Raw genomic sequence first — 62,456 nt, 5'->3', positions numbered from 1 at the left:
TTTATCTTAGCTACGATGGTTTTACTTGCGTATATTTTCATCTAGTATAAAAAAACATGGAAAACAGTGGATACCGTAGAGAAATTTCTTCACGGTCAACAATCCTGGATGCCTAAAAGTTATTCCTGCTGTGAGATAATTGCAATGACAAACGGTTTCAACTGTGAATTAGGCCAAGGTGGCTTCGGATCCGTTTACAAAGGGCAGCTTCATAATGGTTGTTTCATTGCTGTTAAGGTGTTAAAAAAACTCCAAATTTAGTGTAGAAGAATTCATCAATGAAGTCTCTACAATCGGTAGAATTCATTATGTCAATATTATGCAATTATTGGGATTTTATTTAGAAGGACAAAATTGTGCTCGTGTATGAGTATATGCCTAATAGATCTCTTGATAAACACATCTTCTCAAAGGGACGTAAAGGAAAGTTATTTACTTGAACGAAACTCCATGAAATAGCTATTAGAACAACTCGGGGGATTGAATATCTACATGGAGGATGTGATGTTTGCATTCTTTATTTCGATATTAAGCCTCATAACATCTTGCTTGACCACAATTTCATGCCAAAAGTCTCTGATTTTGGCCTTGCAAAATTTTATCCAAAGGAAAATGATTTTGTGTCCATTAGTAACACAAGAGGAATAATAGAATATATAGCTCCTAAGTTGATTTCAAGGAATTTTGGGATAATTTCTTGTAAGTCAGATATTTATAGTTTTTGAATGTTTTTGTTAGAATTGGTTGGAGGGAGAAGGATTTTTTTTCCCATGGAAACTCGATCAAGCAAAGCATACTTTCCATCATGGGCATATGATCAAATGTTGAGAGGAGAAGATTTAGAAATCCAAGATGAGGCTAAAAATGAAATTGGGATTGCTAGAAAACTGTGCATACTTGGGTTGTGGTGCATACAAGTGAATGCACTAGATCGTCCATCAACTACCAAAGTAAGAGAAATGATAGAAGAAATTATTTAAAAATTTTGTTTAAAGTTACATTTTAGGAATGCCCTAAAGTTTTGAAATTTTATTTATGCCTTCTAACTTTATATTTTCCAAGTTTAAAAACTGATTTCGCCACCCCCCCCCCCCCCCCCCCCCCCTTCAACGTTATGGTTCCAATCTCCCATCTTTTTCCTATATGCAATCACCCCCTACCTGTTGAAAAATAGTAGTTTCACCCCTTCTTCAACATAAGTTTCTCGTCGATTCTAACATTGTTTTCCTTCTGTCTCCAACATCCTCCTCTATTGAGACTTAGCCTCCGTCGCATCCTCCCTTCATTGGTTCCCACTTCTCTCTTATTTGGCGTAAAATGTGACCGAAATTAAGAGATAAATCTCACTCGATTTTGACCCAATTCGTATCAACGCTAATGTAGCTAGGAGGAAGGTGGTCTGTTCTCATCATATCAGTGTCGATACTTTGAGGCTCGCTTTCATTTGGAAAAACAACTTCATCATTGATCACCTGAAAAAATGAATCGTTGGTATATAAACATTTTCCAAACAAATCATTAGTCTCCAGACAAAGATTGGAACAACTTCTTGTCAGTCGAGAATGGAATGAGATTGACAAAAAAGCCAAGAGGAAGAGAGGAGAAGGTCATCGTCGTCTTCAATCGCTAACGATGTGATTGGAAAAACTCTAGAGGGAAACGTTTATTTTTCAAACTTTAGGTGAGGAAATTTATTAGATTTTTAAAAATAAGACAAAAATATGATAAATTTTTACTTTTTTTAAATAGTTTTATTAAATGACAATTTTCTTCTGATAATAAAACAAAATTTAACAGATAGATGTGTATTTAGATTTTTAAAAGTAAATAGATATAAATTGGATTTGCACTAAACCTTGGGTGGGAATATGTCTTTTGGCCATTATATTATTCCAAAGAACTAAATATATTGACTAGAAGAAAGAATGCTTAGGGGCCAAATCGGGGAAATAAATATAAATACGCCCACATGATATTCCAAAGTACTACTAACATTAAAAAAAAAAACCCACGTACTCACCTTCAAATGCAGAAGTTTTTATTAGTTGACAGCGTAATCTTCATTGAAATATGAAAACTGTTTCAATGTGTATTGTGTAATTTTTTTGTTTTATCAAATTTATGATTTTCGGTTTTTATGATTTCAAGTTTGTTTGTGACTGAACTAGACTTTTTTGATGTGTAATTTTCAAATTTGATATTTTTAATTACGATGTGCTTTTTTAGATATGTTTTACGATATAATTACGAAATTTTTGATTGATTTTTTGATTTTATCGTTCATAAGCTATTTGAACGTGTAGTTTTCGAAATTCAGATATGCTTTTTAGATTTTCAAGTAATTTTTTGATTATTGACATTATAGGGTATTTCAATATATCTATTTATTCATAACATGTTATTTTCAATATAGTTTTCACGAATTAATTTTTTTACATTCGAATTCAGAAATATGAATTTTTTTTTTTCAAACGAACCCGTAGTAATTGATATTAAATAAAAATGAGAGTGAAAGTGAATATTTAAGTGATATAAGAAATGTATGTAATGAGAGTGAGAGTGAGGGAGTTTATATACATGTGATGAAGGGTAATTTTGGTATTTAAAAAAAATTAGGGTGTTTTTGCTTAGGAATATGAAATTTGGGTATTTTTACTTAGAAAGAGTGAAATTGGGCATTTTTACTTAATGGAGGGGTAATTTGGTCATTTATTACAATTTTCCTTATTATTATATCTTTATTTAACATCACTAGAAACCCCGTCTGAGGATAATATAAGAGAAAATTAATTAATTTAGATAAATTAAAATGATTTTCATGATTTTAATCAATACCGCAAAGATTATGTAGTCATAATCAAGAAAATAAAATAATGATAAATACAAGTATGCCTTCAATATAGCTTTAATTAATAACTAATTTCAACATAAAAAATTCACATTCATAAACAAAATTTTGTAAACTTAAACTGAAATTTAAAGAAAGGACAAGGATAATATAGGGTAAGGGACGAATAATAAATCCCTTAAAAAAATACAAAAGCCTTGAGTAGATATTTTTAGAAAGTTGGATCTCAAGAACAGAATGATGACATTCAGGGTGTGATTTGAATCTGATAGAAGATCTTATGGAACCGATTATGAATATCACTTAAAAAACAAAAAAAAAAAAGCTTTAGTGGGAAAAAATTAATGGGGAGGTAAGTATCTCATCGTTAAAATTAATATTTTAATAATTTTAACTATCAGTTATATATATTCTTCTAAAAACTGAACAAATTTATATTTTTGATGAGAGGTTTTTAATTTTCTTACAAAAAATATTTACAAACCTGTTGTTATAGGTCTTATAAGTATAAAGAAAACCAGAGATGTTTATGAACTAAACTAAACCCAAACATTCCTTATTTCATTTTTAAACATTCATAGTTATTATTATTTATTAAGTTTCTTTAGTTCACCATGTTAATAGGAAAATAAAATAAAATAAAAATAATAAAAAATAAATAATCCTGCGAATCCAAACCATCCATCTTTAGGTTCTTCGTCAATCTTCTCATTCAAATTTCTGATTTCACTCTCTCGAATCATGTCCAAGTCATCACCTTCCACCGTCCCCTCCTGTACCACCACCAACATCATGCTCGCCATTGTCAACAAGAAGACGTCTTCAATTGACTTCTAGCATCCCTTGCGCAACTTCATTTCCCTCACTTACTTTGAGCATGAAGTGATCAGTCTCGAGGATGATCTCCCCATGCTAAAGCAACTCGCTCCTACATCAAGCGCGTATTGGACCCCACGCTCTCCATGCGCCACAATCTCCATAAATTACTTCAAGGCCTTCTGCCTCGTGGAGACGCTCTTTCCTATCTCCCCTGACAAGGACCACATCAATACGATTACGTTTTTGTGGTATGATGCGTTTAAGACCAAGCAGAAGGCCAGTCAACAGAACATTCATCTAGAGAAGGCGGCAGTGCTGTTTAAATTGGGGCAGATTGGGTTGTTGTTTGATCGCGCCACCGTGGAGGGGCCGCAGGAGGCATCGCACACGTTCATTGCGGTGGCCGGAGCGTTTGCTTATTTGAGAGATAATGCGTCCACGAAGGTGAGTAAGGGGAGCTCCACGACGGTGGATGTCAGCCTCAAGTGTGCCGGAATGTTGGAGAAGTTGATGCTGGCCCAAACTCAAGAGTCTGTGTTTGAGAATACGATTGCTAAAAGGAGTACGCGTGGTGTTTGCGCTAAAATTTCTAGACATGTTAGTGCTTTTTTTTTAAGCTTCAGTAAATGTTTTCATATATTGAATTGTGATGAATTGAAAAACTGTTTAACATAAGTTTAGATTATGTAAGTATATAGATTTTACAGTGCTTAACTTTTAGGATTTTAAACATGAAAAGATTGCATATATATTTGGATATTGTAGTGCATGATTTGTGAGGTTTAAGGTTATGTTATGTTATCGATTTGTTTCTTTTAATATTAAAATTCGAGCAATATTAGTAATGTAAGTTTCGGTTGAACTGTGATTAGTATGGTTGTGAAGGTGGCTTGAGTTTTGATGTTGAGTTTGTTGATTTAAGAATGAAATTTTTTTAGGAAGGGTGAGGGACAGTGTTGTTGGGTTTTTCTGGTGTGATTTTGATGTAAAAGCCTTTTTTTTTTGTTTGTTGTAGTGTTCGTCGCCGACATCTCTGGCATTTTTCTTGTTGGTAAGTAGTTCCTCTTCCCGATTTGTTTTTTATATGCAATTCTTACAAAGATCGTAGTCATCTGTCTTAATCTTGAAAAAATGATTAAGTTGCTTCATTCTGATGTTTTATCAGCCTGCTAACTCTTATAATTGCAGAGTGCGCTTTAATATACTTGGATCCCGATTCAAGTCGTGCTGTTGTTGGATGGGCTGCAAAAACTTTTTCAACAGCAGTGTTTTTCTTATATGAGCAGGTTATATGCCTTTTCAAAAGTGGAAGCTGATTTTTGTAGTTTCATCTTCTTTATTAACGTCCTTCACAGTTTTTTTCCTTTATAAATTTATGATGTTTTTAGGTTTAATTTATCTTAGAGTATAACTATACGTGTGATATGTTTTGTTGTGGTTCTTCAACAGATCCTCCCAGATGATGCTTTTGTGCAGCAAATGATCAAATTTTTGTAGTTGTTTGATGCTGATGCTTAATAAAAATCAAATTTGTTATTGTTGATTTCTTGTGTGTACTCTTATTTTTATAATTCTATTTGATGCTCCAGAGTGCTGTTGCCTGGGACATGCTGAAAGTTTATAGCAATTTTGTTGATGTTCAAGAGAGACAAAGGCATGCTCTTTATGTATTTTAAAAACTGTTTGCACCAATATGATTCCAGAGGCCTTGATATGTGTAATGAGCTTTAGACAGTAATAACTGATTGTTTTGCAATACTATTTGACGCCATAGCTAAATTCTTTTTCTTGTTTTACTTATTGTGCATAATTTTTATAAAAGCTTTGTCCCTACATGTTATATGCTTAAAATATGTGCTGTTTTCTTGTTTGGTTTATGTATATATTTTAATAAGTTCAGTAATTCATTTTCAGGTTTAGCTTTAATTGTTCGTCAATTTTGTTGGACCAGAAACAAATCCATGATTGTTATTGTCTTAGTAATTTTGTAAATTTATTTTGAAGTTTTTGTGTTTTCTTATCTATATGATTGAATAAAAAAGTTTTGGCAAGCATTTTCTTGAGTCAGGGTTTTGGTTTCGTAATTGAATCTCAAATCATATCATCCTTTGGTCCGCATAACATTGTAATCTGTCTATTAAACTACTGCAGTTTCAAAGCTGATAAAATCAGTTTTTGAAATTGTTGTTTTAATGATTATGTTTAAATCGCAAGGGTGATCTGATTAAGGAAGGCATCCTCATGCAGGCATATGCTTAACAGTTTGTGCTTGCAAGTCAGTTACTAATTGTGGTATGGTTTTAACACATTGTTCTGGGTTTAGCAATATGTGTGCCAGAGTTAGATCACGTCAATTTTTTGAATCAGTGTATAATTTTATGCTTAGATGTTTTTGGCTGTTGAGTAAATTTTAAATGAGAACTTCATAATTTCTTGGCTGGCCTGCAGGAGGCCTGGGGCCTTGTATGTGCGTGTACCACTGCTACTTTTAAAGATTCTGTCTTTACTGGATAGGAGAATCCATGGGCTGTGTTGTTAGGAAGTCTTCTTTTTATGGTTCTACTGAATTATTTATAGGATATAAAGTGCAGTAATTTCCCTCACTTTTTTTCTATATGCTTTTTGTTGGGAAGCTTGCCAATTTTTCTGAAATATTCTAGGAAGAATTTCATCTGTGATTTCTGGTTTTTAGGATTGAACGGCTAGAATTGTTTGATGAATTTGAGGAGTGGCATATGATGCAGGCAAGTAAAAATCTTTCATTCATGTTTTGAAACTCAACCAATATTGCTCTTAGTTAATAACACGATCTGATTTCGTCATTTGTGGGCCTGCACCAAATAGAGTTGCCTAAATGTCCTGCTTGGAACTTGGGAGGCTGGCTCACTGTTCATATGGACTATGGAATAGTGGTTGCATTTCCATACAAGCTCTTTTAATTTATAGATCTATCAATGATGCCATGGTAAGTCCATTGCCATAAAATAAAATTTTAGGTATTGGCTAAAGGAATATAAACAATCTTCCCTGCAGCATACGTCATTTCATTTGTCTGATCCACTTGTAAAAGCTCTTTAGCTTTAATTTTAGCTATTTTATTTAGTGGGATTAATACAAATGTTAGCTTTCACCTGAAATAAAGTACCCTGAACATCTAATAGCTGAAATTATTGAAGCATACACCATTTCGTTTGTCATAAAATTGTATGTTTACAAAGAGTTTACATGTCAAAATTGTCACAGTTCATAATATGAACTGCAATTTTGTATACTGCAAGATCAGAAAGATTATTCAAGATCTCGGGTTCTCAAATTCCCATAACCTTTTGTAAATTAGAAATGATCTTTCCCCCTTCATTTTTATGATGAACTTTCCTAGAAAAAAATTGTTCAAGAACTGTGTTTAAAAGCTAGACAACATGAAAGCTTTTTGACAACCTTTTTGTTCGATAGGTATTATATTTTTAACATGACACCATTGGATAGGATGAGATGCTTCAAATTCATATATTTCCAAATATTATTGATAAGATGAGATGAAGGTATGACTAGATGCTCTCCCAAATATAAAATTAAATTAAAAAAATAGGTGGTGACTTAATGACAGAAAATATAGTGTAAATTTGTTGTTTGCCCATTGGACCTCATAATTTTACACTTTGCATTGGTCTCTTATTAAAGTTTTGCTGTACAAGATGACTTGAGGATGGGGCACATTTGTCTGTATTCTCTCCTTTATGTGGCCCAGGTTTCATGTGAATGCCCTTCCTGGTCATGTTTAAGTATATATTAACCCAGGATTTTCTGTGCAGGTTAACTCTTAGCAGCTTTATTATATTCTGATATTTTGCTCAAATTTCATTATTCATTGACTCTCTCTGTTTTCATATGTGTGTTGGGGTAATGTTAAAGAAATGTCCTAATTTTCTCAATGATTTTCGGTGGGTTGCTTCATGTTTCAAATATGAGCACCACCTGAGTTACTTCTGCTCGTGACTTACTTAAGGAGGATGAGAAGTCAAAGTTCTTGTTGTGAAGTCAATGTTCCCTGACAAAATAGCTCTCAGATAATTGATGTTTGGGTTGCTTGGTTTTGAATATTTTTCATGCATGTTTGATATTCAAATAGGTTAGTTTTGAAAACAATACTCATGACTTCCTACCTGAATTCTCATCTTGATTCCGATGTTCTACTTCTTATTGATGCTTGCATCTTCGTTCAGACTACGTATTATGATGACCTATGTTTGAAAATTGCTTTTCGTGCTAGTTTCCAATACTGAGGGCAACAAAACCTTCAAATTGAACTGATTATAAGTGCTCATTTTATCTTTCCAATGATGTATATATATGTTTGGTTTCCAGTCATAAGTTGTTATGTTCGAATGATTCGATCTATTTTGGTTTCCTTTGTTTGATAATTAGTTTGTGGAAAAAATATATGATTGAATGTGTCTATGTGTGTATATATATGTTTTGCACATTTTAATCATATAATCTGTATTCACAATTTGTAGATGCGTAAAACGATAAGTAAATCATGAAACATTTGATTGTACGTGATACATAGATTCTTATATTACTTGTAACAATTTTTTAGTTTTGATTATAAGATAATATTATTATAATAGAAAATTTATAGTTTTTTATTCTTATTTTTTTTATAATTGTGAATCATATGAAAATTTTGAGATAATTGTGATTAGAACATATTCAATATCAATGAATATTTTAAGAATCAAAATTTTATTATCAATATTGTTATAATGATGAGGTTATTCATTATTGATAATTATGTTTAGTGATAAAGGGTATTTATCACTAAACATATTTTGAGAATCAAAATTTTATTATCTATATTATTATAATGATAAGAATATTCATCATTAATATTTAATGTCAATGAATATTTTGATAATCAAAATTTTATTATCAATATTGTTATAATGACGAAGATATTCATTATTGATATTATGTTTAGTGACGGATAAATATTGTTATACCGATAAAAATATTTATCATTGATATTATACTTAGTGACCAATAAATATTGTTATGACGACAGAGATATTTATTGTTGATATTATATATAAGGATCGATAAGTATTATTATAACGATGAGATATTCATTATTGATATTATAAATAGTTATGGATAAACATTGTTATAATAACGAGATATTTATCGTTGATATTACTATTTTTAATGATGTGATTTACACCTCTTGATATTTATATTAATGATGAGACTTTTCTTTTTGTTATTAATAATGATAGAGGTTATAACAATAGACGACGACGATATTTGTCTTATCATTGCCTAAAACTTAATCTTGAATTTGTTGAAAGTGAAGATGAGGAAATTGCTAGAAGCTTGCAATGGTGAGACTCTGGTGCACGATGGAATCCAAAGCTTCGAGATGCCTCCAAAGCTCTTTGTTTCTTCAAATGTTGAAATTGGTGCAAACTGAGTGAATCACTGAAGAATGTATCTAGAGTGAACTATTCCATTTCTTTTTTTTGTGATGTATCAAATACAAAATGGAAAGCAAGTTCTTGTTTCAAATATGCCAATGTATAAATAAGACTCATTTTTTCTGGCATTGAATTTTGAACACCCGAGTGTTTATCGATTCACTGAAATATGCAGCTTTAAATCATAATTTATATATAGTAATGCACCACTGGATTCATTGTTTCTCTTCTCAATTATCCTTTTTTATCCTAAATCAGGCATGACAGAAAAAACTAAATCCACTCTGTTTTTGTCTGGTAACTTTTAAAATACTAGGAAATACTCTCCCTCAAACTTACAAGCCATTATCGAATCCTAATTCCATTAAAACAATTTTCACGCAAAGATGAGTAATTATTTGTAAATAATATTACATGGACAAACATTTTTTTACTAGTACTGTTCTTCATCTGGTGGCTTGTTCTTTTTTCTGTGAATGCTATTACATCTTAGTAAATGATCCAACCTCCACGATCGCACTTATTTTTCAAAAGGCCGTTTGTTATTTTGCCATGTTGAGTGGGCACCTTGAATTTTCTCCAAATTTAATCACAAACAAAGCCGTGTCCTCCACGTCTAATTGACTTGGAAGAGTCAAGCAGGTATATGTTGACAAAGAGAGTGGAATTATATTAAGCCTTCACATTTTAATGTGATTTAACCCTATCAAAAGCAAGTTTGTTTCCACACAGCAACTGGTCTGACTAGTTTGGCTAACAAGTTTCACTTAGCCTCTCATCTTGTGCGTGCAGTGGACGCATATATAGTGATGGGTCCGAGGTGCTATGTTCTTCTGATGTAGTTTCAGGACCATCATTTTCATTTTTACAGACTTTTAGTATTATAGACGACAAATTGACCAATTCCTTTAGAATCACAAGAAAGTTCAAACCAATGACTACCATGCATTACAAACCCAATACTGTAGCAAAGATAACTTCTGAATGGAAGTCGCTTTTTAATTTTGTCTAGTAAATGTTAACTATTTCCAATTTCCAACATATTTTTATATCCAAATTGGTGGTATTTGGGAGAAACCATGGGAAGAAGGGAATCATCAAATTCATCAAACATTATGTTTTCTGTGTTGTTCTTTCTATTCATTGGTGTACAACAAGTTGCATGTTCTTCTTCATGTGGAGACATCAAAGACATACGATTCCCGTTCCGGTTAAAGGCCAATCCATCGGACATCCGTGATTCTGATTGGGAACTTACTTGCGAGAGCAACAAACTCATCCTACAATATGGTTCTGGAAAATACTATGTGAAAGAAATTTCTTATGATTATGGGATAATTAATGTTGTTGATGTTGAGTTAGCCAATCGAAGCTGTGGCGCCCTTCCATCCCAACCTCTTTCATTCTCTGCAACTTCTGACGGTTATGACAACAGAAAGGGAATTTTATTAGAATTAGAATCTTCCCCGTATGTAGGAGGACAATTGAAGTACTACACAGAAGCCCTGTTTTTGAAGTGCCCCTCGAATTTCAGTCATCCCTCGTACATAAGAGTTCCTTGTCTGGGCGGAAACCAGTCTCATGTTTATGTCTACAATGCTAGTAGCTCAGAAACAGCCTCTTATCACGATTCATGCTCGTTCATTTCAAGTATTCCTATGCTTCTTCCTCTTCAGGCAAATCTTTCCTATGAAACCATCCAGAATTTTCTGCAGTTAGGGTTTGATCTTCGCTGGAACAGATCGGTTTGTTTTTCATATAATGAAATACTCGACAGGTTTTGGCTCATCCAAGATACAAAACAACTCTATTGCTCCAGAAGTAAGCTTATTTTTCTGTATACATACGTGTTGAGGTTGTGTTGAATATTTTTAATTGATTTATATTTTCTCAATTTTTGTGAATGATCGGTCCGCGCTTAAATTCTATTTCTTGCACGTTTATGCAGGCATTTTTGGTGACTATCTGTCATACTTGTGGGATTACATGCTTGAACCCTTACGAGAAGTATTTCATTATTTTTCTGGTATATTTTACATGACCAAATTATTGTTCTTATTGCGTTGCGTCCTATATTTATTAAACAAAATTGTTGCCCTCTGTGCACGGTTTCTGTCAGAATTTTCCTTCACAATTATTTTTCTCAGCTTTTCTTTCGGTGTGATTCTGTAGATACCAGTGATCCACATTTGGACATGTGGGGGTATGGCACAAGGGACGCACTCTTTGTATGCTTTCTGTGGGGTAATTAAAATCTTGCTCTATGGCATGAACTCTTAGCTAGAAATATTGAGACATTGAGTTAACTTTCTTTTTTCACGGTTGCAGTTGTTCTTATCGTCAGATTTATCCTTGCTCCGACGGTTTTACTTGTGTATATTTTCATCAAGTATACGAAAACAAGGAAAACGGTGGATACCGTAGAGAAATTTCTTCACAGTCAGCAATCCTGGATGCCCAAAAGGTATTCCTACTGTGAGATAATTGCAATGACAAACGGTTTCAGCTATGAATTAGGCCAAGGTGGCTTCGGATCTGTTTACAAAGGGCAGCTTCATAATGGTTGTTTCATTGCTGTTAAGGTGTTAAAAAACTCTAAATTTAGTGCAGAAGAATTCATCAATGAGGTCTCCACAATCGGTAGAATTCATCATGTCAATATTGTGCAATTATTGGGATTTTGTTCGGAAGGACACAATCGTGCTCTTGTGTATGAGTATATGCCTAATGGATCTCTTGATAAGCACATCTTCTCAAAGGGACGTAAAAGAAAGTCATTTACTTGGAAGAAACTCCATGAAATAGCTATTGGAACAGCTCGGGGGATTGAATATCTACATGGAGGATGTGATGTTTGCATTCTTCATTTCGATATTAAGCCTCATAACATCTTGCTTGACCACAATTTTATGCCAAAAGTCTCTGATTTTGGCCTTGCAAAATTTCATCCAAAGGAAAATGATTTTGTGTCCATTAGTATTACAAGAGGAACAATAGGATACATAGCTCCTGAGTTGATTTCAAGAAATTTTGGGATGATTTCTTCCAAGTCAGATGTTTATAGTTTTGGAATGTTATTATTAGATTTGGTTGGAGGGAGAAAGAATTCTTTTTCAATGGAAACTCCTTCAAGCAAAGAATACTTCCCGTTATGGGCATATGACCAAATATTGAGGGGAGGAGATTTAGAAATTCAAGATGAGGCTGAAAATGAAATTGGGATTGGTAGAAAACTATGCATAATTGGGTTGTGGTGCATACAAGTGAATGCATCAGATCGTCCATCAATTACCAAAGTAAGGGAAATGTTAGAAGGAAGCATTGACAACTTGGATATGCCTCCTAAACCTTTTTTTTCTTCTTCTGAACATTGCTCTATAAGGGATGAGATTTTAATGGAATTCAGTTCTACAGGTTCATCAGAGCAATTGTTATCTGAGTTAATGGAGGGAAGCTTGTATATTGATGGCAATGTTTAGTTTAATTTCCAAATAAAATGTGTAAATTTTAGATAAACCTGCATTCACTAGCGGTTTTATATTAATGTGGTCAATATTTGGAATTTTTTTATATGATATAGGTAAAATATTAATATAATTTTTGATGTTTTGTTGACCTTTTACACGTCATTGTTATTCCTTGAATTCCTAGATTTTATTATTACATTAAAAGATAAAAATGTCATTTTTACACAAAATAAAAAACAACAATTAGAAAAATATTTTAAATGTATAATTTTCTCATATAGATAATATTTATACATTTAACCTTTTCTATTTTTTCCTTTCTCATTATTGTATCTTTCTTTTCTTCTTGCGTTTATTATTTTGAATAAATGTCAATCTCTATTTTTCCTTTTCTTCTCCTACTCCTTTTCCATTATTGTATATTTCTTCTTTTTCTACTAATTTCATTTAATAAATGTCAATCTACTTGTTCCCCCTTTTTTTTTCCTACCAAGAAAAATTGATATTGAATAAAACTTTCAACTCACTTGTATTCTAATATTATCTAAGAATATATACAACTAAGATACATGCCAATAAGGAAAGAAAATATATAATAAAATAATTACGTAGCTAGACAAAGGTCCTATAGTGTGTACAAGGTAATTAAATATTTAGTCATATAAACTATATTAATTAGAATATGTCAATCTATGTCAATCATATCAATCTGTATTAATTAGAATATTTAACCATGTCAATCTATATCATGAGAGTATCAAATATGCTAAATTTAGTTTAGGCTTTAGTCATCTGAGTGACATGCCTATGTATTTAGGGCATGTGGATTAATTTGTTTAGTAACGCGACAAATTCTAACCATATAAGTTGGGAGTGCATTTCATTTGTTTTAGTGTAATTTATTGTTTTATCCTTTGTTAATATAATAATAAAATCACCCTCACCAATTAATAAAAATTTGAATTATCAATGTGATTATTTTTATTAAAATTACAAAAATGGCCCTATTAAAATGCAAATTTAATTGATCAATTTATCCTCTAATAATATTTAAATTACCAATTTATCCTCCAATAATTTTAGTTTACTATTTTCCTTTTTTAAAAAAAAAATGTTTGCTTATTATTTATTGGTTCTTCTGTTATCTTCATCACCAACTGTCAATGAAATACCCTAAATATAACACCCTTCTCTAAATGTATACCCTATATGAAATATGAGCTGAAAAGACATGCACTAAAGTGCTTGCATGATATTAAATAGCTAACCTTCAAGTGCTTGCAAAAAGGTGTAATATAAAATCATCAGAAATGCCTTAATCTCATAAATCATAAATAATATCCTATGGTACAAGTGTCTGAAAAGTCAATATAAAAAGAACCAATGCATAAGTACACACCATAAAATCTTAAACTGAAATAAATACATAAAATCTGAAAAAGATAATATTGCCCCTTAACCTCATGCAATGACTTGAGTTGGATTGTTGGCTCCCTTGTATGCTCTGTTATTTACCTTTACTTGAAAAACCAGTAAAAGGAACGCGTAAGTGAAAAACACTTAATATGTAAGTGACCTCTCAACATTTACCTACGCTTATCCGTCTATTCTCAACACGTTCATGCCTTAAATACATAGGCATGTCAAACAAACTACTAAGACCTAAGTTGAATTAGACCTATTTGACGCCCTTATGAAACCAATAGACATTCTAGATGTCTACTAATTACTTGGCCTCGCACACATGTTGGTTGGACTATTGAGTTAACTAGTTATGATCACACAAAAAAACTAGTCACAGTCCCTACTTTTTCACATATAGATAGTTGCAAGACTGCTTAACTGAATTACCATTCTTGGATGACCCTTACCACAGACGTACATGATGCATCCCGCTAACTATGTGAGGAATAAATTGACTAAAAATGAGCCAATAATGTGTCTTGTCATTAAGTGCATGATGCTCTTGATGGGTATCTATCTCTCATATAACCTTACTGTTTTTATATATAACACCATTTACACACACAATTGGTGGCAATTTAGCTATACACCATTTTCTTCAACTTTTCTTATTTTCAATTTGGATTTGACTCAGTCAAGGTTTTGTGTCATCTTCAACAAAATCAAATAGCTTTGATTTGCTAGCTAACGCTTGAATGAAAAATACTCAGTAAATAGGTGATCTCTTACCATCATGCACACAATAAAACTCATAAACCTAACGTTCCTTCAGTAAGTCTCCATATGGTTACTAACGGATGTTTTTCGGCATCTTCCTATGCCCATCCATCTTCTCTTAGCACCCTTGTATCCTAAATATATAGGCAATATTACAATTAAGGCCTAAACTAAACTTGCATATTTTATGCCCTCTTGATATGGACTAATATGGTCAAATATTCTAGTTAATATGGATTGATATAGCTGAAATGGACTGACATATTCTAATGATATGGATTGAAATATTCTAATTAATATGAATTGATATGATCAAAAATATTTGTTACCTTGTATACAAAATAAAACCCTTGTCTAGCTGCTTAATTATTTTATTGTATATTTTCTTTCTTTATTGACATGTATCTTCGTTGTACATATTGTTAGAAAATATTAGAATACAAGTGAATTGGAAGTTTTACCTAGTATCAATTTTTCCTGGTAGGAAAAAAAAAGGAGCAAATAAATTTACATTTATTAAATGAAATTAGTGGAAAAAGAAAAAGGAATATACGATAATGGAAAATGAGTAGGAGAAGAAAAGAAAAAATAGAGATTAACATTTATTGAAAATAAATAAATGCAAGACGAAGAGGAAGAGACAATAATGAGAAATGTAAAAAATAGAAAATAAATGTATAAATATTATCAATATGAGAAAATTATACATTTTAAATATTTTTCCAATTATTGTTTTTATTTTGTGTAAAACTGATATTTTTATCCTTTTACATAACAATAAAATATAGAAATTTAAGGAATAACAATGATGTGTAAAAGGTCAATAAAATATTAAGGATTTTATTGGTAATTTACTTATACATTATAATAAAAATTTTAAATATTGACCACATTAATATAAAAATTAGAGGTGTGCATAATTCGGTTCAAACTGTAAAACTGAACCAAATTGCTTAAAAATTATGGTTTGGTTTGGGCTAAAATTTTTTAAACCGTTTTTTTAGTTTGGGTTGTAATTTAAATGATTTTCAAATCAAACCAAATCATAAATCGTATTTTTTAAAAAATACATATATATAACTATGTTTGACAAAATTTTACAATAAGTAATTAAGTGTACAACTTATTTTTTTATATTTATTTTATCATTTTCTTTATATATATATTATATTTATTTTACAAGTATATATTATGTTTTAGAAAACTACAATTCACTTAATTTTATTAAATGATATATATATTTAAAAATGAATGATTTTAAAAGATTTAAATTAAGGTAGTTGAATTGTGTGTCGTATTGTATATTAAAACCTAATTTACTATGTCTTGTATCATATTATATTATATGTCTTTTAAAAATTAAAATAATAAAATATTATAATTGACACGTCATTATTTTAAAAAATATCACAAACATCCTTAATATTTTAAAATATTTTGTATACACCCTTAATGTACTATCTTTTTCTCTAAAAAAAGATGTATTAGTTCGTATCAATAATATATATCGTATTATAAGATATGTATTGTATCATGTGATATGCTTATTGTATCATATTAATTTAATACACCTTATAATACGTATCGTTTTCTATCTATATTATATCGTATCATATAATATAATACGTAACGTGTATTTTAGGATATTGATAACTATAATTCAAACTGTATTTTTTCAGTTTGGTTTGAAAAATCTATCAAAATGCACCAAATCGGACCATGCACACTCCTAATAAAAATCACTAGTGAGTGCATGTTTATTTCAAATTTACACTTTCCATTTGAAAATCTTAGTAAAAGATCCAACCTCCAGGACGGCAATAATTTTTCAAAAGGCCCTTTGAATTTTTTCCATTGTGAGTTGGCACCTTGAATTTTCTCCAAATCTAATCACAGACAAAGTCATGTCCTACACATCGAATTGTAAATCGACAAAGAGAGTAGAATTATATTAAGCCTTCAAACTTTAATGTGCTTTAACCCTGTCAAAAGCAAGTTTGTTCCCATATGGCTACTGGTCTGACTGGTTTGGCTAGTAAGTTTCTCTTGGCCACTCATCTTGACTATAAGTTCCTCACGTTTATCGTGATTGTATATTCCCCTTCTGATGCGCGTACAGTGGACGCATAGTGGTGGGTCTGAGGTGTTATGTTCTTCTGATGTAGTCTCAGGACCATCATTTTCATCTTTATAGACATTTGGATCGAATCCGGCCCTTGTGTTTACTGCTTTAATGGAATCCAAAAAATAGGCCTTCCATGCCAGTAGTATTACAGACGCTTGAAGGTGATTTACAAAGCTTGGAGATGCCTCCAAAGCCCGTTGTTTCTTCAGATATTGAAATTATTGCAAACTGATTGAGTGCTGAAAAATGTAATCTAGAGTGAACGATAGATACCATTTGTTTCTTCTGAATTGGAAATGGAGCTAGCCTATTTGCTGTATCAAACACAAAATGGAAAGCAAGTTCTTGTTTCAAATATGTCCATGTATGTATAAATAAGATTCATTCTAAAATTCCAACGCTTGGTTATTGATTTACCAAAATATGCAGCTTTTGAATTTCTTTTTTGGAACACATACATATCCTTGCTTTTACCATACATGTTCCTTACCATACATTTCATTGTTCTTCTGCTAAACCATCAGAGAAATACTTAATCGAGGTTCATGTCAATTGGTGCAAATGGATTGAAGCACTGAAGAATGTAATCTAGAGTAAATTGTTTCATATTGTAAAAACAAAAACTGATGATGTTTTATTCTTCTCAAGGAATGAAAACAGGTGTTACTAAACGGTGCCGTCAGTTGGTGTTCAAAATGCACCGCTTTAGCTTTCGGTTTCTTGTTAATCTTTCTTCCTTTCTTTACAATTATACATAATAAAAAAGTTTAGAAGAATTTATAAATATGTTCATTATTCTGTCTTTACATGTACAGAAGAATTGTCTATGTTTTTGCCTTTACGAGTGTCAACGTGTAAAACTAAGGGTATAAATATCCTAGTAGTTTAAACTGCAAGATTTGGAAATATTGAACCACAACCTTGTGGGGTAACCATATATATAAAACAAAAATTGTGTAAAGGAAGTGGCTTCCAGACTCCCTTTTTTTAATCTTTAGCCCTATCTTCTCCATTAGTAGGAGGTAGAATAGTATAACAATGGTTCGAAAAGTTGAGAAGAATTTATAAAATTGTTCATTATTTGCTTTATTTATCAAATTGTTTAATCCTTCTGTTTTATAAAGTTGTTAACTCCAAAAACACTCCATAAAATAACATAAACAACTTGTTTGATTCAAGTTATAGTAATTTTGTGGTTATATAGTAGTCAGTTCTCTAGTAATATGCATTTTTATTCTTTAGTGAAGAGCACTAAATCTCTACAGTAAATACTGATCTTCATCTCGCGGCTTTTCTTTTCTTTTCTCTTTTTCTGTGAATGCTATTACATCTTATTAAACGATCCAACCTCTAGGACTACAATTATTTTTCCACCAAAAGACTTATTCCCACCCAAGGCATAGTGAAATCTCAAATACATATCCACCAACCTTAAAAAACTCAAACACCTATCTATTACCTAAATTTTGTTAGGATTAAGAGTAAAATCATTATTTTACTAGTAATATTAAAAAAAATTATAATTTTTCCTTTTTCCCCCTAGGTTTTGAAAACCAATAATTTCACCCCACTTTAAACACTTTTCTAGTTTTGAAAAGTGGCTATTTCACCTCCAAATCTCTATGATTCTTCCCTCCCTCTTCGGTGACCATCCAACACGGTAGCAACTAAGAGGAGACTGCGACAAAGGTCTCTTAATCGACAGAGATGAAGCATCAACGAAGAGACAAAGAGACGAAGAGACATCTTTGTCTCTATCAACAAAGAAACGTCTTTGCCTCTTCGTCATCGTCCAGGAAGAGACAAAGATCATCTCCGCCTCCTCTTGGACGGCTACAAAGAGATGGAGATATCTCTTCCTCGATGGAGATGAAGAACTGTTTTTGTTGACTTCCTTTCATTGACAGAGAAGAAGAGATGTCTGCCACCGTCTCCTCTTAGTTGGCGTTGCGTCGGATGGTCGTCAGAGAGGGAGGGAAGAATCCCAAGTTTTGAAAATGGGGTGAAATTATTGGTTTTCAAAATCTATGAAAAAAAATAAAATTATAATTTTTTAATATTACTAGTAAAATAACAGTTTTGTCTTTGATTTTAACAGAAAATTCTAATATAAATTGGGTAATGGATGGGTGTTTGGATTCTTAAAAGTTGATGGGTATATGTTTGAGATTTCACAGTACCTTGGGTGGGAATAAGTCTTTTGGCCTTATTTTTCAAATGGCCATTTGAATTTTTGTCATGTTGAGTTGGCACCCTGAATTTTCTCCAAATTTAATCTCAAATAAAGCCGTGTCCTACACATCGAATTGACTTGGAAGCGTCAAACAATTATATGCCGTGTCCTACACATCTAATTCACCCGGAAGAGTCAAACAATTATATATCCACAAGGAGAGTTGAATTATATTAAGCCTTCACACGTTAATGTGATTTAACCTTATCAAAAGCAAGTTTGTTTTCATATTGCAACTGGTCTGACTAGTTAGGCTAAAAAGTTTCACTTAGCCTCTCATCTTGACTATAAGGATTCTTTTTGCCATTTATCAAGAGGGTTCCCATCTGGTGGGTGCAGTGGACGCATAGTGGTGGGTCTGAGGCGTTATGTTCTTCTGATGTAGTTTCAGGGCCATCATGTCCATCTTTATAGACTTAGTATTATAGACGACAAATTAACTTGAAATATCATTACTCACAATTAGTATATCCAAGTTCAGCTTTATTTCTGTGGACTGTGTTTCTCCAAATCACGCCATAACCGAGTCTATTTCGTTTCTTAGTAGACTTGATAATTGAGTAGAAATTTTTTCTCTCAGGTAAGTCATGTTCGAAGAAATTTCATACTAGAACCAACATGGATGAAATTGAGTAGCAAGAGGTAATTAAAATTTTTGATAACCATACTGCATGCAAGTTTCCAATTTACATTACATTATATTGTCTATACAAATTGCAGGAGGGGAGGAACTATGTCAAGGGAAAAGTCGTCAACTTTTTAAAGATCTTTCTCAAAAATATGTTTAAATGATCACTGTGATTATTAATCACCGAATATAAGTTCAAAACAATCACATTACAAGAGAAAATTAATTTTAAAACATGGAAATAAGGTGATTAAAGATAAAGTAGTATCCATTTCGTACTTAAAAATTATGTGCATATGGTTTTATTCTGGTTAATAAACTTATTGCCACTTAAAGTTTAATTCATTGATAAAGTCTCATCTACTAATTTAAAAAAATATAAATACTCACTCATCTTTGAGTAGAGTTAATGAATTTCATTGGAGATACTAGTAAATAAGACAATTTTTAATTTTTAATATAAATTAATATTATTAATTAGATTTTTATTATTAGTTAATATGAAAAATTGTTTCATCATCCTTTCGATTCCTTCTTCAACGAAAGATTGGAAATTTAAATGATGGTGAAGAAAATGATAAGATATGGCAAACCCCGTCTCCAGGATCTCTGGCTCTTTTTTTTATGTACAACTCTTCATCATTAATCCCATTTCTTCTTTTGAGTTAAACCTGCTTCTTCTTCTCCTTGATCTTCTTTCCTAAAACTAACTATGTATATACCGTTTTATCATTATCATCATCATTGGCGCTTGCATTAGAGAGCTTCATGCCCAAGAAAACAACTTTAGTTATTGTAAAAAAACTACTGAAGTGTTGGATTATTGGAATAAGTAAGAACAGATGCAAATGATATAATGGAAGCAAGTGAAATTAAGACTGAATGTTCTGATCTTTATTCATCCACAACAAACTATTTATACATTCTTGAAATAACAAATTAGCCTAAACTTGATGCAAAAATCAAGGATTGTAACAACAAAAATATAAACAAATTATAGCTAAAAATAACCAAAAACATCTCAACAACTTGATGACAAAGTCTCCTTAAAATCTGCAAATTCTGAATTTTTTAATCATTTGACCTAGTTTTTTGGCACCTAAAATGACATGACTGCAACACTCCTCCTTGGCTTCTAGGTGACACACACCTATCTTTTGCTTAAGATTTTCAAATCTTTCCTTAGGCAAAAACTTAGTAAAGATATCTGCAAGTTGATCTTCAGAATTGCAGTGAACAAATAACACTTTATTTGATTGTTGAACTTCTCTGATAAAGTGAAACTTAATTTTAATGTGTTTTGTTTGACCATGAAACACTGGATTTCTTGAAATTGATACTGTTGAAATGCTGTCCACCATGATCTTAGTTGCTTCTATTTGTTTCTTTCCTAGGTCATCAAGAAGTTTCCTTAACCAGATAGTCTGATTTACTGCAGATGCCCTAACTATGTATTCTGCTTTAGCTATTGATTGGGTTGTGGTTTCTTGTTTCTTAGAACTCCATGTGAAACTTCTAGAACCTAATGAGAATATGTATCTTGAAGTGTTTTAAGAGTCATCAACACTGCCTCCCCAATCACTATTTGAATAGCCTATCAACTCTACCTTATTTTCAGTAGACTTAGAGTACATGACACTAAGGGCAACAATCCCTTTGATATATCTTAATACTCTTTTGGCAACAGTGTAGTGTTTCTCACTTGGAGAGTGTATGAACCTAGAAAGCACACTCACAACATATAATATATCAGCGTTAGTGGTTGTGAGGTACAGAAGGCTACTTATCAAACTTTTATACATACTTGTGTCCACCTTACTTGAGTTGTCTTCTTTACTCAGCTTATCACCTGTTGTCATAGGAGTGGAGATTGGTTTGCAGTCTTCCATTCTAAATTTCTTAAGAATATCCATGACATACTTATGTTGACAAATGAAAATTCTAGAATTAGATTGCATAATTTCCATTCCTAGAAAATACCTCATGATGCCAAGGTCTGTCATCTCAAAGACTTTCTTCATTTAATCCTTGAACTCTTGTATAAACTCATAATGATTTCCTATTACAAGCATATCATTCACGTAAATAGAGACTATCAGTTGATGTGTTTTATCATTTTTCACATATAAGGTGGTTTCACTGTGGCTTTTGTTGAAAGCAAGTTGAATCAAGTGTCCATCTATTCTTTCATACCAAGCCCTTGGGGCTTGTTTAAAGCCATACAAAGCCTTTTTTCAGAAGATACACACAATTCTCTTTTCCTGGTATTGCATATCCATCTGACTGTTCTACATATATTTCCTCATTAAGAAATCCATTTAAAAAGGTTGATTTAACATCTAGGTGTTGAATTTGCCAGGAGTTTTGAGCAGTGAAGGCAATAAGTAGCTTTAAAGTGTCGTGTCTTGCAACAGGGGCAAAAGTCTCATAATAGTCCACACCATGTTGTTAAGCATAACCTTTCACCACTAACCTGGCTTTATGTTTGCATATTGAGCCATCAAGGTTGAGTTTTGTCTTGAATATCCATTTGACTCCTATGACTTTATGGTCTTTTGATCTTTCCCTTAGTTGCCATGTCTCATTCTTATTGATCATCTCCAATTCTTCTTGCATTGCTCTTTTCCAAGCTTGAGAGTTATTTGCTTCATCAAAAGTTATAGGTTCAGAGATTGCCAAATTGCACCTCTAAAGAATGTCTTGTAATGATCTCATGCTTCTCACTGGTGTTTCATTAATGTTGTCTTTAAAATCTTGATCGTTAAAGGAGAAATTTGGTTGCACATTTATGTGTTCTTCCTAATCCCAAGCTGATGCCTCATCAATCTTTACATCTCTGCTCAAAATAATTTTATAATCTTGAGGAGAGAAAATTTTGTATCCTTTAGTTGAAGTGCCATAGCCAACTAGTATGCCTTTATTAACTCTGTTGTCTAGTTTTTTTCTTTTAAACTCTGGAACAAGGAAGTAGCATATGCTTCCAAAGACTTTTAAATGTTTCACAGAAGGTTTGATACCATTCCAGACTTCATATGGTGTCTTATTTTTCAAGGCTTTTATTGGTAGTCTATTCAGCAAGTACATTACAGTATTAATAGCTTCTGCCCAGAACATGCTAATCATCTTTTTTTCAAACATGAGTCATCTAGCCATTTCTATAATGGATCTATTTTTCCTTTTAGAAACACCATTTTGTTATGGTGTGTATGGTGTGGTCAATTGTTGTTCAATACCAATAATCCTACAAAATTCAGTAAATTGGTTAAAAGTAAATTCACTACCATTGTCTGACCTCAAAGATTTAATGGTTTGACCATTCTTGTTTTCAACCAAAGCCTTGAAATCCTTGAAAACAGAAAGAACTTCACTCTTGAGCCTGATAAAATACACCCAACACATCCTAGCATAATTATTAACAAATAGTAGAAAATATTTGTTGCCATTCAACGATTCTGTTCTCATTGGTCCACATACATCAGTGTGAATCAGTTGTAGTCTTTTTGAGGCTCTCCAGGCTTGGTTTTTTTGGGAATGGAAGCTTAGTTTGCTTTCCTTGTTGACATGTTTCACTGACTTGAGTTATTTCAGTCAATTTAGACATGTTCTTGACAAGTTCTTGCTTGTTAAAAGAGACAAGGGTAGTATGATTGAAGTGACCAAACCTTTTGTGCTATAGTGTTATGTCTCTAACTTCTATTCCAGGGTTAATAGACTCTTCTTCTTTCCAATCAAGGGTAAATGTTTTCCTTTTCATCTTGATATTCAATAATGTGGCATAATTAGGTTCAAATATAGTGTAAACATTATTTTTGAACTCCAAAGAATAATTTTTTTCAAGCATTTTTCTAACACTTAACAGATTTTGGCTAAGGTTAGGTACATATAACACATCAGAGATCAATTTGATGCCCTTGTGAGTTATGACAACAATTATGCCTTTTCCTTTTACTTGCACGTGATCTTCATTGCCAATTTTTACAATAGAGCAATAAGTTTCATCCATCCCTCTAAACAGACTTGCATTAAATGTCATGTGATGTGTACAACCATTGTCAATAAGCCAAGTATTGTTGTTGGTTGTGTTCTATGAGCATGAGGCAACAAAGTGTTGCTCCTTCTGTTTTCCAATAGCAAAGAGTTGCTCCTCTTGTTTTCTAGCTTCTGTAACTTATGCTTGTTGATTATTTGAAGGGTCTTTATTTTTGTACCTGCACACTTTAGAGATATGTCCCAGTTGCTTGCAGTTGTTACACAGCATATCTGGTCTCCACCAACAATTTTTTTCCACATGTGTAGTCTTCTTACAATGTGTGCAAGGTGGGAATTTCTTCTGTTTTAGCCCTTCTTTACCACTTTTCTCTTCAATTTTATCTTTGTTGCTTGGTTGTCTTTTATTCTTAACAAAATGCTGCATTTGAAAAGCTCCTTCTGTAACTCTGCCATATTTTAAAGTCCTCATTCTTTCTTGCATTTCAAGTGAGCTCATGAACTCTTTAAATGATATGGTTGAAAGATCCTTGGATTCTTCTAAAGAAGAAATCTTTCATTCAAATCTTTCTGGTACTGTTACAAGTACCTTCTCTACAATCTTGTTGTCAGGCAAATCCTCTCCTAATAGCCTAACTTCATTTGCTATTAAGGAGATTCTATCTGATTGGCAATAGTTTCATTTTCTTGCATGCGGAGAGCTTCAAAGTCTCTTTTTAAGCAAAAAACCTTCATTTGCCCGATTTTTTCACTCCCTTGATACTCTATCTTAAGCTTATCCCAAGCTTCTTTTGCAGTTTTGCATGTCATTATCTTAGCAAAAATAGAATCAGAGACTAAATTTTGAATTATTGTTTTTGCCTTAGATCTTTTGGTCTTTTCCTTTGTGTTGGCCTTGATTTGAGCTAGAGTTGGATCTCTAGGAAGTGGGGGAACAGGTCTATCTTCAACTATAACCTCCCAAAGATCAAAGGACTCTAAATATGATTGCATTTTTACTAACCAAATGGTGTATTTCTCACCTGTGAAGACTGGAGGTGTAACTAAGGAAATATTGTTGCAAGCCATTTGCTTGAGTGAAGTTGTGTTTTTTGAGGTCTTGTAAGACCAATGAGGCTCTGATACCAAATTGTTGGATTATTGGAATAAGTAAGAACAGATGCAAATGATATAACGGATGCAAATGATACCAGACTGAAAATTTTTACGTGGTCAAAATTTTCAAATATTGACCACATAAAAATAAAAATCAGTAATGAGTGTATGTTTATTTCAAATTTACACTTTCCATTTGGAAATCTTAGTAAATGATCCAACCTCTAGGACCGCAATAATTTTTCGAAAGGCCGTTTGAATTTTTGCCATGATGGTGGGCACCTTGAATTTTATTCAAATCTAATCACACACAAAGCCGTGTCCTACACATCGAATTGACTTGGAAGAGTCAAGCAATTATAAATCGACAAAGAGAATATAATTGTATTAGGCCTTCAAACTTTAATGTGATTTAACCCTATCAAAAGCAAGTTTGTTCCCATATGGTTACTGGTCTGAATAGTTTGGCTAATAAGTTTCTCTTAGCCACTCATCTTGACTATAAGTTCCTCACGCTTATCTTGATTGTATATTCCCTTTCTGATGTGCGTACAGTGGACGCACAGTGGTGGGTATAAGGTGTTATATTCTTCTGATGTAGTCTCAGGACCATCATTTTCATCTTTATAGACATTTGGATCGAATCCGGCCCTTGTGTTTACTGCTTTAATGGAATCCAAAAAATAGGCGTTCCATGCCAATGGTATTACAGACGCTTGAAGGTGATTTACAAAGCTTGGAGATGCCTCCAAAGCCCTTTGTTTCCTCGGATGTTGAAATTTTTGCAAACTAATTGAGTACTGAAAAATGTAATCTAGAGTGAACGATACCATTTGTTTCTTCTGAATTGGAAATGGAGCTAGCCTATTTGCTGTATCAAATACAAAATGGAAAGCAAGTTCTTGTTTCAAATATGTCCATGTATGTATAAATAAGATTCATTCTAAAATTCCAACGCTTGGTTATTAATTTACCGAAATATGCAACTTTTGAATTTCTTTTTTGGAACACATACATATCCTTGCTTTTACCATACATGTTCCTTAACGTACATTTTATTGTTCTTCTTCTAAACCATGAGAGAGAAGACTTAATCGAGGTTCATGTCAATTGGTGCAAATGGATTGAAGCACTGAAGAATGTAATCTAGAGTAAAATGGTTCACATTGTAAAAATAAAAACTGATGATGTTTTATTCTTCTCAAGGAATGAAAACAGGTGTTACTAAACGGTGCCGTTAGTTGGCGTTCAAAATGCACCGTTTTTGCTTTCGGTTTCTTGTTAATCTTTCTTCCTTTCTTTGCAATTATACATAATAAAAAACTTTAGAGGAATTTATAAATATGTTCATTATTCTGTCTTTACCTGTACAGATGAATTACCTATGTTTTTGCCTTTACAAGTGTCAACAACTGTAAAATTAGGGGGATATATCCTAGTAGTTTAAATTGCAAGATTTGGAAATAGTAAACCACAACCTTGAGGGTTAACCATAAATATGTAACAAAAATTGTGTAAAGGAATGGCTTCCAGACTCCATGTTTTTTTATCTTTAGCCCTATCCTCTCCATTAGTAGGAGGTATAATAGTATAAAAATGGTTCAAAAAGTTAAGAAGAATTTATAACATTGTTTCATTATTTGCTTTATTTATGAAATTGTTTAATCCTTCTGTTTTATAAAGTTGTTAACTCCAAAAACACCCCATAAAATAACATAAACAACTTGTTTGATTCAAGTTATAGTAATTTTTTGGTTATATAGCAGTCAATTCTCTCTAGTAATATTTTTATTTATTAGTGAAGAGCAATAAATCTTTACAGTTACTACTGATCTTTATCTGGTGGCTTTTTCATTTTTCTTTTTCTTTTTCTTTTCTCTTTTTCTGTGAATGCTATTACATCTTAGTAAATGATAAAACCTCTAGGACCGCAATTATTTTTCAAAAGGCCATTTGAATTTTTGCCATGTTGAGTGGGCACCTTGAATTTTCTCCTAATCTAATCACAAATAAAGCCGTGTCCTACACATCGAATCGACTTGGAAGAGTCAAATAATTATATACCGTGTCCTACACATCTAATTGACTCGGATGAGTCAAACAATTATATATCCACAAGGACAGTTGAATTATGTTAAGCCTTCACACTTTAATGTGATTTAACCTTATCAGAAGCAAGTTTGTTTTCATATTGCAACTGGTCTGGCTAGTTTGGTTAATAAGTTTCATTTAGCCTCTCGTCTTGACTATAAGGATTCTTGTTGCTATTTATCAAGAGGGTCCTCATCTGGTGCGTGCAGTGAACGCATAGTGGTGGGTCTGAGGTGTTATGTTCTTCTGATCTAGTTTCAGGGCCATCATGTCTATCTTTATAGACTTTTAGTATCATTAGGGATGTTATTGATATTAAATTTTTATATATTATAATATAAATTAAAAAAAATAAACTTTGACTAAAACTAAAACATTTGATTTTAATACATGGATGAAAAAATAAACATTTCGAACTTGGAAGGTGAAATCAAGTTTGGGTGATTCATCTTCTTCTTCTTGATTCATCTTCGTCTACACAGCTACATGATAACAAATTTTGGACGAACAAGAGGAATTTGAAATGTGTCAAATTATTTGAAAAGTAAGAACAATGATCCTTGAGTTCTTGGTCAGAATTCAACTGGAATAAGGGGTAATAGTCAATAGCTAACGTTGACACTCAATATGCATTAAAAATAAATTAATATAAGGATGCAGCAACAATCTACTCTGTGGTTGGAATCAAGGAAATCTGTTGGCAAGATTAAGCATTTAAACTTTATTCTTTCAGCTAATTGATGAAAGCTATTTACTGGTGTTTTGTTCCCATTTCACTCTCAGCCTAATTTGCAGTTTATCTTTCTCTTACTTGGTAGCGAGATCGTGCCTTTGAGAGTTAGACTAAATCAAGGGGGTCTAGGTCGAGCTGAGGGCCGACCTGACCATATATCTTCAACACCTACTCATTTTCTTTTTTTTTTTTTTTTGTAAGTAACATTTGCTCATTTTTTTTTTGATAAATGTTAATATTTCTTTTACTCTTCTCCCACTCATCTTTTTCCTGATAAATGTCAAATTATATTTTTCTCTTCTTTTTGCATTTATTTTTTAAAGAAAAATGACCAAAAAAAAATATTTATCAACCCAATCTTGACTAGAAGCAGTGGTTCCAGTAGTTCCAAGTTCTAAGCCACATAAAAAAGGTGATTAGCTTAACAATTATTGGACCTTTGCTTCTTGTTCCTATCTTTCTTTCTCTCTTTCTCTATGTTCCTTGTACTGAGTATGATCCTCTTCCTTCTCCCACCTTACTCAGGAGCTGAGAATGGTGATGAATTCTGTCCACCAAAAACATGCAGCCCAGACGGACCAGAAATTAGATATCCCTTCCGACTCAAAACTCAACCACTCTTCTGTGGCGATGAAGGGTTTGAATTGTCTTGCTTAAATGACAAGACATTATTGCACCTTCCTTTCTCAGGCGATTACTATGTGCAAAAAATTGTATATTATATTGGCTTAATTACCATTGTGGATGTGGAGGAGACCGCATGCACAATACAAAGTCTTCTAGCCCCTAACCTCAGAAACTCCAGATTCCATGTTTCCAACCTAAATCTTGAACACACAATATTCAACTGCACCAACAGGATTAACACCAGTAGTCATTACGATGCAGTTGGACCTATTAGTTGCCTCAGTTACGATAGAAATTTTGTTTATGTAATGCCTTCATACAAATATTCTGATAAAATTCTGCCCTTAAATTGTAGAAAATATAAAACGGTTGAAAGTTCTAGATATTTCACTTCGGCGGATGCTAGTAGAGGGACTTCCACAAATCCAGCAATCGCAATAGGATGGAAACCTCATAAAGAATGCGATAAATGCGAAGATTCAGGAGACTACTGCGGGTTCGATACTACAAGCAATTCTGTAATGTGTTGCAAACATGACAATCCAAAATTCTGTTTCAACTACGACCGCCATCGTAAGTTTTCTTTAAGAAATTTTGTTGCAAATGATTTTTCGGATCGTTTAAATTTATCCCCTCTTTTTATGAAGCTTTATACTTTAATGTTTAGTTGAATGGTCGCTTTCTCATGGGAGGAAGGAAGCCTGAAAAGATTTTGAGCTTACAAAATTGATGATAATTGAGCTAACATTTTTCCATTTGAGATGCAGATTCTCCAGTAAAAAAAATTGTATTGTATATAGCCGTAAGTATTGGAGGGAGTACATTACTTGCGTTGGTGATACTGATTGTTTACAAATCATGGAAATCTGAGAATGAAAAAGAGGCTCAACTTAAAGTGGACAAGTTCCTGGAAGACTACAAGACTCTTAATCCAGCCAGATATTCTTACAGTGACCTTAAGAAAATTACGGGTAAATTTAAACAGAGACTCGGCCAAGGGGGTTATGGAAGTGTCTTCAGAGGAAAATTTTCCAATGGAATTCCGGTTGCGGTTAAGATGTTGGAACATTCAAAAGAAAATGGAGAAGAGTTCATCAATGAAGTGGCCACTATAGGAAGGATACACCATTTTAACATTGTTCGTCTTCTAGGATTTTGCTCAGAAGGAACACGACGTGCTCTTATCTATGAATTTATGCCAAATGGATCGCTTGAGAAGTTTCTATTCTCAAGGGAAAACGAGTCAGCTCAGCGTCCATTAAGTTGGGAAAAGCTGCAAAACATTGCAATTGGCATTGCCCGTGGAGTAGAGTACTTGCACCAAGGATGCAACCAAAGGATCCTTCACTTTGACATCAAGCCTCATGGTACGTGCTGTCGTTGACACCCAAATTAAATCTTAAATTCCTGCAACAAAAATGTAGTAAAGGAAAGTAGGGATCATTCCCTCGAAGAGCTTTGATTAGTATGTCGTCACAATTAAATCAAAACACGAAAATAAAAAGGAGGGTTTTGAAGTGAATGCAAATTATAAAGAAAAACACTAATTAAAAATTCAGTAAAATAATCTAAAAGGAATAAATCGATTTAACAAACCTTGGTCTTCGTTCACATCCACCATTGGAACTACGATTGATCATCGAAACCAAAAATATCAAATTAATTATTCAAATATTCGTTGTGGTATTAAATTTACCTGTCATTCCTTACGATTAGTTAACCAAAAACAGGTATTCCAATTAACCCTTATTGATTAATAATTTGGATACGATCTCGAATTTAATTAAACGATAGCATTACGAATTAGAAAGACCAACGAAGCAAGACAACACAAACGTACGACGTTGCATTTAATCCAGTTGATTATTTTCCTAGGATTTAAAGTTCCTGACGCAGCAAACGATAAACCTAGTTGCCACTTCGATTAGGTGGATTGAACAATTACGGATTCAGCACCTAAACTAGCAATAGATTATATTAATTGATAAACTAATTGCGCACCTTAGAAATCAACCAACACAATCATGAAAAATAATTCAGAAAGATAACCAATACTCAAATAATTAAAAGATGCATTAAAGAACAAAAATAAATCTCACAATCATTGTAGTTCCATGGTTTCAGATCCCTTCAACCAAGATAAATTATTCAGCCACTGTAGACCATGTTTTTCTCTCTAATTCTCTAAGTACAATGGTTGATAATTCTCAAATAAAAATAAGAGTATATATATTGTCTTCCTACTAAAAATCTAGAAATTGAAACTAATCTCCTAATCCAATCAAGCAAAGTGATACATATCTTCCCAAAAAGAAAGGAAAAGATATGTATCTTTAATATATATCCTTCTTCCTAAAATCTCCTTCCTTATCTAGCTCAATTAATCCTCTTTTCCAGCTGGTGATTATCCCTTTCCTTGGAAGCAAATCTTAATATTTTATGGACTCTTGCAACAGATCTGGACATTCAGATCTGCTTTCCGAATTCTGCTCTTATCTTTCACGTGCCCACGCCTAGTCTGCATTACGGAAATTCCAGATTAATAGATTTGCTCCAGTTTTTCATCTTTTTGGCCCAACTTATTCCAAAATTGCTCAAAGCTTCCTAAAAGCAAAAAGATAAGTAATTCTATTAGATTGAATCAAATTTTCACACAACACAAGGGAATTATAAATCAAAATAGTAACAATTAATGGCCTTATCACCTCACAACATATTACTTGACCATAATTTTAGGCCAAAGATTTCAGATTTCGGTCTTGCCAAGCTATGCTCAAAGGAACAAAGTGTTATAACAATGACCGCGGCTAGAGGAACTGCTGGCTACATTGCTCCGGAGCTTTTCTCAAGAAATTTTGGAGATGTTTCTTACAAATCAGATGTGTTTAGTTATGGAATGATGTTGTTAGAGATGGTTGGCTGTCGGAAGATTATTGATCTTACAATTGAAAATCAGAGCCAAATTTACTTTCCAGAGTGGATATACAACAAATTGAGCCAAGGAAAAGAACTTCATCTTGAATTTGTTGAAGATGAAGATGAGGAAATTGCCAAGAAGCTTGCAATAGTGGGACTCCGGTGCATTCAATGGAATCCAATAGAGAGACCTTCCATGCCAATGGTATTACAGATGCTTGAAGGTGATTTACAAAGCTTGGAGATGCCTCCAAAGCCCTTTGTTTCTTCAAATGTTGAAATTGGTGGAAACTGATTGAATTATTGAAGATTGTATCTAGAGTGAACTATACTATTTGTTTGTTATTATTTGGAAATGGAGCCAATGTGATGTATCAAATACAAAATGGAAAGCAAGTCCCTGCTTCAAATATGCCCATGTATAATAAATAAGACTCATACTTTTGTGGAATTGAAGTTCGAACACTTGAGTGTTTATCGATTCAGAGAAATATGCAGCTTTAAAATTTCATTTTTTCATTGAGAACATGTACATATCCTTACTCTTAAAATACATGTTCCCTAAATTTTATATATATACACCACTGGTTTAATTTTTTCTCTTCTGAATTATCCTTTCTTATCCTAAATCGTGACAGAAAAAACTTAATACACCCTGAGGTTTTTGTCGAATATTCAAGATCCTAACTTTTAAAATACTACGAAGTACTCTCTCTGAAACTAACAATCCATCATCAAATCCTAATTCCATTAAAACAATTTTTACATAAAGATAAGAAAATTACTTGTCAGTGATATTACATGCGCAAACATTTCTTAGTAGTTATTCAAGCAAACCTATGTGATAATATTTGACTATATGATTCTGAAGTAAGAAAATAATGAATAATTACTGTCACCGAATCATATATTGCAATGTCAGTTTGAATGGATGAGTTGTTAACTCTAAAAACACTCAAAAAAAATATGTCATAAAAAATTTGTTTGATTCAAGTTATATTAATTTTTTCGTTGTATAGTCAGTTTTCCGTTTAAACAATGTTATTCACAGTAACTTCTCTGTTTTCTCTAGACTAATATTTTATTCGGCAGTGAAGAGCAGTAAATCTCTGTTGTATAACATGGTCCATGGGTAAGTATTTGAGTTTTTGAACTGTCTTGGATGTCTTTTTGAAATTGAGTTAAAATTTGAGTGGAAAATAATCCTTTGCCCTTTCGAAAAAGTAAGATTTTGATTATCATAATGGTAAGTTTAATGCAATTCAATATGAATTATACCCAAAATGGTGTAATTTTGATTATATCACACATTTTTAACGCAATTTAATTTGATGACACCTCTCAAGATGTGATTCTAGTTGCTGGCTAGATAACACTTTTGCACGTGCGACCAATGATTGCTTCTAACATTTTTTTTTCTCAAAATTTTAAGAATTTGTGATTTCAGAATTAGTGAATGAAAAGTATAATTTTTCCTGAAGAAGAAGAAGGAATAATTCACTTTAGAAATTGTTGTTAGGAGGATAGGAAGATGGCATTGGGCTATTTGGTTGGGATAAATATTTGATTACTTTGTTAATTTACTTTTTATTATTAATACTATTTTGTTTGATTTAATAAATAATAAAAGATTTTGATAATATTATATGATTAAAGGTTATATATAATATTTTCTTATTCATTCTAGTTATTAATAGATTAATAAAATAATTTTAATTTTATTATATATATTTTTAATTAATTTTGTTATCACCTCCACGGTAGCCTTATGTAGCAGCTGGCCTGAATAATTTGGTTTAAGTTTTCAAGGGGTATTGAACATGAAATCTCACCCATCCCAATTACATAGCAGTTTCTGTTACCCTATCATCTTCACTATAAATCCCTCGCAGAGGGTCCCCATCTGGTGCGTGCAGTGGACGCACAGTTGTGGGCCTAAGGTGTTATGTTATTCTAATGTTGACCATAAATGCCATAACTGGGTCTACATCCTTTCTTGTAGACTCGATAATTGAGTGGAAATTTCATATCAGGTAAATCAGTTTCGAAGAAATTTCATACAAGGGACAAATATGGATGAAATTGAGTAGCAAAAAGAAATTTTGCAAAGTGCATGTCTCCATCCAGTTTTTCATAACCATATTGTACGCAAGTTTCCAATTTACATTACATTGTATATTGTCCATCCAAATCAGGACAGGAAGAACTATGAGCAGAGAAAAGTCGTCAACTTTTTCAACTTCCCTATTTCCCTTGTTCATCTTTCTCTTGATTTGTGAAACACATGGGGAAATGCGTCATAAAAAATGTTTAATTAATCATTTTGATTAGAAAATCACAAATATAAGTATTTTGATTATTATAAGTATTTTGATTAGAGATCCAATAGTGTAACAAATTAAGATAACTTCTGAATGTAAGTCCCTTTTAATTTTGTCTAGTAAAAATAGGAATTCAAAGAATAACAATGATGTGTAAAAGGTCAATAAAACATCAAATATTTTATTGATATTTTACTTTTACCGTATAAACAATTTTTCAAAAATGGACCACATTAATATAAAAATCACTAGTGAGTGCAGGTTTATTTCAAATTTACACTTTCCTTTTGGAAATCTTAATAAATGATCCAACCCCCAGGACCGCAATAACCTTTCAAAAGGCCGTTTGAATTTTTGCCATGTTGAGTGGGCACCTTGAATTTTCTCCAAACCTAATCACTAACAAAGCCGTGTCCTACACATCGAATTGACTTGGAAGAGTCAAGCAATTATAAATCTACGCTCCCTCTCTCTTTCCTCCCAATGTCGATGAACTTTTTCAGAATTGTGGGTGATGGGTGTTGGTGGCAGTGGTAGTTATAATGGGTTCTGGTGGTGTTATCAACAACTCCTCTGTCCAATTAGTCCATCTATTTCTATATCTATGCAACTTTCAACAAATACTAAAACAATCACCACAAATTGTTAGTGGAGTGAAGAGAATTCGTCTTGGCTTGCATTAGGTGCACAATGATGATGTTTAGAGACATGAGGTTGGCATCCAAGGACGTTGAAATGGGTAGAGTGGGAAAATCAGATCGGTCGTTGTCAGAAATATATATTGCGTTTATAAGTGTGAAGATTGAAACTCATTCATACATAACCAATTGACTTGTGTTAAGGTTCAATCTATAGTACTTATATATCATTCTCTTATGTTCTATTTTTTAGGTGTGGAACTTTTAGCCTCTAATAGTTGTTGCGGTGAGAGTGAAGTTTGATGCAGAGAGTTGGGAGTCAACAGTTTAGTGTGGGGATATTGCGTGTTTGTAGCGATGTTGGTGGTGTGTAGTGGTATTGGTGGCAATGTGTAGGCGTTGTTGGTTTTGGCAGTGGCAGTAGCAGTGGCAGTGGTAGGGTGGTTACAACAGGGGTAGTGCGTAATAATGGTGGTGACACTATGTGGATGATGTTGGCCTTGACAATGGCAGGGTGTCGTTTACAGAGTGTGGATATTGTGGGTTTTAACACTGGCAAGGTGTTACTGGTAACAGTAATGGTGCTTCAGAGAAGATAAAGGTAAAAGAAAGAGAAAAGGGATTTTACTTATGGTAACTTGTAATTTGCATTTACTCTACTAAGTACATGGTTTTTGGTCATTTTATTATTAGCATAAGAGAATAAAAAATAATTAAATTTATCGTAGTAATATTTAAATTTTTAAAAAAAATTACCAAAGGTGTATTTTTTTTCTTTTTCATATTTTATTTAAAAAATTAATAGAATTTATTAACAAAATTTAAAGAAAAGTAGAAAAATATTGTTTTTTTAAGTTGGAGGTTAAACAGCTATCATTCAGGCAAAAAAAACAAATGTGAAATAGTCATTCTACCTATAAAAATATGTTGGAAATGGGAAAGAGGCTCTATGGTCATGAAGAACTTTAATGTAGCATTTACAGTAACCTGTTATCTTTGCTGCACTGATGGGTCTTCTGTGTATGTTAGTCATTGCTTTGAACTTTGGCAAGAAACATGGAAACTCTTTCAATTGCAGCAGGGGCATCTGAGTCAAAACACTTAAATTCTCAAAATGGCATACCTTGTTTTATCTTGCATATGTCATTTTACCCATATGCCAATGTTTCTTCCATTAAAATGCCAAGGAACCATAAACCTACATTGAAAAAGTAAGGAAAAAAAAAGACCAATCTTTCCTCATTTTACAGACTCTTTCCATTAAAATGCCCTTCATTTCATTATTGTATATTTTAAATGAGTTAACACTTTCTTCACTTATGTTTTATATCTCTTGTTATCTCTACTTTTAAAATAAAATTTAAGGTACTTAAATTGAAAGCTAGAAAAATATATGATTAAGATAAGAGCAATGCTATATACTCTGAGTTCGAAGTACCCAATTGGATGCTTAAGCAATATGTCAATATATAATTGGATATTATTTTATTTTTTATTCAAAATTATTTAATCAAATAATGAAACATTATTTACGTACATAATTGAGTATTTAAAACTTGGTTCACATAATTTTACATTCACTAGACAATGTAAGATGTGATCATAGACGTTGTATTTCCTAAATTTTTAAATGAACATTAAAAAATAATCATAGTCATGTTGCTCAAATTACTAATTGAGGATAAAATTATATACTGCCATAGAAAGTACTAATTTGGATATCATGCGGTTGATGCAGCTCGATTCAAACTGAATTAAAGTTGGAATTTCAATTTGATAGCTCGGCTTGAATTTAACTCAAATCTCATCTTATTTATGACATAATTTATAGTATAGATGACACCAATAATTCATCGATGATACTATTCATCTCACTAACGACCTCTAATGATATCTCATATTAGTTCCAACAAACTCAAGCTCATCATTTGGGATTCAAATTGAATACTTGAGTCAACCGATATTCGAATTTAGTTCAACTCTAATCTAACTCTAGATGTGAGTGAAATGACCTTGACTTTTCTACCTAAGAAAGGCCAAACAACAAAAAGGATTTTTCTTTTGATTATTTAAATTGCAAAAACGTGTTAGGACATAAATTCTTGATAAGCTAGAAAAAGGAACTTAATTATGGTCAAGATAGATAGTGGCATATTCTTTATTGATAGGATTCATATGCAAAAAACGCGGAAAGATATAACTCTGATTCATAATTGGACCCTAATTGTTGACGTCAACCAAAAAAATTAAAATTTTTGAGAGAGTAACATGGGTAATCTAAAATTTTGCATTTATTGAGAATTAAACCTAAACTCCATCCATCATTATAATGTGTATAAGCAATTCAAATTATATATTTAATTATTAATTATACAAAATCATTTAAAATATCATTTTTAATATTTATTTAAACAATTTTTGGTTCGATCACCAATTGAATTGAATTCTCCCCCACACTAGATCGAGATTTAGTTCGGTTTTGAAATCATTAGTCGTGAAAATATAGTGAAGACACATAAATGTAGCACTACCAAAAAGTTTCAAGGAAGTATAATTTCTATTAATCTATTAATGGGCATAAAGGCTACCTGGAGGAATTAATTTAAAGTATGGGTGGTTCGAATGTCATGTTCTAATGCAACTTTCTTGGTAAATTCTTGAACAGAATTATTGAGTACTGTTCCTTTTATGCCCATTAATTAGAAACTCTTAACCCAATAGGAAGAGGAGCTTATAGTCAATATAGACCTAAAAATACAATATAGAAATGTCCAAAATGAACAGAAGTAAAAATATTGGAGGTCAATTGAAAATATTAAAATCTAAGAGGAAACAAAGTGAAAGTTTGAAGATTATTTTAAAATTTTAAATTTATAGATATTGTTACTATAATATATATATACACACACATACATTTTTTCAAATAGTACATAATATTCTGTTATAATACATTAATATATTCGACAGCTAATAAATTGTTCATACGTCAGGGGGGTAATATATTTTTTTTAAACTAAGGGGGTCAAATAATTCTCCTTGATCCCACGTGGGTCCACCCCTACTCATGTTCAAACATTAAATTAAAATACAGGGACCTAAACGCGTATAGACTTCAAACATGAAATTAAAATAAGTGGGTAAATCAGTTGTCCCACTAGTTTACTTTTCTCAATTAGTTAGTACAACTTATTTTCAAATCACTGTATATTTCTTTAATAATATTAAATATTTATTACATTTTTTAAGGATGAAACATATAAAATTAATTAGAAGTAACTTTGTCAATTATCAATAACAACTAAGTATATTTCTTTCTTTAAAACGTAAATTTCAATTCAGTATAATAAAAAAACTTAGAAAAAATAAAAAATAATTTCAAATATGTTAATTAAACAATGAGCAATACTATGTGTTCTTATTTTTATTAAATAATTTGAGTACATAGATGATGTATCCTCATATAATTAGATATTAATTTAAAATCATCTATACATATGATAACACATTATCTATATACCCAAATTACATACAAAGAATATGTAAACATAGTTTTATTATTAAACAATTAGCACTCTATTATATAGATAAAAAAACTAATTACAAATTTTATCATTATTTTAGTTAAAATTTTACGCATTTTAACTCATTTAAGTTTTAATAAGATAAAAATTGTGTAATAACATAAACCCAATTTTGTTGGTTTTTTTTATTTAATAGGTTTATCAAGTTTGACTGAATTTTAAACTAATCAATATTTATATATAAATTAGATCAGATTGTGTATTGATTCATAGTTTAACTAATCAAATCAGTTGGTTTGGTTCAATTTTAAAAACACTGGTTTTATAAGATATTGTTGTCAATGCCAATGCTACAATATCCATATTGTTACATGTAACAGTTGTCCTCTAAAGCCCACAAGAAAGGAAGTTTGTTTTCTTAAAAAGACTCTGAGACTGTTTTCAGAGTTTCTACAGCAGCAATATGTGTCCTTCCAGGCCCATAAAATACCACAGAAGATGTCCCAGATATTCTTTAACCTTTAATAGAATACTCTTTCTTTGATCTGCATCTCTTGTGTAGGATTATAACTTGTAGATGAATTCTATGGGACTTTGAATGACTGATTTGTTTAGGAGAGATGCAGAGTACATATGGTCATCTCACATCGATCAAAGACTATAAGATAAGATTAGTTTAATAATATATAAACTTTTAAATTATTGATTAAGACGTATTTTAGATTGTAAAGATAAAAAACAAAACCTGAGCAAGCAATACCTTGACAGGTTGGGCTATCGGTCTGTGATGTCACGCCAAATTTCCTGTTCTAACATTAAAATAATTATGCATAGTTACCAATCCCAGAGCTCAATATACTCTGCTTCATAAATAAACTCTGCACCATTTCCTTTGACCAGAATTCCATCGGCGGGGAAGTTTTTCAAGACCTTTCATAACCTCCTTGTCCAGCAGCAATATGACCCACCAACTGTTAAGATAATGTTTGATTTTGATATACAATTTGTTACAATTTTGTTTTTGGGTTTTACAACCTAAATGTATCATTAGTTATAAAAACTCACAAATTATTTAAGTAGTATTATCGCTGTCGACGTAGAATTTGCTTAAGAGTGTTACAAATTTCTTTTCAGTCTCAGATTCTCCGGATTTATAAACGAAAACTGTCACACGTGCAAAAACGACAATGCCCCCAATACTGGTTGCAGTGGACACTGAAATTGTAAATGCCGGATTATATCCATGAGGATCTGCATGTCAAAAGTAAAATGCTTAACTTGGTTCACTGTTTGTGTTGTGTGTTATAACTTCAAAACAGAATGCATCGAGTGTGAAAGTTCGCCAATTCGACGCTTTTAAACCATCCACTAATAATTTATTCCAGATTTGGTACTTGGCTTCTCAATTATGGTAACTGTAATTAAGACTCCTTCAACACAAAGTGGCATATTTTATTATGCAAATCTTATTGTAAAAGAAATTTACTCATTTCAGCTCCTTCCAATCGGGTGGGCAACATCTCTGAGAAAAGAGTAAGAGTAATTTTATATGTACCAACGGATGCGTATTAATAGCTAAGGGATCAATATCTGATTAAGTGATTTAGTTGTTTATTTTATCTCTGATTCAAAATTACTTAATCACATTATACTACATCAACTCATTAATACTTGTTAATACTAAAGAAATGATCAAGCTGAGTTGAACTAAGTAATATTTGGCTCGAGTTTGAGACAAGAACAATTCGACTCAAATTATTACATTTAAATCTTGTAATCTGTATACTTATAATTACCCCCTTATTCAAAGACGGTAAGTAAAATATTAGGAGTGTAAGTGCAAGATTTGAAACTTTAAAGGTATACTGATATTTTACTCAAATCAAATCATGAGCTCACTGAGTAGACCAAAAGCAAGCTTGCGAGTGACTCAACTCACTAACACCTTTAGTATGCATCCGGTAGTACATAAAGTATTGTTAGTAAGAAAATAAGTATCACTAGTAAACTATTAATGAGTTACATCTGTTTTAAGGATGAATAATAGCATTGAGCCAATTGAACATTAATTTAAATAGAAAAATAAAAATAATCCTTTAGTTTCGAAAAAAAATTTCAGGCTTACTTTTTTGAAGCAAAATCAAGTAGTAATCCATTGTTTCTAAGGATCTTAAAGCAAGTTTCTGTCAAGAACTGCATAATTGGGAAAAAAATGAAAAGAAGTAAAAAGCTCAGGCCTCAGTGTATTTAGATAGAATCCTAAGCCCAAATGAACCCACCTTGCTGATACACTACGAAGAAGAAAATTTCTGTTACAGTGCCATTTAAAAAGAAGAAAGAGCAGCAGTAAAAAAGGAAAAAGAAAGAACTTCATCAGGTGATTCACATGGAGAACTTTTGAAGCTGAAAAGAACTAGTCACTTCTCTGCAATTTCTTTCTGATAAATAAAAACTCTCTCTGTGGTCCAACACCATGTTTCTTTTGCCGTAAAAAGGGATCATTCTGCCCCCAAGAGGCAGCTGAAGCGACAAAGGTTGAGGCCTCCCAAGCAAGAGGCATGGGTTTGAAACTTGTTGGGGGTCATATCAAAATCAAACCTTTAACGTGTTTTCTCCTACTTGACCTGATCGACTCAAGCCCGAAAAGATACGTAAGCATTTGTACTCTTGTTTATACCTATTATTATTACTTGAAGTAATTTTTTGATCAATGTGTGTGAACAAGTATAAAATTAAAGCATATGAATTCTCAGCCTGCTGAAAACTTATACCAAGGCACCTAGACAAGTACTAATATTCTTAATTCGATTCATAAAGAATATTATTCGGACAAAGAAGTGATTTTTTTCAATTAAAGAACCTTTATTTGAGCCACACCAACCCTGAGTTGAGTCTGAATCAAACAGAGAAGTGATTCTGATACTACTAAAAGATAAAAAAAGTGAAACAGAAACTAATTAAAGTCATTTCATTATCTTCAATTCATGACAAAAGCAAAGGAAATACATGATTGGTGTAAGAGATGCATGCCCAGTAGCATTACAATTATAAAATCAAATAGCTAGCTACATTGTATGCATCTCTTACATCCCATGTTCAGAGGCAAATAAACTAAAGGACAAATATGTAAAAGAACATGACAAACCAAGGTTAAAAAAAGAACAAGAACGAAATTAAACACCAAAGTTACAGTAATTCGGACCGCTACCCTCAATTCCCCGCAATGCAATAATGTCGCTCTCCCAACTCTGCCCTTTACTAGAGGCTAGAAACTCAGGAGAGCGCAATTGCAAAGCATTGTTTATGTTTGTTCTTTTGTCATTTGTCTTCAACCATATTTACAGAAGAACTCTTTTCGGCTGCAAAGCTGCTGCCCGCCGCCACCGCTTCCTCTGCAGCCACCGCTAGAGTTGACAAACTGGTGCAAGTATCCGGCAGTCATAATTGAAGTTTACACTTGATATGTATTAGAGGGGGAAAAAAGGGGATGATGCCCAAGAGGAAAGAAAGAGTTGGAAAAAATTGTGGATAGAGAGCTATGGGAACATGAAGGTGGTATATAAAGGCGAGATTAGTAGCTTTTTGGTTTTAATATGAGTGGGAATTTTAACTTGTGATAAAATAATGTAAACGCAAGTTAATAAAAATAGAACAACAATATGCATACCACTTATGTGTGTTATTATATGATTAGGTATTATTTTATCCTTAATTCAAAATCATTTAATCACATGGTGACATACATCAAGTATGTACTTATTTGTATACTCAAAATAGATATACATTATTTTATTGTAAAAGATAATGGGTGTTCAAACCAGTATTGGTTTGACCACTTTTTGAACTAAACTAGTTTTTTCAGTTGAGAAAACCTTGCACCGAAACTATACTTATTGAAAGACTAATTAGTTTTGAACTAAACTGAAAATATCGGATAATCAAACCAAATTTTGGTTTATCGCTTTTGACCCAAATTTTTAGAGAATTGTCATTCCAAACTTGGAATGGTCGTTTTGGCTTCAAACTTCATATTTTCTTCAATTCTTCATCAATTTATCCAAAATGGTGATCAACCGATGGAATGGGTTTGTTCTTTGTTAAACAAGCAATCTAGGAAATGAAATGGGTGTTTCAACCTCTAAACTTCCTTTTTCTTCAAACCAATTTACTAATATTGTCAGATCTATAACCAAATCAAAAAATCTGTTGACCAAAATTCTAACCAATAACTAAACTAGCTTTTTTGCTATCTTATTTTTTGATATGGTTACTGGTTTAGTTCAGTTTACTAATTTGTTTAACACCGTTAATTAAAATGAAATCTCTCAAAGTGAATGTTGAAAGTTTTGGTCCAAGAGCATGTTTGTGGGAAATAGAATAGCTCCACTAACTCGATTTCCAAGGCTCTTGGAGTTTTCATATTTATTCTGATGGATGGAGGAGAACGAAAAGTGGGCATTGATGGGGTTTGTTTGTCTGGGTATGTGAACGTGGCTTGCTCTACTCTATGATCGAATTTACAAATTAAATGGAATAAAATTTTATCTCTCACGAAGCTCAAGACAAAAGTATTAATGGCCAACTTTTTAGTTTTATTACCTTATTATTGAGAGCAATGTATGGCTGGTCATCACCTAGAGTGCTGTGTACAGTATTGGAAACACGCCAAAAATTATCTACAATCTTCCCCCACTTGCCTCCTGCACTGATTGAACAGAGAAGGCACTATATTAGTTTATATATATTGAGTGAGAAAGATAGAGAGAGAACATTTGCACTGATTCTCCTAAATTTTGATTTCACAATGAAATGCATCATCAACAATTAAAAAAATCAATAAAATTATATTTATTTATTATTAAGTATATAAATAAATATAAATACAATATGATATTATATAATTAGATGATTTTAAATTAAAAATTAAGTATAATTTAATCACATAATAACACATTATATATATTTATTTGTATATATAAAAGTAAATTCATATAGTATTATTAATAAAAAAATCCAAAACGGTTTTCAATAATAATGCGTAACTATTAAGCAAATTGTAACTAGTAACGTTATATATATATATTTTTTTTTTATTACAAAAATAATAATCATTATATAATTAAGTATCATTTTATCTTTTAATTTAGAATTATTTAATTTTATGATAATATATTATTTGTGTATTTAATTATATATTCAAATATATATATATATATATGTTTTTATTAAATATTAAAATTAAACATTCATATTTTTTAATACATGATGAGCTATTATGTAATATTGCTCTTTATTGAATTGAAAATATTCATGTAACTTGTCAGTGTGATCACTGTTTTAAAACCCCTGATTAGACGGTCAAATCCAATTTAGAACATGGGTAAAACTTGTTCCCTTGGGTTGAACCAAGTGAATACTGCAAAACCATAGTTCAACCATCGTGTAGATTAGTTAAGCTGTCATTTTGATGTGAAATGATTAAAATCTATTTTATAATTTTTAATTATATTATATTGACGTTGCCAATCTACTAACCCAATATAGCATTTACATCAGCCTGATTGCAGTTAAACATAAGGGAAATTGATTTGGCAAATAATAATAATAATGAAGGTTATAGTAGGTCAATCTTTGTTGAGCTTTTTAGGTTTATGATTAGGTCAAGCCTTAAGATCCTTCTTGCACGAGAGAATTTTACAAATAATTCCTTCATCTTTTTTCGGTTCACATTAAGCTTTCAGTATCCATCAACTTTAATCCATGTTCGTGCGTTAGGTGATGATGTTCTTGACTTTCAGCTCTCAATTTTCTTCTATGTATTTTGGCCTTGATATCTGAAAAAGAAAAAGAAAAGTATATGTTTCTTCTAAAAGACGATAGATAATTTTTAATTATTGATCACTTGAACCTATCTACTGTCATTTTTAATAATTAATTTTATCGTATTTGAGCATGGTTAAGTTATGCTTAAATTATTGTTATTATGGTTGCCTTTATATAAAATAAAAACTTTTTATAACTAATTTCTGCCTACTCAAATAAAAAAATAATTAAAATTAGATTTAGTCTAAACTAAATCTGAATATAACCCGATTGAAGATTAGTTCAAATCTAAAAGAGTAAGATCAAGATTAATGAACTAAGAATTAAACTCAGTTTGAAAACCATTTAATTTTGAATTCACTCTAAGCTAACTAAAACTTGCATATTTGAATTGCCTCAACCTTTATTTATTTTATGAAAAAAAAGTCCAATCTTTCGGTTAAATTTGACTCATTCGATCCAAACTCAAATTCAAGTTTTAAAAGCTTGAATTGAACTCAGTCTAGTTAATATATTCAAAATTGTTCCAATTAAACATTGGATTCGATCGAATTTCTCGAGTTTGGATCAAATAAATTGAGTTTGAGGTAAGGATTAGACTCATTTTTTAAAACGAGTCAAGTTTAAGTTAATCTCAACATTCAATTTTGAGTTACCTCAAATTAAATAAAAAATTAAATTTTTTTTAGTCGAGTTTAAACCTCAATTCATCAATCTCAAGTTAACTCTTTTGGATTCCAATTGATCTCAAATTAGGTCTTATTTAGACTTCATTTGGATCGAATCCAACCTTAGTTATGATCTGTCACTCAATTATAATAACCTTGATTGATTCTCCATTTAAAATATGTCTTCATTTTCGTAGTGCACAATCAATGGCATCCATCTTTTGCATAAAAGCTCGCTAAAGAAAGTTGTTACAAAATGTCAAAATGAAGTGGGACAGGCGTCCCTTTGAATCCAAGAAATAATTGAACACTCTTTTTATTCAGTTGCTGCCTTTTCAGGCTAGTATGATTTTGAAATGTCATAATTAATTTAAGTCATGGAAACACCCTTTTAAGTTGATGAAGAAAGAAGAAGCTAATGGTAAACAAAAAGATGAAACAAATGGGACCAAATCACTTTGCCATAGATTTGTCCATTTCAAAAGAAAAGCATGCAATTACATAAAGTCTGCCTATGAGCATAAGTCAGCGATTGGATCCTCTTTTCTTTTTCTCTCCTTTCACTGTTCAACCAGAAGCAGATGGCCTGTCAAAACTTATCTAAACTTTCTTTATTAATGATAGTTATTGGTAAATAAGAATTTTTGTGAACAACATTGTTAAGAAACTCAAAGAAAAACAATAAAATACACAAATACTTCAACACAAGAGCACAGAACTTACGTGAAAACATTAATAAAGAAAAAACTACTAAGAGAAGATGAAGATATTTTTCATTATGAATGAAGAACAGATCAATTTTTGGACAACCCTCTAAGATATACACTCCTTTTGGTACCATCAATACAATTTTCATATCTATGTACAAATCCTATTTGGTAGATATTTGATACATGTACTCACAGGTCACTTGCGCTTTACTATTGGTCGTTGCTATTCTACCCATTGCCCTATGTATTTACAAGTATAATGAAAAGCTTATCAACTGGGTCATGTGATCCATACTGCAGGGGCAAAGCCCTTGCATCCCAAATAAGATCAGTGAAGGACTTCAAGATTAGGTTTCGGTACTAGCAAGGATCTCTTTGAAAATTTATATATAGAAATTGTACTTTCTGAATTTGAATGACATTTTTTACAGTATTATAATTTTCACGGAAGATGCATTTAAGAATTTCCAAGGACGACGAATGGCAAATGGCTTTATTCAGGGGGCTCCGAATTTTATTTCAAAATGAGCGCTGTTGAAAGTTGACTACTGTAATTTAAAATTGCTGGTTTACAGCGATGATGGAGCAATAACATAAACAGGCCCCGCCATTACACGAATATCAAGAATTATTGAAAGAAGGCTACAAGATTAGCAGTTTTCACTCCTACTCCTTGTAAGTGCTCCACTTTCTCACCTGCTATTCTATCTCCACCGTCCGATTTGACTGTGAGAGAGAGCCACTGTAGTTGCGTCATCACTGCAACATTTCTGCGTCAGAAATTCTCACAACAAAACCTTTCATGCAAGAAGGTTCATGATAGATCAAAATAAACAAACTAATTTTGCCTCCAATGGGAAGCTTTAGTGTCAAGGACAGGACACCAAGCAAGAAAGCATTGTTCGAAATTTATTGTTGATATATTACGATCAAATCTTTCATTTATTTAGCGTAGTTCAAACTTGGATCCAAAGTTTTGGCTTTATCACAATTTCACTTGTTCAAATTGTTTCTTTTTTATTTAATATAGTGATCCAAGTATCGAAACATACATTCTAGATTGCAGAAGGTGTGTAGAATATGCATTCCAAGTTGAAAAACCGGCATTCCATCAAAGTCTTGGAATTCTAGCATAATGTTGAAAGACCAAAGGAATTGATCTCGTTCCATTTTTAAACAACCAAGCTTTATATATTCAAAACAAACTAAACAACTAAACTTTCACTATTTTCTATAAAATATACTTAACTAATCAACTTGCTTTAAAAATAAAACAAAATAATGTTGTTTATATTTGTTTTATTCTTTCACTAGAAAATCCAATTATTTTACTAAGAAAATTTGAAAGTTTCACTGTATTTATTTAAAAAAATATAAAATTTGATCTGTAAAAGAAAAAATTGATAATCCGATAGTCTCAAGTATTGTTATCATATTTTTCTTGTTTTTAGTTGTTAATCTAATTGGTTGTGTTGTTTTGCTCATGGGTTGATTTTCTTTTTATATTATTATTTGGTTTCTAGGTTTCTGTATTGCTTTTGAAAGGATGAGAGCACAGCACAGTGCAGAGCACCACCGAGAAGGGAAAAATTTTCTAAAAATGGTCAATCATTGGATACTCAACAGCCGAATCCAAGAGCTCAAATCCAAGCCTCCATCCACCCCATAAAGTGCCATGTCTAGTAATTGGCCGACAAACAGCGGCGCATGAGCCTCGAAACATTTAACCCACCAAACAATTCAATCGAAGCCACCAAAAAATGCGGCAATATACGGCGTTTAATAGCCAAAACAAATTCAGACGACTGAGGAAACACGCACCATTTTAACTCTCAACATTGGATCCCGTATGAGGATGAAGCTTCATTGGCTGAGCTGAGCCTGGTTTATGTTAAATTTATTTATTTTTACTGTGGTTTATGAGAAATAATATGTGAATATGTAATATGTGTGTGTGTAAAAGTGAAAAAAGTGACTGAGAGGCATGTGAATGTGTGAAGGAACGTGGAATTTATTCTTTTGACAAGCTTTTTGGAGATTTGAGGAGAGGTAAATAGCTGCTTTTAACAAATTTTGGACTTAAATGATATGCATATGTGCTATATCAGTTGGTGCCAATGTTTTAAAACCTGGACCGTCCAATTGAACAGATCCGATTGAGACCCGGTGGCCAATTTGGCAGTCATTGGTCAAGTTTTAAACTAAGTTTTGTAAATGGACCAGATCAACCTATGGTTGATGTCATGCTGACCCTTTTTTTAATTAAATTGTAGCTTGAATACTGTCGATAGATCTTGAGGCATGAACCGAGTCTACTTGAATAATAAATATGCATTATATATCACTAAGTCATAATCCTATTTGAACGAATATTTATACATGAAACATAAATTAACCCTTGACAGGTCAATGTCAGATTTGAGTAGAATATCTGATCTTATGTTTGGGTTGGTGTCAAAGTTTAAAACCCAAAATGGTTGGTCGAACCAATATGACTGAGGCCTAGTTGGCAATATAATCTCGATCAAGTTTTAAACTAGGTTTAGCCAATATACTAGTTCAATTCATGGTTAAATCAAGCAAATCATATCAAATCGTGATTAAATGTCAAGTCAATCTAGTCAAATCATCATGTTGCTATTATGATAATCCAATTTTTTTCAAATGGTGCTAGTAGCACATGGTCACATGTAATTTGGATTTCATACTTAATTGATACACAAGCAAAATTGTATTAAAAATTTTTATAATCGATTAAGACTCTTAAATCGAGTCCATATCAATAAGGAATATATACCGCATACCACAAAATCACAATTATGTTTAACTTAATATTATCCTAATGTTTAATCAAACCATTGTTCTGTTCGGTCAAAATCCAAACCAGTTATAAAAATATCATACTATATTAATAATGTGAAAGTTTTAATTTTATACCTAAAATAACATGCATATTAGTTGATTGAGTAATTAACCCAAGGTTAATCAGATGAACAGCATAAATAGTGATTCAATTATCAAATCATACCGGTTCAACTATTATATTGACATTATGATAACATCACATGATTAAATCTATTTTAAAATTTTAATTATATAATGTTGACAGCACTGATTAATGGTGAATTAAGCCTTTGACTTGATCAATGTCCAATCCGAATCTATAAACATTGATCATAGTACAACAATTAATTTTTTTTTTTAAACAATCCCAACCCCATGCATTTAAGAACGGTGTGCTAGTAAGACTCAATTAATTTATGGTATTGTAAGATTGTAAATTTGTAATATATGCCTACAAAAATTACATATTTTAAGTTAAAAAATTTATAGGATAATTTTAATTGATTGTACTTAAATTATTTTAATTCTTTACTTTGTCTTTGTTAATAATATTGGCATATCCTACTAAAAAGGTTTTATGCTGATCTGATGAAAATGCCAATAAGTATTGGATTCAATCCCAATTATTTAAGTTTGAATTTGAACTCAGATTAAATGAGTCAAAAAATAAATTCTTTTTATAAACAATCTAATTTCAAATAGATTTAGACCTTTGAGTTTAAGGTAATTTATATCAAATTCAAAGTTATATTATTTTTTAACAAGTTTCAATTTATTGAACACGAATTGACGTTTTAGTCTTTTAAATTTAAATTGATCTTACATCAAGTCTTATTTGGACCATGTGGAAGAGAAAAGTCGAAGAGCCTTCTGGGTACCATTTTGTAGTACTTTTTTAATTACAATAAGCATCATATATATATTTGTAGAAATTAAGACATAGATTTTTCATTTATTTACGTAAGTTTTTGTCTTTCACATCGAAGTCTATGAGAAAATTATGGTCATCTTGCTTGTTATAGGCGTACAGCTTGTATGCAGCTTTGAGGGTAAATTTTTTTTTTAAAAAAAATAATTCATAATTGAAATTGCTAACAAAACTGGAATAGCTCAGCAGGTTAGAGCGTGTGGTTGTTAACCACAAGGCTATTACACGTTAGAATCACAAATCGGAACTATAAACTTAAATCGGATAAAACCTAATCATTTTTATTTGAGATATTTTGAATTTTAGCTTGTCAAATTTAAATCAAATTATTTTTCATCTAAACTAAACTCAAGTTAATGTTCAGGCTTAATTTGGCTGGTAGCCACCCCAAATTTAAAATATAATTATTCTAATTATCCGTAAATCTCAACACTATAGCATAGGGATTAAAATGGGCGGGCTGGTTTTGTGCAAGTCAATGTAGTCTTAAACCCATTCAAAAAATCTTAAAAACAGAATAAATTAGGTTTATAAGTGTGAAAATTAAATTAGACCTATAAGTATTTGGGTCTATATGTGTAGATATCAAAAATCATATAACACAAACTTATATAAGTATAAAAATCGAAACTCATATTACACAAACTTATGTTGTATTTATTAGTTAGAATATATTAAGACTATAAGTGTGAAGATTAAAATTTATATTATACAAAACTAATTTATTTATGTTAAGGTTCAGTCTTTCACACTTATATATCACTCACTTATATTGTATTTATTATATGTAGGACTGTAGTCTTCAATACTCTCTAACTTATATTAAATTTATTATATATGAAACTTTAATATGTAACATTGCATGCATTGTCCAACTAGGGAAACAAGTATTTTATTTTATTTTACATTTTTTAATGAGGAATCCATGGCCCCCTACTTCAATAGGGGTTTGAGTTCCATAGGTATGAGAGTCAAAACTTAAAATAAGTTTAATCTTTAATTTAAACTCAACTTCTTCAATTCAATCTTAGATTGCACATGTGCCTCAAGCAAAAGCAAAAGTCAAGAAGAATTAATAAAATTGTTTACCTTCTATACAAAAATTACAAATGCTTAAAAATCCATTATCATTTGTACTACAATCAAACTTTTTAAGATTTCAGATTTTAATTTAGAATGCCAAAAGTACAATTGAACTTGTTGCAGTCGATTCAGGTTCATACAACAAGCTCCTTCCAGAGTCAGATTTATTTTGTAACAGGTCAAAACAGTTCTATGCGACAATTTATCCATATAGCAATTTCCTGTACCTTGGAAACCAAAAAACATAACAAAATCATATACAAAACCTTCAGAAACAGCAAGAAAATTATTAAACAAGAAGGAAAATAACACCAGAAACCTGACAGGTCAAGTCAGAATCACTTCTTACAGAAGAGAAAGCTGGGGAAAATGCTTGAAATCAAGGGTATGGGAGGTGTTGGGAAGAATTGAACCCCATTCAAAAGACAAAACCAGGAAGAAAATTTTTGAGGCCATCCTGCCCAATCCCCCCATACCTATAACTCCAAGCAACCCTCTTTCTCTTTTTCTCTGCCTTGGCTTGTCCGGGGAAAATTATGATGAAAAGGTTGATGGCTGAGAGTGATATTTATGGAAGAATAGGCTTGCTCAGGAAGATGTCTTGTGAAGGCAGCTTTGGAAAAATATGCTCCCTTGGAAACTACGTAAAGCATGTGGACAAGTGAGAAAGCTGGAAAAAGAGAAAGAGGTAGGTTAGGTGAGAATCTGGCTACACTTCAATTAAAATGGCTAACTAACCGACAATTTTCTTTACTTTTCTCTGTTTTCTATGCGTTTTATCCGGGAAATCAAAACTCTTTTTCTTCCTTGTTAAAACTCCTTGTTGCTTCGGATACTTTGAGTGGTAGAGTTGTGTAATTTTAAGGGAAGTCTCCTCTACAGGATATCAATATATTACTCTTTATTGACTTGATTCAAGTTTTACTTGCTTGATACGATAGATTCAGTCTCGAATGGATAGTTCAGCTTAGGTGGAGTTTCTTGTTAAAAAAAAAACCCTCATTTTGCCAATTTGCCTTTGAGTGGTAGTTTAAGTGATTAAAAAGAGATATTAAACACAAATTATGAGTTCAAATTTTATTGACGACATATCAAGATTAAACTCTTAACTTATTTAATACAGTAGTTGTAAAAGTAATTATTAGATCCAAGGTTTCACTTACTTGATATGATCGACTCAACACTGAAAGAACAGTCCGACTCAACACTGAAAGAACAGTCCGACTCAAGTAAGGTTTTCTCGTTAAAACAAAAATACTTCTCATTTTCTTTCATTTCATAGGTCAGTTTGATGTAATTCAAATTCAAAAAAGTTAGCTTGAAAATCAACAATTTAATATTTGAACTCAATTAAAAAATAATTTTACTTTAAATTTAATTTGAGTTGACTTGAATGTGAATATTTGAATTGATTTGAATTGGGCTCGTTGTTATGAAAAAAAAATCAACTTTTAGCTCAAACTCATCTCATTTGATTCAAGCTTGAGTAGTTCTAATCAAATTTAACCCTAATAATGTAGAATTATTTTAAATTTACCAAACCCATATTTTGAAATTCAATTTAGTCATGTACATAATTTATTGAAGAGTTTGTGTTTAGTTATCTCATACCAGATGTGAAACAGATTAGGCGTTAGAGTATAAGTGTGAAATTAAGTATCATTGTTTATGCTAACTTTTGAAGCGAAAGATATATAATAACACATAGTAGTGGTATTAGATCCCAATTATAATAACTCTACTCAAGAGTCTACAAAAGTGATTGATTGACATGAAAGTTTAACCAAAAAAAACCTCACCTTGTGAGCGAAATTCATCTATTAAATATATATATATATATATATATATATATATATATATATATATATATATATAAAGAGAGAGAGAGAGAAAGAGAGATCAAAAAATTTAAAAAAAAAAAGTTTTTCACTTATGGAAAGTCCATTAAGAGACTCATTAATTCAAAAAGCCCAAACCGGTTTTTGGGATTTTTAATCATATTTGACAAGATTGTAAAAAAAGGTCTATTTTAAACTCAATACTATAAACCAAACCATACTAGATTTGGTATTTTCAATTTGGTTTGATTCTAATTAGGCAAACCATTTTTACTGGTTTGATTTGAAAAAATATTTCAAATCGAACTAAACCACACTATAAACACCCTTAAATTAGTATTTCTTTTAAGGTTTGATTTGAAAAATACTTAAAGAACCTAAATGTAAACACCCCAAAATTGGTATGCCCGCTAAATAAGGCCAATTAAATTTTATGTCACTAGTTTCAAAAACTAACGTGCTCCATTAAGGTCCTAAATGTGATTCGTTAAAATGATGAAATTATTATGTTAAGAGTTGAGAAGGTAATATTCGAAATAATTGAATAACTCTATTACAATCCAAGGATAGGGCATATATCTAAAATAATTGAATGATCATGTTAAAGTTTGAAGATACAATATCTATAATATAGGTTTTGTAACTCAAAACATTTTTTGACAATTATGAGTTTATATATTATTTAAGTAGTTTTGTTTTAACACCCCTAAGTAATGCATGATGTTTATATACCCTATATTTTTTTATGTTTTGTCAATTTGAGATTTGTCTGAAAGTATTATCCACCCGTTTATAAATGAAAAATTGTTGTGGTTAGATATACCTAACCATGTATCAACCTATTTCTTCTTCATAACTAGGATTGAAAGTAATGAAATGACTTTGAATTGAATCCATCTCAACTAAGAAATAATGGTCTAGCTACTCTCTTCAAAAGCAACCCGTTACCCATGTGAAATCTGAGGGACGAAACAAATCATAGAGCTCTGAAGAAACCAAGGACAATTATTAAGCAAGGGAAAGCAAAAGCCTAGCAAAAGAATCCCCACAAACATTACAAGCTTAACAGTTAAAAAGATTCTCCTCAGTTGCGTATAAATTTTCACAGGAATCCAGATGGAATCCTATGTAAATGTAACTGTTGGCAGAAAAGATAAAATTGAAAAAAAAAAATGGCGAAGTCTTGCGTCCAACTTAATTGAAGAGTAGCCCTAAGGGGTAATTTAGTGACAAAGGATGTGAAAACCCTGAGTGAGGAGGCTTAAGTTCGAAATTCGTTAACGATATATCAAAATCAAACTATTAATTTACATTGTGTAATAGTTTTAGAACTAATCACGAAACTTAGAATTTCACCTACTTAAGCTCATTGGTTTAACCTTTAAAAGATAATCTAACTTAAGTAAGTTATTTTCATTTAAAAAAAACCTTTAATTGAAGAGTAAATGTCCTTTCATGCTCACTCTTGTCTGTATGAAACTATAAATCATACGCGATGATCAATTTCAATTTCATATTGTGTATACAAACAAATTTTAATAACTTATTCATATAGTCTGACGTGACAGTATATAATTGGATGATTATAAAATAAGAGCAAAAGTAGCAATTGCATTACCTAATCACATGTTGTCAAATCAAATTATAATGATAAATTAACAGAATTTGTTTGTAAACATCGTTTTTATTCTTTCAGGATATATATTGGATTTCAACACCATCTTTGGTCAAAATGTTATCATCCTCAAGGTAATCCAACCCTTGTTTAAAAAAAAAAAGCAAATAATCCCCTAAGTAGGGCTGAATTCAAATCAAGTTAATTTGATTTGAATTAATGTTTAGCTTAATTTGAGCCGAATTTAAGTTAGAATTTCAATTTGATAGCTTGAGTTCATTTTGACTAAAATCCTTTTCCGGTGAAACTGTTCATCCTATTCCCAATCTTCGACGACATCTCTAACTAGTTTAAACAAGTTCAAACTCAAACTTGAGTCAACCATTTATAATTCAAACTAAACTTGAATCAACTCATTTTTGGGTTTAGTTAAGCCAAAATACAACCCTTCCTATAAGGTATTGCTCTTCATAAAAAAAAAACATTCTTTATATAATCCTAAAAAATTTTCTTCCCTAGAAGTATACGCAGAAAAGTAACGAAAAGACTCTAATGGAATCCATCTAAACCCAGAATGGTCCAAAAACACTCCTCAAAAGCATACCCAATTGCCATCTGAGCAATCAAACAAACACTGAATTCTGAAGTAGCCAAGGACAATAATTAAACAAGAAAGAAGAGGGAAAAGCTTTGAAAAGAAATCATATAAACATTACAAGCAATAAGTAAACAGTCAAAAGATTCTCTTCTAAGGTCCTATAAATATTCATAGGAAAAAATAATAGCAGTTTGATAAGAAACTTCCCTTGGAAATTCTTTCTGTTTTAATCCTGATCCATGACTTCTTGCATCTGAGTTTCCTGGTAAGTTCACCTACACTTTTTGTACCATACAATAAAATGAGTATATTGTTATCATGAATATGTAGCTAATTTTATTTAAATTTTCATCTAAATGATATGATATTTGTTGCTTCTATATATATTCCATATATCATGTGTCCGTCTATGTTGAGAATCTTACATTGGTCAGGTTCTGAGGTGGAAGATCTCCAATAACATTTCAAGAGACACTACAATTGGTATTTGTAAAGCCTAAGGTTTAAACAATTCCAACTAAGTCCACAATAGTACCGATCAATTTGAAACTTCAACGTAGTAAAACACATCCCCAAAGGCCCAAATGAGGGGGAGGTTTTCTGCATTTACTCCCTAGTTGACCTGGTTTTGGAGGTCCAAATAAGGGAGAGGTCCCCGTAGACAAGGGAGATGTCCCTAAACAATTCTATCCAAGTCCACGATAACTCCATGCCTAGCTCTACAATAGGTATATGAAAAGCCTGAGGTCTAAACAATTGCATCCAAATCCACGGTAGTACTAGTCCATTTGAAACTTTAACCCAGTAAAGCCCATCCCCAAAGGCCCAAATGAGGAGGAGGTTTTTTGCATTTACTCCCCTGTTGGCCTGGTTTCAGAGGTCTAAATGAGGGAGAGGTCCTCCAAGACGAGGGAGAGGTCTCGAAACAATTCCATCCAAGTCCACGATAATATTAGTATTTGGGAAGGATTCTTGCATTCACTCCCTGTTGGGCTTGCTTCCAAAGGCCCAGGCAAGGGAGAGGTCCTGGTTGACTGGTTAGCCTGGTTCCAAACGCCTAGACTTGAGGAAAGGTTGTCGGGTTTGATTGTGTGGGGTGTTGGACCTCATCCAATGTTTTATGGTGTGGGCATGTAAGTACTTGAGTTTTACAAGTTCGCATAAATGTCGACTGGATACTCGATGATAGCTCATTGGCAACCATCTTCATTAACACTAAAAACACAAAAGTTTAGATATGATTTTACGTTGAAAACTATGAAATTTTGGCTTATAAAGTTTGTAATAAAGGTCTCTCACCTTAGGATTCTTAATTAATTCTATACTTATTTTACTTATTTATAACATTGATTACAAATTTTGCTGTGAAAGCAGCAAATCTCAGAAAGCTGAGGCAAGTTTGCATTTTTCATTTCGATCACTGTCAAATTTAAGCTCGAACAACAACAATAATTTTGAAAACAATGAAGATCATGAAATGGAAAACCATTCTCAAAAATGGAACCTTTCAAAAGTTTCAAACCAAACAATTTATCAATCAAGCCTTTTCAATTTCAAAAAAAATTACTCCATGGAAACTCTAAATCACTGAGTCTCCTTACAGAACAAGGTTCAAGCCATTCAGTTATTTGATCATCATGCAGTAAAAAAGCATATGCGAAAAAATTACAAGTATCTGCATCTAGGATTTGTCCAGGTAGCTGTCAGAACTCTCTGAGGTGAAGAGCTCAATCGATCGATTTTGCTTTGCCTGAGAGATATAAGAGTGCTTGATTTCAATGATTCTTTGCTAAGTGTTCTTCAATCAAGTCTGGTTGATGGACCTATTTATTTTAATTATTTTCCGAATTTCACAGTTTCTCTTCTGGACAGAAATATTATGGATGTTTTGACACTTTAAGTTTCAGAATTTGGGATTGAGTGAGACTTCTTTGCCAATTGTGTTAATGTATAGAGTGCATTACAAATGTTTGAAAGACCCTTTTAAGATTGGTGCAAAAAAAATTAGCAGCAGGAATAGAACCATTTTCTTCCAAAAAAGCCTTAAAAGGCCAGGTTTTGTCTCTGTCAAGAGTACCAAGTGGAGTGAAATCCAGTTTCCTGAGGAATGGAAACGGCCCGATGAGATTCCTCCAGGAGAAGAAGAACAAGAATCGCCTCAAATCATCCGGCATCTTGATCGGAGAGTCCGAAGGCAATCTTAGAGGCTTTGGCAAGTGTTGCCAAGATGGTTTACTCAAAAACAATTAAGATGATCTTGTGAGGCTTTCCTCCAAGTCAAAGCAAAAAATGATCAATCAAATTTGGTGAAGACTGTTTTGGAATTGACCAAGGAAGATCAAGTCCAGACGGCGCTCCAAAACAAAAGCAAAAGCAATCAATCAAAGTGACTATTTCCCTGGTAGGGAATTTCACTCAAAATTCAGCAAAGATTTTTGTCCTAAACTAAGAAAAAAGAAGTTCGAGTACTTCAAAAGTTCAAATGCCTCATACAACTGTATGTAAGAGAGTGTTTCAACAAATAGAGTAAGCAAAGACTGAAAGCTGGCCCCAAAAAACAAATAATCCATCTCAATCTTGTAATCTTCTTTATTCATAATAAAAAATTTCTCCATCTTCTAGCCATTGTTTTTCCCGTATTGGGTTTTCCACGTAATTATATCTTATTGTTTGGAGTATTTATACACTTTGCTGTTTGTTTATCTTTCGGTTTCATATCACTTTACTATTTAGAAAACTTTAGAAGATAGAGAAATTTTCACTAGGAATGAAGAAGATTACAAGATAAAGAAAAAATTTCCTTGTTTTCTCTATTTGAGCTCTTGAGCTAAGCTCACTTATTTTTTTAGCACACTCACCCACTCTACATGCATTTGAATACAACTTTTATATAAAAAAACCAAGCTCACAATTATTTGACACATGTACTCGTAAATCATGTTCGTAATAGGTCACACTTGTTTTGCTTGAAGGTCGTACCTGCTTAACTGCAAGTCGCTCCTATTCTACCTGTTTGTCGTTACATTTACTTAAACATAGTGAGAAGTTTTTTGGCTAAGTCATGCTCCTGTGGTCTATACAAGGGGGCAAGGCCCCTGCACCCCATAATAGATCAGTGGTGGTGGGCTATGGGCCTAATCCCTTCGCTACTATCACAAATCTTTTTGAAAATCCACATTTTGAATTTGCACTTTATGAGATCAAATGACCCACTTTCAGAGTTCCAATCACCGCTACTCAACATCATTAAAGTAGAAAATTGTTGCAAGAGTAATCACCTTTTGATCATGAAAATCAACCAAGAGTCAAGTCAGTTCTCCAGTGGGCTAAAGCAAAAACCTGAGAACAAACAAGTAACAGGGGAAGGCTCACAAGCATTACAGTGAACATTCTCAGAAATGCTCCTCAACCAAGAACTTTGAGATTAGAATTTCAGACTTTTAGTTCTGATGTCAAGCTAAAAACCCATTAACCCAGAAAAACTTAAACTAATGAGAATCCAAAACTCTTCAGAACAAATTGAGGACTGCAAATCCCTTGTTATTTGCCCAACAGTTCATCTGCAAAAAAATGTACTCTTATTTTGGCACTAAAAAAGTGAAATAAATAAAGATTTTCACTGCAGTACATTCTGCTTTGAGAAAATCTTTCAGATTATGGTTAATTTGAGTGTCACCTGATGAGGAACTTCAAAACTAACAGGCACTTAGCCATTGGTTTCTAAATTTGTAGTTGAATAAAAAAAATTAATACTCCTAGCAATCTCATAAGAGCTTTCTCAAATTCAGATTATAAGAAAGTGCTAGCTACTGGAAATTTTCTCTGAATTGAAAGCAGATGATGATGAAAATGCAAATTATTGCTCTAATCACTAGGCTCCGACAAATGGAAAGACTCATTATGGAATCTATCTCAACGTACTTGCCATGCTATCAGCTAATATTATATATGAATATGTAGTTCACATTGCACACCAAGCAGAAGAATTTACATAGATATAGTACATAGCAATACATAATCCAGGATCTTATGAGCTAAAGACAAAAATCCAGAACTAACAAAAAGGTTGATCTTGAAATCTCTATTTTCTTAACCAGAGAACACCAAAACTGAGGGTTCCCTATTATTTCTTTGTGGAAACACAATCCGGGTTGAACCAGCAGGATTCTGAATTTGCCTGTTACTTCCAGCTTGCTTATTCTCTGGAGGATTCTCCTCTCGGACTTTCCATTCCTCAGGAAATTCGACCTCACTCCATTTGATCATTCTGGGAACATCAGCACTCAGCCTTCTGACTTTTGTTTGAAAAATGAGAGTTTTGTCAAAGCAGCTTGATTTTTTGGCAGCTGTGTTGAAAGGGTTTATCAGGCATTTGAAATAAACTCTGTAAATCAACACAACTGGGAAAGAAGTTTCATTCATTTCTAAATTCTGAAGCCTGATGTTTAGTGCCAGAGAGTTCCAAACATTTGGATCATTAAGAAAGAACATGATGTCTGGATAACAGTTGAAATACACAGGACCATCATCCAGGTTTGATTGAAGAACTGCTAACAAGGATTGATTGAAATCAAGCAATCTCTTGTCTCTCAGGCAAAGCAAAATCGAAGTGTTGAACCCTTCACGGGTGAGGGGCTTGACACCAACCTGGACTAATCCTACATGCAAATATTTATACTTTTCTCTGTATCTTCTTACAGCTTGCTGGTCAAACAATCTGATGGATTCAAGCATGTTATTCAATGAAATGATGCGCTCAGTAGTCTGGATGGAGTAATTTTTCTTGAGCTCAAACATGCTCTTTTGATAAACTTGTTTCTTCGAAACTTTTGGCAGTTCCCATTTCTGCAAATTGTTTTGATGATTAGTATCTGAGGTTAACTTAGGCAGCACCGATCCAACTGAAGCTGAAGAATCCATCCTGAAAGAAATTTTGAATTTCATAATAAAGCAAACCACTAGAGTATTTAAGCATGGAAGATGATAACAAAGTCTGAGCAAACTTACAAGTTAAGATGATGAAGTTGATGAAAATAGTCTTCAGAGTTGATTCAGAAAGATATCAAGGGAATATGCAGAAGCTCTACCAGGAATATTTTATGAGGGCAACTTTCTCTTAGAATTGCTGCAAAATTTCCTACAAACTGACTTATATAGGCACTGAAGATAACCATTCTTATCTTTTGTGCTCGTGACGTTGATTTGCTTGACTTATGAACTTCTTTTAGAAGGGCTACTGGTTATTTTTGCCTGTTAACTTGTTGAAGAAGGCTTCTCTACTGCTCAAGTCTTCTGTTTGATTAGTGAGGTGGCTAATGATCAGGTGGCTTTTAGAGGACTTGCTGGGCATTTGGAGAAGGCCTTTCTAGTGTTCATGTATTTTGTTTTATTATTGATTAGATGTGGATCCGAGCTGGTATGGTGTCTAACTCGAACAAATTAAATTTGAGTTGGGGCAGCCCCAATTTGACTAGAGCAACTCCTCGGAAAGTTGTCGGCAACTTCTAATCTTTTATGACAACTTTTAATCTTCTTTAACGATTTTTATTCTTTTTCATCCTTGAAGATCCATCTTTTTCTTTTTGAGTTGTTTTCAATGGCTTTTTCAGAAAACTTATTGGGAACTCTAGTTGGTTTTTAAGATTCAAATCGATCTCTATCCAACCTCTATTTGGGTTTAGCTCGAATCCATCCTTACCTTGATAAAGATAGATTCCAAAATGAGCCATTTCATTGGTTGGAGCTAGAAGTATCAAATAGGTAGGGTCAACTCGTAAGGGCCCGAGTTACTACTATAACAGGTCGGGCCAGGCCCATGGGCCTTATGGCTGGGCCTTGAGCCTAGAAACAAGGCTTGTGAACCGGCCCTACCCGTTATTGTTTTCATAATTATTTAAAAAATTAATTAATAATTATAATATAAAATTATTTTTTAGTAAAATTAATAAGTCGAACTGTTACTGTTGGACCCAACCCGATATTGTATGGTGAGGTCGTGGACTTTATGCTTTCCATGGGCCGAACCAACCCACCATCAGCTCTAGTTGGAGCCTAATGAAATATTTTCTAGAGAAATATTTTGAAATTAAACATAATTTGAAATATTTTCTAAAAGAAGAATGTACTGCAGTGAAATATATATCAATTTAACTTTTTTTAGTGCAAATATAACAATACATTTTTTTTTTTGCAGATGAACTGTTGTGCAAATAACAAGGGATTTATACTCCTGAATTTGTTGTAAAGAGTTTTGGATTCTTACTAGTTTAAGTTTTTCTGGGTTAATGGGTTTTTAGCTTGACATCAGAACTAAAAGTCTCAAATTATATGATCAAATTTCTTCTTGGTTGGGGAGTTTATCTGAGAATCTTCACCGTAATGCTTGTGAGCCTTCCCCTGTTACTTGTTTGTCCTCAGGTTTTTGCTTTAGCTCCCTGGAGAACTGACTTGACTCTGGTTGATTTTCATGACAAAAAGCTGATTACTTCTGCAACCATTTTCTACTTTAATGAACCAAAAAAATTCAGCAACTGATGGCTACATGTAATTAATTATACCATATTTATGTATGGTTATTGAACCATACTTGGCTTCCTTTCGTTCTGGTAGATTCTTATGTAAGTATAATAATTTGTACAAAATCCGACCACATACCAAACAAAATTATAAACATAATCTAGTATTCACTGAGCTAAGGCCTGGAATGAGAAACTTGCTCTATAACACTCACTAACATTCTTCATTGATTGATGAGTTATCTTGTCTGTAAAATCTGTCAATTCTCTGCTTTGAATACATGTCGTGACAAGGTTTTTGTTTTTTTAAGCCAAAAGCAATGTGGTATGACCATATCTACCCAACATTTTTATTGTGCTATGTCAATGTAAGATTTGCTTATTGGGGGATTAATTGAGCCAAGTTAAGCCAAATAGTGCTTGGCTTGATTATCTTATGGGTGAACTAGAGCTCAAGACATAAACAGATGACTCAAGCTCAACTCAAAAAATTAAATATAAATCTTTTAATTTTTATTATATATTTAAACTTCATAACTTACATATTTATCAATTGAATTTTTATAATGAAAGTTAACAAACAATTTTTTAAAGGTTTAAATATAATATTCGAAACTGTTACAGGCTATAGATATTTTACTTTAGTCAAATCGTGCACTCGTGAGCTCACCAACCCAACCACCATCAAGCTCAAGTTGGCTTGAGACCAATCGAGTTGTGACCTGCTTGCAAGTGACTCGGCTCGCGTACAACCCAACTTGACTAATCCCTTGTGGGTCTTTGCCTCACTCTCGAACTTCCCATTCATCTAGTAATGGGATCACCTTTTTGCATCACAATTCTTCTCTCAGGATTGTCTAACATTTTCACAACAGACCAAAGGAAAAGATAACAGCCCGAACTGATATTTGAATAGGGTCAGCTTGCGCATAATTAAGTATTGTGAAAATACACTGTAAGCACAAGTAAGCCAACAGTTATTGTTTCCTTGAAGTACCAAAAATCCTGTAATTTTGCGATGCATTATCTTCTGTGCTTGCGACGCTTGTGTCACTTTTCTGAGTAAACCTGTTTTAGAAGTGCTTCTTCTTTTTGAGTTTAAAAGTCTGTCACTTTCTCGGTTAACTTGTTAAAGAAGGGCCTCCTACTTTTGCTGTTTGAGACAACTTCTTGTAGAAGGCTTGCCTTGCTTTTGAGTGTTTTCTTTTGTTTCTCGAAAAATCATTCCATTATTATGTTGGTTATCACTATTTGATTTATATGATGTATAATAAAATCTTGCATTGATTATCATTTATCCTTTTATTTTTTAGTGGTAGGCCTTGACCATACAAGGTTAGATTCAATCTAAATTAAAATCAAATAAGGTTTAACCTAAGATCAACGTTCTAAGGCTTTAACATGATTTAAAAACAATTTTATTTTAGATTTCATCTAAGTTAGTTTAAAGTCAAATATTCAAATCGTCTCAAACTTGAATCACTATATGAAAATGAACTTAATTTTTAATTGGTTCAAATTCAGCTTGTTCGATTCAAACTTAAATTTGAGCTTAAATAGCTCAAATCAAATTCAACTCTACGACCACACAAGAAAATTTATTGTCAAAAATAAAAATAAAATTATACTTGATTTCATAACAATTTTAATACCCTTTTTCAATCTCCATTAAAAGGAAAAACACTACTTAAATATCTGTCATTTATCCTAACATTTAGGAAGATCTACATATTTCAAGTTCTTATTTTAAAAACTAAATGATGCCTATGTGACTTTCTTTATTATGTTGCTTTTTGAAGTGCCAGCCCTTTTTCAGTCTTTTGGTTTCGCTTTTACTTTCATGATTGTGCTTGGCTGCTTTAGTTTTTTATTGTATTATTGAATCAATAGCACTTGGGTCTGATTTGAGAGGGTTATGGATTTTCTTGGTGGTTAAATTGTCATTCTAAGTTCAAAACCATACACTAGATCATTTTTTATTAATTAGATTTATCGTAAATGTAACATTCCTGGTGAGAAGATGGTATGTATGGATATCTCGTATTGTTTGGAGGGATATATCCAAAAATTGATTAAATAATTTGTGACTGAGTATTCATCTAAAACAAACAATATTAGATCAAAATATGA

At 32.2% G+C, this 62,456-nt stretch overlaps 4 protein-coding genes and 2 long non-coding RNA genes across 7 annotated transcripts; 4 read left to right on the top strand and 2 right to left on the bottom strand.

The window, feature by feature from the left end:
• The first annotated feature begins 3,572 nt into the window (after positions 1–3,572).
• On the top strand, positions 3,573–5,322 carry LOC123215149 (vacuolar-sorting protein BRO1-like). 2 transcript variants are annotated; one of them, XR_006501958.1, is made up of 4 exons: positions 3,573–4,264; positions 4,683–4,718; positions 4,856–4,953; positions 5,257–5,322. XR_006501958.1 is itself a non-coding variant. In XM_044635220.1 (3 exons), the coding sequence occupies exons 1-3, from the start codon at positions 3,758–3,760 to the stop codon at positions 4,865–4,867; spliced, it is 555 nt and encodes a 184-aa protein (XP_044491155.1). In that variant the 5' UTR covers positions 3,573–3,757; the 3' UTR covers positions 4,868–5,315. The 2 variants fall into 2 exon arrangements, 1 of the variants encoding a protein (XP_044491155.1); XM_044635220.1 differs by having other exon boundaries at positions 4,856–5,315.
• A 951-nt stretch (positions 5,323–6,273) lies between these two features.
• Positions 6,274–6,864, top strand: LOC123212788. The gene is made up of 2 exons (XR_006501613.1): positions 6,274–6,415; positions 6,512–6,864. It is a non-coding gene; the product is annotated as an uncharacterized LOC123212788 (long non-coding RNA).
• Positions 6,865–10,175: 3,311 nt separating this feature from the next.
• On the top strand, positions 10,176–12,763 carry LOC123214889 (LEAF RUST 10 DISEASE-RESISTANCE LOCUS RECEPTOR-LIKE PROTEIN KINASE-like 2.5). Its single transcript, XM_044634900.1, has 4 exons — positions 10,176–10,962; positions 11,090–11,167; positions 11,314–11,385; positions 11,470–12,763. The coding sequence occupies exons 1-4, from the start codon at positions 10,221–10,223 to the stop codon at positions 12,618–12,620; spliced, it is 2,043 nt and encodes a 680-aa protein (XP_044490835.1). The 5' UTR covers positions 10,176–10,220; the 3' UTR covers positions 12,621–12,763.
• Positions 12,764–28,095: 15,332 nt separating this feature from the next.
• Positions 28,096–31,710, top strand: LOC123213418 (rust resistance kinase Lr10-like). Its single transcript, XM_044632854.1, has 3 exons — positions 28,096–28,881; positions 29,076–29,667; positions 31,012–31,710. Exons 1-3 carry the CDS (start codon positions 28,158–28,160, stop codon positions 31,517–31,519), a joined length of 1,824 nt encoding a protein of 607 aa, XP_044488789.1. The 5' UTR covers positions 28,096–28,157; the 3' UTR covers positions 31,520–31,710.
• Positions 31,711–49,749: 18,039 nt separating this feature from the next.
• LOC123214774 lies at positions 49,750–50,457 on the bottom strand. The gene is made up of 2 exons (XR_006501894.1): positions 50,080–50,457; positions 49,750–49,987 (listed from the first exon to the last, which is right to left on the bottom strand). It is a non-coding gene; the product is annotated as an uncharacterized LOC123214774 (long non-coding RNA).
• Positions 50,458–57,756: 7,299 nt separating this feature from the next.
• Positions 57,757–59,119, bottom strand: LOC123213391. The gene is made up of 2 exons (XM_044632819.1): positions 58,819–59,119; positions 57,757–58,732 (listed from the first exon to the last, which is right to left on the bottom strand). Exon 2 carries the CDS (start codon positions 58,729–58,731, stop codon positions 57,901–57,903), a length of 831 nt encoding a protein of 276 aa, XP_044488754.1. The 5' UTR covers position 58,732; positions 58,819–59,119; the 3' UTR covers positions 57,757–57,900.
• Between the last annotated feature and the right edge of the window lie 3,337 nt (positions 59,120–62,456).

This window comes from Mangifera indica, chromosome 4, assembly GCF_011075055.1.
Source record: "Mangifera indica cultivar Alphonso chromosome 4, CATAS_Mindica_2.1, whole genome shotgun sequence".
Taxonomy (NCBI): domain Eukaryota; kingdom Viridiplantae; phylum Streptophyta; class Magnoliopsida; order Sapindales; family Anacardiaceae; genus Mangifera; species Mangifera indica.
This window is presented reverse-complemented; position numbering and strand designations above follow the sequence as displayed.

Bases quoted from the DNA above. Each gene is read 5' to 3' on its own strand.
- LOC123215149 (XM_044635220.1), top strand. From the start codon at position 3,758: ATGCTAAAGCAACTCGCTCCTACATCAAGCGCGTATTGGACCCCACGC. The intron at 4,265-4,682 runs GTTAGTGCTTTT...TGTTTGTTGTAG, and splicing joins GCGCTAAAATTTCTAGACAT to TGTTCGTCGCCGACATCTCT.
- LOC123214889 (XM_044634900.1), top strand. From the start codon at position 10,221: ATGGGAAGAAGGGAATCATCAAATTCATCAAACATTATGTTTTCTGTG. The intron at 11,168-11,313 runs GTATATTTTACA...GTGATTCTGTAG, and splicing joins AGTATTTCATTATTTTTCTG to ATACCAGTGATCCACATTTG. The intron at 11,386-11,469 runs GTAATTAAAATC...TCACGGTTGCAG, and splicing joins CTTTGTATGCTTTCTGTGGG to TTGTTCTTATCGTCAGATTT.
- LOC123213418 (XM_044632854.1), top strand. From the start codon at position 28,158: ATGTTCCTTGTACTGAGTATGATCCTCTTCCTTCTCCCACCTTACTCA. The intron at 28,882-29,075 runs GTAAGTTTTCTT...TTTGAGATGCAG, and splicing joins TTTCAACTACGACCGCCATC to ATTCTCCAGTAAAAAAAATT. The intron at 29,668-31,011 runs GCCTCATGGTAC...AATGGCCTTATC, and splicing joins ATCCTTCACTTTGACATCAA to ACCTCACAACATATTACTTG.
- LOC123213391 (XM_044632819.1), bottom strand. From the start codon at position 58,731: ATGGATTCTTCAGCTTCAGTTGGATCGGTGCTGCCTAAGTTAACCTCA.